Source organism: Trachypithecus francoisi, unplaced genomic scaffold (assembly GCF_009764315.1).
Source record: "Trachypithecus francoisi isolate TF-2019V2 unplaced genomic scaffold, Tfra_2.0 Lachesis_group5, whole genome shotgun sequence".
Lineage (NCBI taxonomy): Eukaryota > Metazoa > Chordata > Mammalia > Primates > Cercopithecidae > Trachypithecus > Trachypithecus francoisi.
In genome coordinates this window covers 145,420,497-145,482,695 of record NW_022681470.1, presented here as the reverse complement: position 1 = coordinate 145,482,695, position 62,199 = coordinate 145,420,497, and the positions used below count along the sequence as shown (strand labels likewise).

At 54.6% G+C, this 62,199-nt stretch overlaps 4 protein-coding genes across 11 annotated transcripts; 2 read left to right on the top strand and 2 right to left on the bottom strand.

The window, feature by feature from the left end:
- Positions 1-2,348: 2,348 nt before the first annotated feature.
- Positions 2,349-16,557, top strand: SHD (Src homology 2 domain containing transforming protein D). The gene is made up of 6 exons (XM_033195731.1): positions 2,349-4,586; positions 7,801-7,906; positions 7,985-8,173; positions 10,630-10,753; positions 14,701-14,820; positions 16,281-16,557. Exons 1-6 carry the CDS (start codon positions 4,290-4,292, stop codon positions 16,465-16,467), a joined length of 1,023 nt encoding a protein of 340 aa, XP_033051622.1. The 5' UTR covers positions 2,349-4,289; the 3' UTR covers positions 16,468-16,557.
- Positions 16,558-17,922: 1,365 nt separating this feature from the next.
- TMIGD2 (transmembrane and immunoglobulin domain containing 2) lies at positions 17,923-29,154 on the bottom strand. 2 transcript variants are annotated; one of them, XM_033197749.1, is made up of 5 exons: positions 28,881-29,154; positions 23,588-23,947; positions 20,116-20,157; positions 19,912-20,022; positions 17,923-18,566 (listed from the first exon to the last, which is right to left on the bottom strand). In XM_033197749.1, the coding sequence occupies exons 1-5, from the start codon at positions 28,924-28,926 to the stop codon at positions 18,298-18,300; spliced, it is 828 nt and encodes a 275-aa protein (XP_033053640.1). In that variant the 5' UTR covers positions 28,927-29,154; the 3' UTR covers positions 17,923-18,297. The 2 variants fall into 2 exon arrangements, with proteins under 2 accessions (XP_033053640.1, XP_033053641.1); XM_033197750.1 differs by having other exon boundaries at positions 19,924-20,022.
- A 2,172-nt stretch (positions 29,155-31,326) lies between these two features.
- On the top strand, positions 31,327-47,077 carry FSD1 (fibronectin type III and SPRY domain containing 1). Of its 2 annotated transcripts, none has more exons than XM_033195718.1 (13): positions 31,327-31,629; positions 32,797-32,892; positions 33,049-33,180; positions 34,778-34,879; positions 35,808-35,830; positions 36,010-36,131; positions 37,391-37,600; positions 40,694-40,792; positions 41,870-42,029; positions 42,404-42,483; positions 46,217-46,377; positions 46,579-46,667; positions 46,764-47,077. In XM_033195718.1, the coding sequence occupies exons 1-13, from the start codon at positions 31,615-31,617 to the stop codon at positions 46,786-46,788; spliced, it is 1,314 nt and encodes a 437-aa protein (XP_033051609.1). In that variant the 5' UTR covers positions 31,327-31,614; the 3' UTR covers positions 46,789-47,077. The 2 variants fall into 2 exon arrangements, with proteins under 2 accessions (XP_033051609.1, XP_033051608.1); XM_033195717.1 differs by having other exon boundaries at positions 31,337-31,629; positions 46,217-46,468; positions 46,764-47,074.
- Positions 47,078-47,289: 212 nt separating this feature from the next.
- Positions 47,290-61,909, bottom strand: STAP2 (signal transducing adaptor family member 2). 6 transcript variants are annotated; one of them, XM_033195719.1, is made up of 13 exons: positions 61,670-61,909; positions 56,695-56,766; positions 56,416-56,538; positions 54,772-54,828; positions 52,609-52,709; positions 51,390-51,524; positions 50,196-50,265; positions 50,004-50,106; positions 49,834-49,899; positions 48,303-48,473; positions 48,123-48,215; positions 47,677-47,889; positions 47,290-47,418 (listed from the first exon to the last, which is right to left on the bottom strand). In XM_033195719.1, the coding sequence occupies exons 1-13, from the start codon at positions 61,769-61,771 to the stop codon at positions 47,354-47,356; spliced, it is 1,371 nt and encodes a 456-aa protein (XP_033051610.1). In that variant the 5' UTR covers positions 61,772-61,909; the 3' UTR covers positions 47,290-47,353. The 6 variants fall into 6 exon arrangements, with proteins under 6 accessions (XP_033051610.1, XP_033051611.1, XP_033051613.1 ...); XM_033195720.1 differs by having other exon boundaries at positions 47,677-47,886; positions 61,670-61,869; XM_033195722.1 differs by having other exon boundaries at positions 47,677-47,751; positions 61,670-61,869.
- Between the last annotated feature and the right edge of the window lie 290 nt (positions 61,910-62,199).

Here is a 62,199-nt window from a genome sequence, read left to right as displayed (position 1 = left end):
GCTGTTATTCTCTCATTTACCAGGTGAGAAAACAGTCTCTGTCATGCACCAGTGTCTGACAGGCTGAGATTCCGGAACCTGGGAGAAACTCCGGAGCATAGTTCCTTGGGCCCCACCCACCCTGGAGGAGCCCGCCATCAGCTGCCTCTCAGACCCAGAATGCTAGGGAAGGAGGGTCCCTGCTGCCCCACCCACCTCCTTGTTATTACCCACTCAGCGCCCACCTCCTGGTAGCCCTCCCTGGTTCCCTCCTCTCCTGGTAGAAATCCAAAGCTGGTGCGGTGGCTCAGTCCTGTAATCCCAGCACTCTGGGAGGCCAAAGTGCTGGGATTACACTCCCAGCACTTTGGGAGCGGGGAGGATTGCTTGAAGACAGGAGTTCAAGTACAGCCTGGGCAACATAGCGAAACCCCATCTCTATTAAAAAAATTAGCCAGGTGTTGGCCAGGTGCGGTTGCTCATGCCTGTAATCCCAGTACTTCGGGAGGCTGAGGCAGTTGGATCACGAGGTCAGGAGTTCGAGACGAGCCTGACCAACATGGTGAAACCCCATCTCTACTAAAAATACAAAAATTAGCCAGGCATGGTGGTGCATGCCTACTATAATCCCAGCTACTCAGGAGGCTGAGGCAGGAGAATTGCTTGAACCCGGGAGGCAGAGGTTGCAGTGAGCCGAGATCATACCACTGCACTCCAGGCCTGGGCAACAAAGCAAGACTCTGCCCCCCAAAACAAACAAACAAAAAAATTAGCCAGGTGTGGTGGTGTGCACCTGTAATCTTAGCTACTGGGAGGCTGAGATGGGTGGATCGTTTGAGCCCAGGATGTTGAGGCTGCAGTGAGCTGTGACTGCAATGCTACACTCCAGCCTGGGCAACAGAGCGAGACCCCTGTCTCAAAAAAAAAAAAAGAAAGAAAAAGACATCCAAAGCTCACGAGGTTACATGGCTGATTCAAGGTCACAAGGCAAGGTGACTGGACCCCCAGCCTAGATCTCTGTCTCTTCTACCTCCTCCTCCTGCCTCTCCTGCCAGCCTCTCCCCTCTCCCCTCCTTGGGGTAGGGTGGGGGTGCAGCCCCAGGAGAAGCCAGCTCCAAAGCACAGGAAAGTCAAATGCCGTTTTATTCTGGCCCAGGGGCCTCTAATTGCTATTCCTGGCACAGACTGTAATTAGAAGGCCCCTTTCAAATATTTATACCTCAGACATCTAGTTTTATCCGGCAGGGAGACGACTCGGATTTGATGAGATCTGTCAACAGCTCATCCCCGCACCCTGGAATTGCCTTGCGGCTGACAGAAAGCAGGACAATTACCCGCTGTGCTCCCTGGCCGCCCCGTGGGACGCCGCCTTGTCGCTGATCTGAAAGGGTGGGGGGAAGCGGGGGTGACCATGCACTTCAGGAAGGAGGAAGGAGTTCAACAGGTGTGTGTTGGGGAACACAGCCAGTGCAGGGAAGGGGAGGAACAGAAGGGTCTAGACACCTGCATCCTTCAGGGGCTTTGCCTTGTTGGCTCCAGGCCTCAGTTTTCCCATCTGGATAATGGAGCTCATCATGGAGAGGAGTTGCAGAACGGATTCCATGAAGACCACTTTGGGAGGCCGAGGCCAGCGGATCACCTGAGGTCAGGAGTTCAAGACCAGCCTGGCCAACATGGTGAAACCCCATCTCCACTAAAAGTACAAAAATTAGCTGGGCGTGGTGGTAGAAGCCTGTAATCCCAGCTACTCGGGAGGCTGAGTCAGGAGAATCGGTTGAACCCGGGAGGCGGAGGTTGCAGTGAGCCAAGATCACAGCACTGCACTCCAGCCTGGGTGACAGGGCGAGACTCCGTCTCAAAAAAAAAAAAGAGAGAGACTCCAGTACCACCCTAGGCCAGGCCCCATGGCAATGTCTAGGCAGAATGAGCTGTGGAGTGGCTCTGAACAAGTACCTCCCATCTCTGTGCCTCAGTTTCCCCATCCATAAAACGAGGAATCCAGGTGATAACTCAGTCCCTCCTGGAATCCTTCCTAGAGCTGTCTGGGTTTTCCTGTTAGAAACCACATCTTTTTTTTTTTTTTTTTTTTTTTGAGACGGAGTCTCGCTCTGTCGCCCAGGCTGGAGTGCAGTGGCCAGATCTTGGCTCACTGCAAGCTCCGTCTCCCGGGTTCACGCCATTCTCCTGCCTCAGCCTCCCCAGTAGCTGGGACTACAGGCGCCCGCCACCTCGCCCGGCTAGTTTTTTTGTATTTTTTAGTAGAGACGGGGTTTCACCGTGTTAGCCAGGATGGTCTCGATCTCCTGACCTCGTGATCCGCCCATCTCGGCCTCCCAAAGTGTTGGGATTACAGGTTTGAGCCACCGCACCCGGCAGAAACCACATCTTTCAAATAAGGAAAACCAAGACTCCGAGTGACAGACCCTGCCCTCAGCCCTGCGGGGCTGCTAGGAGGGCCCAGTGATAGCAGTGTTCGTTCTGACTGCTGTCTCATCCTCCAACTGTCCCCTCCAAGTTATGACTTGTGCCCAACCGGGGGGCTGGCCACCAGTGGAGAGAATCTGGGGTCCCATCATTCCTGACCACCCCTCACTCCAGTCATTAGGGGCAGCTGGGCAAGCCCCCTTATGGGGAAAGAAAAAAAAAATGGTTCTGCACTGGAAAATTGGCCAGTGGCTTCCTTTTCCTCTCCCACCCCCCAAACTTCTCAGTGCCCTCACCCTCAGACAACGGCAGCGGCAGCTGACAACAGGCAGCCAGTTCAGGCCAGGCCCCTCTCACTTCTGCCCCTCTTCCCGCCACCCGCCCCCCAGAAGCCACAAAGGGACAGATGCAGAGGACAGGCGCCAGGCACAGATACCATCTCCCTTCCCCAGGCCAGCTGCCCCAAACCCTCCCCCTGCCCGCAATTAGTCCCCTGGGAAGGGAGCGGGGGAACAGAGCAGAGCCCTTTTGGGGGAGGGGAAGCCTGATCCCCACCCTCCCTTCCTTTGCCCCCCTCTTCCTTCTGCTGCGTCAATATCAATTTCAACCAGTGACCTCTCCACCAATTTCCACAACCCCATTCTGCCGGTCCGTTTCACTGCCAGACATCGGTTCCATTTCGACCCTCAGTGGCGGTCATTCCCACCCCCTCTGCTGGTCAATTTCACCCCTTCTGGCGGTCAAGTCCAGTCCCCCATTTCCCGGGCAATTTCCCCCTCCCCTCCTTCTCCCCCTCCCCTCCCCTCCCTCTCTCCCTCCCCAGCAGTGTCACTCCCAGCCGGTCCCCACCTCCCACGCTCCGCGCTCGCTGCGGCCAGTCTCGGGCGTCCGGGTCAGTGTCCAGCTGCCGCGGCCTCGGCCCCGGCGACTCCCGCCCCCAGCTCCCCCTTCCCTCCGCAGGCAGCGGCTCCCTCCCTCCCCAGAACAGCTGAAGGTCTCAGTCACCTCCGAGGGGAGCGCAGGGGGAGGGGAGGGGAGGGCGGGGGACGAGGCCGAGGGGAGGCGGGGGAGCCCTGACGCTGCTGCCCGGGACGCGGCCCCGGGCTGGTGGGAACCGGGGCGTCCTCCCGCGCTCCCCCCTCCCCAGCGTCCCACCTCCCGGCGGCGGCGGGGAAAGTGTCTCCGAAAGCGTGAAGGGGGATTGGAGGAGGTTTTTATTTCCCTTTGTGCGGGTGGCTGGGGCCGGATCGAGGCGGCCCGGCCGGGGACCGCGGGATTGGGGGCTCCCCGCTGAGCTGAGAGGAGCGCGACAAAGGATGCGTCCCGCCGGGGTCACCGTCTCCGCGGCCCAACTTTGCGCGCGGCGCCCGCGCCCCTGGGGAGCCCGCCCGCTGCGCTGAGAACCCAGGCGTCCGGACTGGGCGAGGGGCCGGGAGCGTCCGCAGGTGGCGCTGGCCCCGATCTCCCGACCCCAGGAAGGGATCCCGGGGCTTCCCGGAGGCGGCGGACGGCCGAGTTGCTCCAGGGAACCGCGCTGCCCGCGGAAACTCCGCGCGCCTCCGCGGATGCCCCTCGCCCTAGCCCCTAGCGCGCGGCATTCCGGGCCCTGCGGGACGCCCCCTTCCCCTGCGGTGCTTCCCAAACCGGGCTAAAGCGGGCTTGTCCTCCCTCCCTCCTCTGTCGCCTCCTTTTCCTCCCCCTCGTTCACCTTTTCCTTGCCTCTATCCATCCAGAACCCCGCCAAAGGGCGCGCCTGATCTTTCTCCTCCTTCCCTGCTCTTCCCTTCCTCTCCTCCTCCTCCTCCTCCTCCCTGAGGAAAGGGGCCTGGAGAAGGGCATGTGGGGGCCCCTCTGACAGTGGCCCGATTGGGGTGACAGGCGTCCAAATGGCCAAGTGGCTACGGGACTACCTGAGCTTTGGCGGTCGGAGGCCCCCTCCGCAGCCGCCCACCCCGGACTACACCGAGAGCGACATCCTGCGGGCCTACCGCGCGCAGAAGAACCTGGACTTCGAAGACCCCTATGAGGACGCGGAGAGCCGCTTGGAGCCGGACCCCGCGGGCCCTGGGGACTCCAAGAACCCCGGAGATGCCAAATACGGCTCTCCCAAGCACCGGCTTATCAAGGTGGAGGCTGCGGATATGGCCAGAGCCAAGGCCCTTCTGGGCGGCCCCGGGGAGGAGGTGCGTGGCTGGGTGGCCCCGGGGAGGAGGTGCGTGGCTGGGTGGCCCCGGGAGATTGGGTGGCCGGGAGGCTCAGGCTGGGCTCTCTGGATGGTGGAGAGCTTGTTTTATGTGTGATCACAGCGGGGAACCGGAACACCAGACAGACCCTTCCCAGTACCCCAGACCTCCACCTGCTTGGGGAGGTCTGTTATTTTATGTATTTATTTATTTATTTGAGACAGTGTCTCCCTCTGTCACCCAGGCTGGAGTGCAGTGGTGGGATTTCGGTTCATTGCAACCTCCACCTCCTGGGGTTCAAGCGATTCTCCTGCCTCAGCCTCTCCAGTAGCTGGGATTACAGGTGTACACCACCACACCCGGCTAATTTTTGTATTTTCAGTAGAGACGGGTTTCACTATGCTGGTCAGGCTGGACTCAAACTCCTGACCTCAGTTGATCCTCCCGGCTCTGCCTCCCAAAGTACTGAGATTACAGGTGTGAGTCACTGCGCCCCGGCCGATATCTGTCCCTTTTCAATGCATAATGCTGGTTATCCTCCTGCCTCTCTGACCACCCTGCTTGGTCTCTGGGTCCTCCTCCTCCATGGCCATCCCCCGCGCCCCCCCGCCAGCCCCCTCCACTCAGCACCCCTTCCTCTTGGAACCTGGTGGGATCTTCCTAAAATAGATCTGAGTGAGTTGCTCCCCTGCAGGGCACCTAAACACCCCACCCATGACGCTGCTCTTCCTACCACTATGTTCCCATTTTGTGTAAGTGAAACTGAGGCTCGCAGAATGGCAATGACTTGCCTAAGGTCTCATGGGGTTCTAGCTTACTAGGATTTGAACTCAGGCCACCAGGTGAAGTAGCTCATGCCTGTAATCCCAGCACTTTGGGAGGTTGAGGTGGGAGGATTGCTTGAGCCCAGGAGTTCGAGACCAGCCCGGGCTAACAGAGTGAGACCTTGTCTCTACAAAAAAAAAAAAAAAAAATCAAAACATTAGCCAGTTGTGGTGCACACCTGTAGTCCCAGCTACTCAGGAGCCTGAGGCAGGAGGATCGCTTGAGCCTTAGAAGATCAAGGCTGCAGTGAGTCATGATTGCGCCACTGCACTCCAGCCTGGGTGACAGAGCAACACCCTGTCTCAAAAAAACAAAAACAAGCAAACAAAAATAAGCCTGGGTGTGGTGGCTCACATCTGTAATGCCAGCACTTTGGGAGGTGGAGGCAGGTGGATCACCTGAGGTCAGGAGTTTGAGACCAGCATGGCCAACACAGTGAAACCCCGTCTCTACCAAAAATACAAAAATTAGCCGGGTCGCCTATAATCCCAGCTAATCCTGAGGCTGATGCAGGAGAATTACTTGAACCCAGGAGGCAGAAGTTGCAGTGAGCCGACATAGCGCCACTGCACTCCAGCCTGGGTGACAAGAGCAAGACTCCGTCTCAATAAACAAATAAACAAATAAATAAGAAGTAAGACGTTGGTGAGAAGAGCCAGGGACTCGAGGAAATCCGTCAGATGGGATCAAACTCTGCCTCTTTTTTTTTTTTTTTTTGAGACGGAGTCTCGCTCTGTCGCCCAGGCTGGAGTGCAGTGGCCAGATCTCAGCTCACTGCAAGCTCCGTCTCCTGGGTTTATGCCATTCTCCTGCCTCAGCCTCCAAGTAGCTGGGACTACGGGCGCCCACCACCTCGCCCGGCTAGTTTTTTGTATTTTTCAGTAGAGACGGGGGTTTCACCGTGTTAGCCAGGATGGTCTCGATCTCCTGACCTCGTGATCCACCCGTCTCGGCCTCCCAAAGTGCTGAGATTACAGGCTTGAGCCACCGCGCCCGGCCCAAACTCTGCCTCTTACTTACCAGCTGTGTGTCCTTGAGCAAAACACTCTTTCTGTGCCCTGGCTTCCTTGTCTGGAAAATGGGGACGGTGTGCTTACTACATGCTGGTATTACAAATCAGTGCAGGTAAAACCTTGGCAACAGTGCTGGCACCTGAGAAGCACTGAAGTGGGCGAAGGAGGGAGGCAGGTGTCTGTGCTGGGGAAATGGGATCAAAATAGAGGGAGACGTGGGAAGCTGTCATCTGTCTGCAAGCACTTTCAGGTAACAGACTCCCTCTCCAACCCCCAAAAAGAACTCTTGGAGAGTTCTTTTTGTGCGGTGGCTCTTGCCTGTAATCCCAGCATTTTGGGAGGCTGAAGCGGGTGGTTCATCTGAGGTTGGGAGTTCGAGACCAGCCTGGCCAACGTGGTGAAACCCCATCTCTACTAAAAATACAAAAATTAACCAGGTGAGGTGACAGGCGCCTGTAATCCCAGCTACTTGGGAGACTGAGGCAGGAGAATCGCTTGATCCCGGGGGTCAGAGGTTGTAGTGAGCTGAGATCACGCTACTGCACTCCAGCCTGGGCAAGGGAGCAAGACTCCATCTCTAAATTAATTAATTAATTAATTACGGCCAGGTGCAGTGGCTCACACCTGTAATCCCAGGACTTTGTGAGGCTGAGGCAGGCGGATCACGAGGTCAGGAGATGGAGACCATCCTGGCTAACACAGTGAAACTCCGTCTCTACTAAAAATACAAAAAATTAGCCAGGCGTGGTGGTGGGCGCCTGTAGTCCCAGCTACTCGGGAGGCTGAGGCAGGGGAATGGAGTGAACCCGGGAGGCGGAGCTTGCAGTGAGCTGTGGTCGCGCCACTGAACTCCAATCTGGGTGACAGAGCGAGACTCCGTCTCGAAAAATAAATAAATAAATAAAATTAAAATTAATTAATTAATTAAAAATAAAAACTCGGCGGGGCGCGGTGGCTCACGCCTGTAATCCCAACATTTTGGGAGGCCGAGGCAGGCAGATCATGAGGTCAGGAGATCGAGACCATCCTGGCTAATACGGTGAAACCCCATCTCTACTAAAAATACAAAAAGTTAGCCGGGCGTGGTGGGGGGCGCCTGTAGTCCCAGCTACTCAGGAGGCTGAGGCAGGAGAATGGCGTGAACCTGGGAGGCAGAGCTTGCAGTGAGCCGAGATCGCGCCACTGCACTCCAGCTTGGGTGACAGAGCGAGACTCCATCTCAAAAAATGAATAATAAATAAATTAATAAAAATAAAAAATAAATAAAAACTCTTGGAGAGGTGTCAGATGGCCCTGCAAGCAGGCAAAAGGTGTAGCATCACTTAGCAGGGATGCCCCTCTGAATCCTTGTCTTCTCACCTTCCTTCTCTCCACAGCTGGAAGCCGACACTGAGTATTCAGACCCCTTTGATGCTCAGCCTCATCCTGCATCCCTAGATGATGGGTACATGGAGCCCTACGACGCCCAACGGGTCATGAGTGGTGAGTGGGCAGGGCTTGGGAGAAGGTGACAGGGTCCCAGATGGGAGCAGGAGCTGAACAGTATGCCCGACCTCCTAGAACTGCCCGGCAGAGGGGTACAACTCTATGACACCCCTTATGAGGAACAGGACCCAGAGACAGCAGATGGACCCCCTTCTGGGCAGAAGCCTCGGCAGAGCCGGATGCCCCAGGAGGATGAACGGCCAGCAGATGAGTATGATCAGCCCTGGGAGTGGAAGAAGGACCACATCTCCAGGGCGTTTGCAGGTGCTTCTCAGACCCACACTCTGACACCTGAATGCCCCATCCCTGCATTTCCTCATCCCTCATGTCTCCTGTTTCAGTTTACAAAGTAGAGTCCAATCGGTCAGGCGTGGTGGCTCACACCTGTAATCCCAGCACTTTGGGAGGCCAAGGCAGGTGGATCACGAGGTCAGGAGATCGAGACCATCCTGGCTAATACGGTGAAACCCTGTCTCTACTAAAAAATACCAAAAAAGGCCGGGCGCGGTGGCTCAAGCCTGTAATCCCAGCACTTTGGGAGGCCGAGACGGGCGGATCACGAGGTCGGGAGATCGAGACCATCCTGGCTAACACGGTGAACCCCGTCTCTACTAAAAATACAAAAACTAGCGGGCGAGGTGGCGGGCGCCTGTAGTCCCAGCTACTCGGGAGGCTGAGCAGGAGAATGGCGTAAACCCGGGAGGCGGAGCTTGCAGTGAGCTGAGATCTGGCCACTGCACTCAGCCTGGGCGACAGAGCGAGACTCCACCTCAAAAAAAAAAAAAAAAAAAAAAAAAAAAAAATACCAAAAAAAAAAAAAAAAAAAAATTAGCCGGGCGTAGTGGTGGGTTCTTGTAGTCCCAGCTACTTGGGAGGCTGAGACACAAGAATGGCATGAATCCAGGAGGCAGAGCTTGCAGTGAGCCAAGATCGCGCCACTGCACTCCAGCCTGGGGGACAGGGCAAGACTCTGTCTCAGGGGGAAAAAAAAAAGTAGAGTCCAATCGCCACTTTGGTAGTTTATTAATTCTCACTAGAGTGTGAATGACTGATAGGCCTAAATTCTTTCTTCCAAGACAACCTGCATCTTCCTTGGAAACACAAACACTTTTTAGAGTGGAATGGAACCTACTTTTCCTGCTCAGTGTGGTGTGGGGAGGGGAATATGGCTTGCTTTTGGAATAGGATGTGGGGGTGGCAGGGGCAGCGTTTCTTACTAGCTGCTAGTAAACTACAGGTTAATTTCCAGCTGAATTGGATGAGCTTGAACAAGCCTCTGAACCTTAATTTTCTCTTCTGTAAAAGAGATAATGATAAAATCAGCTTTAAAAAATAAAATAGTTGCTGGGCACGGTGGCTCACGTCTGTAATCCCAGCACGTTGGGAGGCCGAGGCGGGTGGATCATTTGAGGTCAGGAGTTCGAGACCAGCCTGACCAACATGGAGAAACCCCCGTCTCTACTAAAAATACAAAATTACCCGGGCGTGGTGGCACATGCCTGTAATCCCAGCTACTCAGGAGGCTGAGGCAGGAGAATTGCTTGAACCCGGGAGGCAGAGTTTGCGGTGAGTCAAGATTGCGCCACTGCACTCCAGCCTGGGCAACAAGAGCGAAACTTCGTCATAGCATAGCATAGCATAGAATTTGGACCAGGGCCGGGTACGGTGGCTCAAGCCTGTAATCCCAGCACTTAGCGAGGCCGAGACGGGCGGATCACAAGGTCAGGAGATCGAGACCATCCTGGCTAACACGGTGAAACCCTGTCTCTACTAAAAAATACAAAAAAAAACTAGCCGGGCGAGGTGGCGGGCGCCTGTAGTCCCAGCTACTCGGGAGGCTGAGGCAGGAGAATGGCGGGAACCCGGGAGGCGGAGCTTGCAGTGAGCTGAAATCGGGCCACTGCACTCCAGCCTGGGCGACAGAGCGAGACTCCGTATCAAAAAAAAAAAAAAAAAAGAATTTGGACCAGATTCCAGTTGTGCAAACACGACTTTGCCCCCCATTTTTTTTTTTTTTTTTTTTTTTTTTGAGACGGAGTCTCGCTCTGTCGCCCGGGCTGGAGTGCAGTGGCCGGATCTCAGCTCACTGCAAGCTCCGCCTCCCGGGTTTAAGCCATTCTCCTACCTCAGCCTCCCGAGTAGCTGGGACTACAGGCGCCCGCCACCTCGCCCGGCTAGTTTTTTGTATTTTTTTAGTAGAGACGGGGTTTCACCATGTTAGCCAGGATAGTCTCGATCTCCTGACCTCATGATCCGCCCGTCTCGGCCTCCCAAAATGCTGGGATTACAGGCTTGAGCCACCGCGCCCGGCGACCGCAAAGTTTTAATACTGGGAGGGTATTTAGAGCTCAGTGCCTTGGTCCACCTGTCTGTAGATTGGGGGTGATTTTGCAGTTTTAGGACTTGGCTCCTGTCTGGGCTGAACCCAGAAGGAATTTAGGAAGCAAGGCTCCCCTTTGGAAATTTCTAACCCACCCCCTCTAGCCACGCCCCTTGTGCTCCTTGCCACCAGATTTGTAAATGACCACACCTGTTTCTTCTGAAGGCCAATAGGTTGCACCTGTGGGCAATCCAGCCCCTGCCTTAAGCCCAGCCCCTGGGCTCTGATAGGTTGTCCCAAGCTACCTCTGCCTTCCTACTGAGATTCCATTGGCTTGCCCCTGCCCCGCCCCCCAAGATAGGCTGGACTTAACCCTTTCCTCTCTAAATCTCCCTTCCAGTGCAGTTTGACAGTCCAGAGTGGGAGAGGACTCCAGCCTCAGCCAAGGAGCTCCGGAGACCCCCACCCAGAAGCCCCCAGCCTGCGGAGCGTGTGGACACAGCCCTGCCCCTGGAGAAACAGCCGTGAGTGGGGAATCTGAAGGTGGAGGAGCCCCGTTGAGCGTATCTGCAGACTCCAATGTATCAGGCAGAAGTTTTTTCGTTTTCCCAGATTAGAGGAACTGGGAGAACTTAGATTCATTCATCCACTTATTTCATTTCTTCAGCTAATCTTTGCTGGGCGCCAGAGCCTGCTGTGTGCCAGGCACCCAGGTAGACACAAAACAATCTGATGGGGTCCCTTTCCCTCTGGTATCAAGTTCTGGGTTCAAATCCCTTCTCTCCCCTCCTGGCTGTGTAGCCTGGGGCAAGTCACTTAACCTCTCTGAGCCTCAGGTTCCAACAGAAAAGGGAATTTCCTTCCTTAACCTGAGTGGGGTTTACAGCCTCAGAGCCAAGAGACAGAAATCATTCTCAGCCAGAAGTTCTTGGTTCCTGGGATGGAACCAGGAGGCGCAGCATTTTGGTGGGCTCGCAACTCCATGCTGGGGTCGCACATGAGCTGGGAGACGCTGACTGTGTGTCTTTCCAGCCTGGGAGGTCCTTGAGGGACTGCCCAAGTCCCCGGAATCCAGGCCATATTATCTTTTTTTTTTTTTTTTTTTTTTTTTTTTTTGAGACGGAGTCTCACTCTGCCGCCCAGGCTGGAGTACAGTGGCCGGATCTCAGCTCACTGCAAGCTCCGCCTCTCGGGTTTACGCCATTCTCCTGCCTCAGCCTCCCGAGTAGCTGGGACTACAGGCGCCCGCCACCTCGCCCGGCTAGTTTTTTTTTTTTGTATTTTTTAGTAGAGACGGGGTTTCACCGTGTTCGCCAGGATGGTCTCGATCTCCTGACCTCGTGATCCGCCCGTCTCAGCCTCCCAAAGTGCTGGGATTACAGGCTTGAGCCACCGCGCCCGGCCCAGGCCATATTATCACAGTCACGCCTAAATCTCTTCGGTGGGCCATACAGAACTGGCTATTTAACTCTGAGGCCTAGGGAGTGAAGACTGTTCTCTTTTTCTCTTTCTCTTCCTCCCTTGCTCCCTCCCTCCCTCCCCGAGTCTTGCTCCGTTGCCCAGGCTGGAGCACAGTGATGCCATCTCGGCTCACTGCAACCTCCGTCTCCCAGGTTCAAGTGATTCTCCTGCCTCAGCCTCCAGAGTAGCTGGGACTACAGGCCTGCACAACCACGCCTAGCTAATTTTTGTGTTTTCAGTAGAGACAGGGTTTCAGTATGTTGGCCAGGCTGGTCTAGAACTCCTGATCTCATGATCTGTCCACCTCAGCCTCCCAAAGTGCTGGGATTACAGGTGTGAGCTACTGCGCCCGGCCCTTCCCTCTTCCTTCTTTTCTCTTCTCTCCTTTCCTCTCCTCTTTTCTCTCTTCTCTTTTCTCTTCTCTTTTCCCTTTTTATTTTTGACAGAGTCTCGCTCTTGTCGCCCAGGCTGGAGTGCAATGGCACATTTCATCTGGCTGCAATCTCCGCCTCCCCGGTTCAAGCAATTCTCTTGCCTCAGCCTCCCAAATAGCTGGAAATACAGGCTCCTGACACCACACTCGGCTGATTTTTGTATTTTTAGTAGAGATGGAGTTTCACCATGTTAGCCAGGCTGGTCTCAAACTCCTGACGTCAGGTGATGTGCCTGCCTTGGTCTTCCAAAGTGTCGGGATGACATACGTGAGCCACTGCCCTTTCTTTCTTCTTTCCTCTCCCTCCCTTCCTTCCTTCCTCCCTCCCTCCCTCCCTCCCTCCATTCCTCCATTCTTCCTTCCTTTCCTTTCCTTTCCTTTCCTTTCCTTTCCTTTCCTTTCCTTTCCTTTCCTTTCTTTCCTTTCCTTCTCTTTCTTTCTCTTTCTCTCTCTTCTCTTTTCTCTTCTCTTTTCTCTTCTCTTTCTCTCTCTCTCTTTCTCTTTCTCTCTTTCTTTCAGACAGGGTCTCGCTCTGTTGCCCAGGCTGAAGTGTAGTGGCACAATCATAGCTCACTGTACCCCTGAACTCCTGGGATCAAGCCATCCTCCTGCCTTCGCCTCCTCCATGAGACCACAGGCACGCCATATGTGCTTATTCTCTTTTCAGATTTCTTTCATTATGAACAACAGCAAAGGCTCTGGTGCTTCTCTGTCTTTGATACCTTGCTTGCAACTGCAGACCCCTTTGTGAGCACATCGAAGCAAAACATTAGGCTGGGCGCGGGGGTTCAGCCTGTAGTCCCAGCGCTTTGGGAGGCCGAGGTGGGCAGATCATGAGGTCAAGAGATCGAGACCATCCTGGTCAACATGGTGAAACTCCAACTCTACTGAAAATACAAAAATTAGCTCTGCATGGTGGTGCATACCTGTAATCCCAGCTACTCAGGAGGCTGAGGCAGGAGAATCTCTTGAATCCAGGAGGTGGAGGTTGCAGTGAGCTGAGATCACGCCACTGTACTCCAGCCTGGTGACAGAGAGAGACTCCCTCTCAAAACAAAACAAAATAAAAAAACATTAAGAAAGGGGCTGGGCCGGGCGCGGTGGCTCAAGCCTGTAATCCCAGCACTTTGGAGGCCGAGACAGGCGGATCACAAGGTCAGGAGATCAAGACCCTCCTGGCGAACACGGTGAAACCTCGTCTCTACTAAAAAATACAAAAAACTAGCCGGGCGAGGTGGCGGGCGCCTGTAGTCCCAGCTACTCAGGAGGCTGAGGCAGGAGAATGGCTTAAACCCGGGAGGCGGAGCTTGCAGTGAGCTGAGATCCGGCCACTGCACTCCAGCCCGGGCGACAGAGCGAGACTCTGTCTCAAAAAAAAAAAAAAAAAGAAAGGGGCTGGGTGCGGTGGCTCATGCGTGTAATCCCAGCACTTTGGGAGGCCGAAGCAGGCAGATAATCTGGAGTCAAGAGTTCGAGACCAGTCTGGCCAATATGGTAAAACCCTGTCTCTACTAAAAATAGAAAAAAATTAGCCAGGTGTGGTGGCGGGCGCCTGTACTCCCCGCTACTCAGGAGGCTGAGGCATGAGAATAACTTCAATCTAGGTGGCGGAGGTTGCAGTGAACCAAGATCGTGCCACTGCACTCTAGCCTGAGAGACAGAGTGAGACTCCGTCTCAAAAGAAAAAAGAAAGGGACAGGCGGGTGAGGTACAAGATGAAGCACCGCTTTTGTGAAAGTGATTGAAGTTGACAAGGACATGAGGGAGGCTGTGAAGATCAATGTCAGGTATACTATAACCAGGGCTGCTCTGGAAAAATCCAAGGGGATGGGCCAGGCGCGGTGGCTCAAACCTGTCATCCCAGTACTTTGGGAGGCCGAGGAGGGCAGACAACCTGAGGTCAGGAGTTCCAGACCAGCCTGGCTGACATGGTGAAACCCCATCTCTACTAAAAATACAAAACTTAGCCGGGTGTGGTGCTGTGCACCTGTAGTTCCAGCTACTTGGGAGGCTGAGGCAGGAAAACTGCTTGAACCCGGGAGGTGGAGGTTGTAGTGAGCCAACATTGCACCACTGCACTCCAGCCTGGCAACAGAGCAAGACTCTGTCTCAAAATAAATAAATAAATAAAAAGAAAAATCCAAGGGAATTTTCCTTCTTCATTTGCCCGGAGGCCACAAGCCCACACACAAGCTGTGCATGGACCCAACTGATCTCAGAGTGTGTTTTGTTTGTTTGTTTGTTTGTTTGTTTTGAGACAGAGTCTCACTCTGTTGCCCAGATTGGAGTGCAGTGGCTGGATCTCAGCCCACTGCAACTTCCACCTCCCTGGTTCAAGCCGTTCCCCTAACTCAACCTCCCGAGTAGCTGGGATTACAGGTACCCACCACCACGCCCAGCTAATTTTTTTGTATTTTTAGTAGAGACGGGGTTTCACCATGTTGGCGAGACCGGTTTCCAACTCCTGACCTCAGGCAATCCGCCTGCCTCAGCCTCCCCAAGTGCTGGGATGACAGGGCCCCAGAGTGTGTTTGAAGGGGGACAGTCCTTGATGAGACATCTGTCTGCACTCCATAGGTGGTTTCATGGCCCCCTGAACAGGGCGGATGCAGAGAGCCTCCTGTCCCTCTGCAAGGAAGGCAGCTACCTAGTGCGGCTCAGCGAGACCAGCCCCCAGGACTGCTCCTTGTCTCTCAGGTGAGACCTCAGCCTCACAGGGATTGCGTGGGTCACAGGATTGTATGAGTCACCCTTTTGGGTTAATTCAGAGGGAACGGGAGGGTGTGGCTCCAGCAGCCATTGGGAAGGGCTTCCAGGCCAGTGGGTGGGACTTCTAGGAGAAGGGGTGGGACTTCCGGGGAGGCCATTACCTGGTTGCAAATTGAGGATGAGCTCCCCATCACTGGAGGTATACAAGAAGATGGAGTGGAAGGCACAGAGGAGGTCCAGGCCTCAGGTAAGACGAGGAACTAGGTGCACAAGATTCCTTTGGACTCCCCTTGTCCAAAAATGGAGGTATATCAATTTGTGTCTGTCTGAAGCCAAAATTTCAGGGTGTGCCTGTAAGTGTTTTAAGTTGAGACCCTGTTTGTATGCACTTCCGTCCCTAAAATTCTGTCTAATTATAAACCTAAGATTCTGCTAGGTGTCTGAGTGCAAGATCTAAAAGCACAAGATTGGAGCTGGGCACGGTAGTTCATGCCTGTAAACCTAGCACTTTGGAAGGCCGAGGAGGGCGGATCACTTGAGGTCAGGAGTTCGAGACCAGCCTGGCCAACATGGTGAAACCCCTTCTCTCCTAAAAATACAAAAATTAGTTGGGCATAGTGGTGCATACCTGTAATTCCAGCCACGTCGGAGGCTGAGGCAGGAGAATTGCTTGAACTCGGGAGATGGAAGACTACAGGCACACACCACCACGCTCGGCTAATTTTTGTATTCTTAGTACAGACAGGGTTTTGCCATGTTGGCCAGGCTGGTCTCAAACTCCCAGCCTCAAGCAATCTGCCTGACTCGGCCGCCCAAAGTGCTGGGATTACAGGTGTGGGTCACTGTACCTGGCCTCTTCCTATTATCATTTTTATTATTATTATTATTATTATTTGAGATGGAGTCTCACTCTGTCACCCAGGCTGGGGTGCAGTGGCACAATATCAGCTCACTGCAGTCTCTGCCTCCCAGGTTCAAGGGATTCTCATGCCTCAGCCTCCGGAGTAGCTTGGACTACAGGTTCCTGCCACCATGCCTGGCTAATTTTTGTATTTTTAGTGGAGACGGGGTTTCAGCATGTTGGCCAGGCTGGTCTTGAACTCCTGACCTCAAGTGATCCACCTGACTTGGCCTCCCAAAGTGCTGCGATTACAGGCATGAGCCACCGCGCCTGCCTAATTTTTTAATGTTTTTCTGTGGAGATGGGGTCTCACTCTGTTGCCCAGGCTGGTCTCTAACTCCTGGCCTGGAGCAATCCTACAGCCTCAGCCTCCCACATCACTGGGATTACAGGTGTGAGCAACTATTCCAGCCACCACACTGCTGTTTACCAGAGACTGGAGATGCACGAGCACCTGGCCCTTGGCACTGTGGGAGGTGGCTTTGGGGATGGTGGCTTTCTGGGTGGGCCCAGGGTACTAGGAGTCCCTTTCTCCCTCATCACCCAGGAGCAGCCAGGGCTTCCTGCATCTGAAGTTCGCGCGGACCCGAGAGAACCAGGTGGTGCTGGGCCAACACAGCGGGCCCTTCCCCAGTGTGCCCGAGCTCGTCCTCCACTACAGTTCACGCCCACTGCCGGTGCAGGGCGCCGAGCATCTGGCTCTGCTCTACCCCGTGGTCACGCAGACCCCCTGACAGCGACCCTCGACCCCCTTTTGAGTCCTCGGGCCCAGAATTGTATCCCAAAGCCCTCTCATGGCCTAGAAAATAAATAAGTTATTATTTGTGTTAGTTTCCTTTCTGGGCTGCAGAGGGAAGTGGGATTACTGACTCCCAGCGGGAAAGCCCTAAGCAGCCCTGGAGAGGGGACGATGGGGTAATTGAAACCCTGGATGAGGCCGGGCGCGGTGGCTCACACCTGTAATCCCAGCACTTTGGGAGGTTGAGGCAGGCAGATCACCTAAGGTTGGGAGTTCGAGACCACCCTGACCAACACGGAGAAACCCCGTCTCTACTAAAAATACAAGATTAACCGGGTGTGGTGGCGCGTGCCTCTAATCCCAGCTACTCGGGAGGCTGAGGCAGGAGAATCGTTTGAACCCAGGAGGCGCAGATTGCAGTGGGCTGAGATCGCACCATTGCACTCCGGCCTGGGGAACAAGAGCGAAACTCCATCTCAAAAAACAAAACAAACGAGAGAAAACCTCGAGGCCTCAAGGGCCACGCACATCCCCAGCTCTTTGTTTTGGGGGCAGAGTTGGGACTGGAACCTGAATCTCCCATAGGGAGAGACCAGAACTCAAAGAGCAAGAGACAGAGCAGTGTGGAGCAGATGAAAACCGCACTCCTTAGAAACCGACAGATACAAAGATGGAGAAACTGAGGGGGGCCAGGCTCTCGGGCCAGCCCCGCTCCCTCCTCCCGGCAGCAGTGGCCTGATCTGCAGAAAGGACATCTGTCCCCATGGAAACAGCAGAAGTAGGGGAGGGGAGCTGGGCCTAGCTGATGTCACTTCAAGGTGACAGGCAGAAGACCCGGGGGGCTCGTAAACACCACGAATCCCCTGACCTCCCCGCTCCTTCCCCCACCTCCAGGCCTGCCTGGGGGTGATGCCAGCTGCAGAGGGGGTCTTCCAGGGCAGTTTGGAAGCCAGAGCTCTACTTCCTGCTCCTTGGATTTGTCCCTACAAGTATAAGGTGGGAGGGGGGCTTTGAGTTGTCACCAAGTTCCTTGGCCACAGTGGGCCTCTCCAGCCACCCCTGGGAGCTCTGGGACCCCCACATGACCCCTTAAATCTTTTTGGTGCATGTATGTGACAGGGACTCTACCACCCAGGCTGGAGGGCAGTCACATAATTATAGCTCACTGCAACCTAAACCTCTTGAGGCTCAAGTGATCCTCCCCACTCAGCCTCCCAAATAGCTGAGACCACAGACATCAGCTGCACCACCACGCCTGGCTAACTTTTGTATTTTTAGTAGAGACGGGGCTTCACCATGTGGGCCAGGTTGGTCTCGAACTCCTGACCTCAGGTGATCCGCCCGCCTCGGTCCCCCAAAGCGTTGGGATTCCAGGCGTGAGCCGCCGCACCTGATTTCTTCAGATCTTTTTAGCAGTCCCAAATCGCCACACACACCAGCTTTGCTTTTCCTTCACAAGCCTTTATTAAGCGTTCTTGGGGGAAAAGTGGGAGCGAGATCCATCATCATAGAAATGAGGACGGGGTCTCAGGATGGGGCTGTTGGGCTCCCAATCCTCCTGCTTCTTTTTTTTTTTTTTTTTTTTTTGAGATGGAGTCTCACTCTGTGGCCCAAGCTGGAGTGCAGTGGCGCAATCTCGGCTCACTGCAACCTCCGCCTCCCAGGTTAAAGCCAGGCTGGTCTCAAACCCCTGACCTCAACTGTTCCACCCGCCTCAGCTTCCCAAACTGCTGGGATTACAGGCGTGAGCCACCGTGCCTGGCCTCGATCCCCCTTTTTTGTGTGTACCTATGGATGGGGTCCCGTCGAGGTCGCCTGGGATCTCTTACTCCTCTCCCACTTTGGGGAACCCTCTTGGCCTCGGCTGCTGGGTGGGGCCTGGGCTGGGAAAGACCCTGACCATAGAAATGGGGTGGCCGGGCCTGGGACTGGGGCAAGGTCTGGGAGCCAGGTGCGGCTGGCAGGTGGCCAGCTGCGGGAACGAGGTTGAATAAATGCTCTGGCCTCTCTGGTCCTTCCCCTCTCCAGAGCGGTCCTCAGTCTTCTTTGGAGGCCCCCGAGGCCGGTATAGGACATTGCTGTAGAATGCATTTCCTAGGATGGATAACACAGATCAAGAGGGAACAGTCAGTAAAGACAGCCCAGCCCTCTCCGGCTAACCTCTGGAGGATTTGTCTCTCTTTTCTTTGTGTGTGTGTGAGACGGAGTCTTGCTCTGTTGCCCAGGCTGGAGTGCAGTGGCGCCATCTCGGCTCACTGCAAGCTCCGCCTCCCGGGTTCACGTCATTCTCATGCTTCAGCCTCCTGAGTAGCTGGGACCGCAGGCGCCCGCCACCATGCCCGGCTAATTTTCTGTATTTTTAGTAGAGATGGGGTTTCACCGTGTTAGCCAGGATGGTCTTGATCTCCTGACTTCATGATCCGCCCACCTTGGCATCCCACTGCGTCCGGCCGTTTTTTTTTTTTTTTTTCTTCAAACTTTTGTTTGTTTGTTTTTTGAGACAGGATCTGTCTCTGTCACCCAGGCTGGAGTGCAGTGGGGAAACTATAGCTCACTGCAGCCTCTACCTCCCAGGTTCAAGCAATCCTCACACCTCAGCCTCCTGAGCAGCTAGGACCACAGGCGTGTGCCACCAAGCCTGGCTAATTTTTTTGTTGTTGTTGAGATGGAGCTTGCTGTGTCGCCTAGGCTGGAGTGCAATGAGGCAGTCTTGGCTCATGGCAATGTCCGCTTTCTGGGTTCCAGTGACTCTCCTGCCTCAACCTCCCGAGCAGCTGGGACTACAGGCACAGGCCACCACGCCTGGCTAATTTTTGTATTTTTAGTAGATACTGGGTTTTACCATGTTGCCCAGGCTGGTCTCAGACTCCCAACCTGCCTCGACCTTCCAAAGTGCTGGGATGACAGGCATGAGACACCATGCACAGCCTAATTTTTAATTTTTTTATCTTTTTTTTTTTTTGAGACCGAGTCTTGCTCTGTCACCCAGGCTAGAGTGCTGTGGCGCGATCTTGGCTCAATGCAACCTCTGCCTCCTGGGTTCAAGCGATTCCCCAGCCTCAGTCTCCCAAGTAGCTGGTATTACAGACGTCCGCCACCATGCCTGGCTAATTTTTTGTATTTTTAGTAGAGACAAGGTTTCACCATGTTGTCCAGGCTGACCTCAGGTGATCCACCCACCTCGGCGTCCCAAAGTGCTGGGATTACAGGCATGAGCCACCACGCCCAGCAATTTTTAATTTTTTTGTAGAGATGGGATCTTGCTAGGTTGCCCAGGCTAGGGGCTTTGTCTCTATTTCTGAAAAACGTGAGTATAAGATATAGGAGCCAGGCTTCTCCTCCATCCCTCCTCCCTCCTTCCCCTAGGTGTGAGCACAGATGCAATGGGTCTTTGTCAAGCAGCTGCAGTTCCCACCTCCTCCGCCCCACCCTCCCTTACCTGGGCTGTTACCTGAATCCCTTTGCTGGCAGCAGCGGCGGCCCCTGAACCAGGCGCCCAGCATGAGCGCCACACCCACACTTCCCGCCCCCAGCAGCACGAAGAGGAGTCCTGTGTCGGGGTGAAGAGATGGTCTAAGCAGGAGGGGAAGGGGTGGTGGTGGGGGAGGAAGATGCTGGGGGAGGAACACAGGGCAGGGCTCACCTGGGAAGCTTGGGGTCGGATTTCTGTTCTGTGTGGGGTCATCTGCAGAGAAGAAATCTATGTCATGGGGAGTACCAGGCTTCTCCACCCTCCAAGAACAGAGCTTATGTGGGGGGACCTAAGTGTTCCTCCTCCTGCCATGCTTTGTGGTTTTGGGCAGGTGTTCACTCTGAACCTCAGTTTCCTCTTCTGAAAAATGAGACTCACAGAATGCGGTGGCTCAGGGCTGTAATCCGAGCACTATGGGAGGCTGAGGCAGGAGGATCACCTGAGGTCAGGAGTTCGAGACCAGCCTGGCCAACATGAGGAAACCCCATCTCTACAAAAAATATAAAAATTAGCTGGACATGGTGGTGGACGTCTGTAATCCCAGCTACTCAGGAGGCCGAGACAGGAGAATCGCTTGAATCCAGGAGGGGGAGGCTGCAGTGAGCCGAGATCGTGCCACTGCACTCCAGCCTGGGCGACAGAGTGAGACTCCGTCTCAAAAAAGACAAAAAAAAAAAAAAAAAAAAGAAGGCCGGGTGTAGTGGCTCACATCTGTAATCCCAGCACTTTGAGAGGCAGAGGCGGGTGGATTATGAGGTCAGGAGATCAAGACCATCCTGGCTAACACGGTGAAACCCCATCTCTACTAAAAATACAAAAAAATTAGCCAGGCGTGGTGGCGGGTGCCTGTAGTCCCAGCTACTCGGGAGGTTGAGGCAGGAGAATGGTGTGAACTTGGGAGGCAGAGCTTGCAGTGAGATGGGATTGTGCCACTGCACTCCAGCCTGTACGACAGAGTGAGACTCCGTCTTCCGCCATCTTTATCCTGGGATTTATCACTCTCCGGATCCTGTTTGATTGTTTTTTTTTTTTTTTCTGAGGCGGAGTCTCGCTCTGTCGCCTGGACTGGAGTGCAGTGGCCAGATCTCAGCTCACTGCAAGCTCAAGCTCCGCCTCCCGGGTTTCTGCCATTCTCCTGCCTCAGCCTCCCGAGTAGCTGGGGACTACAGGCGCCCGCCACCTCGCCCGGCTAGTTTTTGTATTTTTAGTAGAGACGGGGTTTCACCGTATTAGCCAGGATGGTCTCGATCTCCTGACCTCGTGATCCACCCGTCTCCGCCTCCCAAAGTGCTGGGATTACAGGCTTGAGCCACCGCGCCCGGCTGATTGTTTTTGTTGTTTTTGTTTGAGCCTCTACTCCATGCCATGCCCATTTTATAGACTGGGAAACCGAGGCTCAGAGAGCCTAAGTCACTTGTCTAGGGTCCCCTACCCAGACGGCAGCGGGGACCAGCTTTGAACAAAGCCCTGCCTCACCTCAGCTCAGAGATCCTAACACTTAGTTTCCTTGAGCACTTACTATGTCTCAGGCCCTGTGCTAAGCATTGTTTTGTTGTTGTTGTTTGTCTTTCTGGAGACAGGGTCGCTGTGTGTCGCCCCGGTTGGAGGGCAGTGGCATGATCATAGCTTACTGCAGCCTCCAACTCCTGGGCTCAAGTGATCCTCCCACCTCAGCCTCTCACGTAGCTGGGACTATGGGTATGTGCCACCATGCTCGGCTAATTTTAGAATATTTTGTAGAGATGGGGTCTTGCCGTGTTGGCCAAGCTGGTCTCGAACTCCTGGCCTCAAGTAATCCTCCCGCCTCGGCCTCCCAAAGTGCTGAGATATCAGGCATGAGCCATTGCACTTGGATTATAGCAAGCACTTCAGCGATAACTGCTCTAAAGTCACCCGACCTGATGAGGAAACACTATTTACTGTATTTTGACAGCCGAGGGAACTGGCACAGAGAGGTCAAGTCACTTGCTGAAGGTCACACAGCAAGTAAATGAAACAGAGGCTTGAATCCAGGTTTGTATAATTTACAGGAATCCCAGCTAAAGGCTGTGAATGCCACAATTAAGATAAGGTCCAGCACCCCAACCCCCTCCTCTTGCAGCCTCTGAGGTTGGCAGGCGATCCCTGGAGGCTGCCAAGCTGCTGTTCAGGGTTGGTGGGGGGGGGAAGCCAGCTGTGTGGGGCTGGACCCGCGCCCATTCCCTGCTCTCTGGCAGCTGCCAACGCACAGCCTGGCGCCTCCACCACCCCGCCTTCTCTAATTGCTAATTGGCTCCTTTGACATTGGAGGGGTGGGGAGAGGTGGGTAACACACCATAACACGCCCCTCCCTTGAGGCAGGCACGTGTCCCTGCCAGCAGGCTGGTCCTACCAGCTGGAGAGGAACGGGCATCTCGAGGGGCTGAGAGCTGGGTGCTTCATTCTGCCAGAGAGGGCTGGTCAGAGGCCCAGGGCCCACAGGCACCTCTCACAGAGCAGGGGGCAAAGCCTGGATCACCTTGGGTTTCCCGATTCTGCCCAGGGTGGGTTCATAAGTGGGGGACATGGCAAAGGGGACAGTGCACACAGTGCACCCCTACCTAGTGCATAACGCTAGACATGTCTTGGCCCTCTCTGGCTTCACCTGTCTCCTCTGTAAAATGAGGTGGCTGGCGTTGCTGGTCTGGAGAGCTATCTGGAGGGTTTCTCCCAACTTTGAGAGTCTATGGCTTTTATAATTTATTTTTTTTATTTTGAGACGGAGTCTTGCTCTGTAGCCCAGGCTGGAGTGCAGTGGTGCGGGTGTGATCTGAGCTCACTGCAACCTCCCTCTCCTGGATTCTCCTGCCTCAGCCTCCTGAATAGCTGGAATTACAGGCTGACGCCAGCATGCCCAGCTAATTTTTGTATTTTTAGTAGACAGGGGGTTTTCATCACGTTGGCCAGGCTGGTCTCGAACCCCTGACCTCAGGTGATCCACCCACCTAGGCCTTCCACAGTGCTGGGATTACAGGGATGAGCTACCATGCCCAGCTGATGGCTTTATTTTATTCAGAGACAGGGTCTGGCTCTGTCGCCCAGGCTGGAGTGCAGTGGTGCACTCATAGCTCACTGCAGCCTCCAACTCCTGGGCTCAAGTGATCCTCTCACCTTAGCCTCCCAAAATGCTGGGATTAGACACATCAACCACTATGCCTGGCTGATGACTTTCAATTCTGTATTCTAGAATTCTTGGATTATGGGCTGGGCGTGGTGGCTCACGCCTGTAATCCCAGCACTTTGGGAGGCCGAGGCAGGTGGATCACAAGGTCAGGAGTTCGAGACCAGCCTGGCCAACATGGTGAAACCCCCGTCTCTACTAAAAATACAAAAATTAGCTGGGTGTGGTGGCACGCGCCTGTAATCCCAGCTAATCAGGAGGCTGAGGTAGGAGAACTGCTTGTCCCGGGACCCGGGAGGTGGAGGTTGCCATGAACCGAGATCACTGCCATTGCACTCCAGCCTGGGCAACAAGAGTGAAACTCTGCCTCAAAAAAAAAAAAAAAAAAAAAAAGTTTGATATGAAGAATGTAGAGCTTTTTATTTCTAGGAGTTTGAGACTCAAAAGTCTTAAGATTTTAGGATCCTCCCCACCGCCCCTCCCTCTCCCCGCTCGCTTCGGTACCTGGGTCCACTGAGAGCCTTGTTACGTTGCCCTCAGCCTCCTCCAACTCAGGAATCTCTGTGGCCGCCCAGCACACGTACGCCCCGCTGTGGTTGAGGCTCACAGGGTCCAGCTTCAGGATGAGATGGCTGGGTGCCTGCCAGGAGAGCTGTCCCTGGGGCCCGCAGACCCCCAGGCTGAGGCTGCCGTTGGTGATGTATGGTTGGCACAGGATGGCCCCATCCTTGGTCCACCTAACACGGAGCCGTTCCCAGGCCGGGGCCTGGTCCACCTGGCAGACCAGGGTGGCCTGACTGCCCTGCCTCACCTGCAGGAAGTTGGGCCCCTGCTGCACACTCAGGCTGGAGGCTCCCTGCAGGGCTGGAAGACAGAAGAGGTAGAGGCAACCTTTCTGACGGTGTGCATGTGAGGCTGTGTGACTCACTCCCCTAGTGAGCCGGCAGTCTGGGTTCCAAACCTCACTTGCCTAAGCCGGGTGCCATGGCTCACGCCTGTAGTCCCAGCACTTTGGAAGCCCGAGGTGGAAGGATTGCTTGAGCCCAGAAGTTCCAGACTAGCCTGAGGACATAGCAAGACCTCATCTCTACAATAAATATTTTAAAAGTAGCTGGGTTTGGTGGTGTGCACCTGTGCTCCCAGCTATTTAAGAGACTGAAGTGAGGGGATCGCTTGAGCCCAGGCATTCGAGGCTGCGGTGAGCGATGATCGCACCACTGCACTCCAGCCTGGGTGACAAAGCAATACCCTGTCTCTAAAAATTAAACATAAAGGCTGGATGCGGTGGCTCACGCCTGTAATCCCAGCACTTTGGGAGGCCGAGGCGGGCGGATTACAAGGTCAGGAGATCAAGACTATCCTGGCTAACAAGGTGAAACCCTATCTCTACTAAAAATACAAAACATTAGCCGGGCGTGGTGGCACACGCCTATAGTCCCAGCTACTCAGGAGGCTGAGGCAGGGGAATGGCGTGAACCCAGGAGGTGGAGGTTGCAGTGAGCTGAGATCAGGTGCCACTGCACTCCAGCCTGGGGGACAGAGTGTGAGACTCCATCTCAAAAAAAAAAAAATTAAACATAAAAAAAAAAAAACCCAAAGAACCTCACTGTCTGTATGACCTTTGGAAGGTCATGACTTGCTGAGGCTCAACAACCCCATCTGTAAAATGGGTATAAGTCGCTCAGAGCTTGTGGAATTCTGAGATAGTCTCCAGTACTCCACTACACAAATACCGCCTAGCATGTGCCAGGCCCTATGCTGGGTGTGGGGGACACAGACATAGGGGTGACCAAAACAGATGAAAATCCCTGACCTTCAGAAGCTGACAATCTAGGGTAAGAGAGACACAGGAAGTCATGAAATGAGAACTGCAATGGGGGAAAGGAATGACAGTGGCCACAGAAGACACCAGTGAGGTCAGAAAACATCTATTCATTGAGAGTAATCAAGGAAGGCCTCCTTGAGGTGGTGACTTTTTTATTTTTTTATTTTTTTAGAGTTGGGGTCTGGCTCTAAGGTCCAGGCTGGAGTGCAGTGGCACCATCACAGCTCACGGCATCCCTGAACTCCTGGGCTCAAGTGATCCTCCTACCTCAGCCTCCCAAGTAGCTGGGACTACAGGCATGTATCACTATGCCTGGCTAATTTTTTTGGTTTTGTAGAGGTTGGGGGGGTCTCACTATGTTGCCCAGGCTGGTCTTGAACTCCTGGACTCAAGTGATCCTCCCACCTACACCTCCCAAAGTGTTGGGATTGTAGATGTGAGTCACTGTGACCAACCTTTTTTTTTTTTTTTAAGACCACGCCACGGCACTCTAGCCTGGGCAACAGAGCGAGACTCCATATGTAAGAAAAAAACGACTCCATCTCACTCTGTTGCCCAGTCTGGAGTGCAATGGCACCATTAAAGCTCACTGCAGCCTCAACCTCCTGGGCTCATGGGCTGGGTGCTGTGACTCATGCCTGTAATCCCTGCACTTTGGGAAGTCGAGGCTGGTGGATCACCTGAGGTTAGGAGTTCGAGACCAGTCTGGCCAACATGGTGAAACCCCGTCTCTACTAAAAATACAAAAATTTGGCCAGGCGCGGTGGCTCAAGCCTGTAATCCCAGCACTTTGGGAGGCCGAGACGGGCAGATCACGAGGTCAGGAGATCGAGACCATCCCGGCTAACAGTGAAACCCCCGTCTCTACTAAAAAATACAAAAAAACGAGCCGGGCGAGGTGGCGGGCGCCTGTAGTCCCAGCTACTCGGGAGGCTGAGGCAGGAGAATGGCGTAAACCCGGGAGGCGGAGCTTGCAGTGAGCTGAGATCCGGCCACTGCACTCCAGCCCGGGCGACAGAGCGAGACTCTGTCTCAAAAAAAAAAAAAAAAGGCCAGGCGCGGTGGCTCAAGCCTGTAATCCCAGCACTTTGGGAGGCCGAGACGGGCGGATCACGAGGTCAGGAGATCGAGACCATCCTGGCTAACACTGTGAAACCCCGTCTCTACTAAAAATACAAAAAAAAAACTAGCCGGGCGAGGTGGCGGGCGCCTGTAGTCCCAGCTACTCGGGAGGCTGAGGCAGGAGAATGGCGTAAACCCGGGAGGCAGAGCTTGCAGTGAGCTGAGATCTGGCCAGTGCACTCCAGCTTGGGTGACAGAGCGAGACTCGCTCTCAAAAAAAAAAAAAAAATACAAAAATTAGCCGGTGTGGTGGCGGGCGCCTAGAATCCCAGCTACATGGGAGGCTGAGGCAGGAGAATTCCTTGAATCTGAGAGGCAGAAGTTGCAGTGAGCTGAGACCATGCCACTGCACTCTAGCCTGGGCAACAGAGCGAGACTCCATATCAAAGAGAAAAAGACTCCATCTCATTCTGTTGCCCAGTCTGGAGTGCAGTGGCACCATCATAGCTCACTGCAGGATCAACCTCCTGGGCTTATGGGCTGGGTGAGGTGGCTCATGCCTGTAATCCCAGCACTTTGGGAGGCTGAGGTGGGTGGATCACCTGGGGTCAGGAGTTCAAGACCAGCCTGGCCGACATGGTGAAACCCTGTCTCTACTTAAAATACAAAAATTAGCTGGGCATGGTGGCGGGCGCCTGTAATCCCAGCTACTTAGGAGGCTGAGGCAGGAGAATCGCTTGAACCCAGGAGGTGGAGGTTTCAGTAACCTGAGATCGTGCCAGTGCATTCCAGCCTGGGTGACAGAGTGAGACTCTGTCTCAAACAAAACAAGGCCGGGTGCGGTGGCTGATGTCTCCAATCCCAGCACTTTGAGAGGCCAAGGCGGGTGGATCCCAAGGTCAGTAGATCAAGATCATTTTTCTCAACATGGTGAAACCCTGTCTCTACTAAAAATACAAAAATTAGCCGGGTGTGGTGGCACACACCTGTAGTCCCAGCTACTTGGGAGGCTGAGGCAGGAGAATCGCTTGAACCCAGGAGGCGGAGGTTGCAGTGAGCTGAGGTCGTGCCACTGCATTCCAGCCTGGCAACAGAGCGAGACTCTGTCTCAAAACAAAAAAACAAAACAAACCACTCCTGGGTTCATGTGATCCTCCCACCTCAGCCTCCCAAATTGCTGGGATTACATGCACATGCCACTGTGTCCAGCCTGACCAGAGATCTTAATGGAAAGGGGTAACCAGTGTGAGAAGGAAGGTATTGGAGGGTAAGAGCATTCCAGACAGTGCACAGTCTGTGCAAAAGCCCTGGGGCAGGACTGTGCCTGGCGTGTTGGAGGAACAGCGAGGAGGTCCGTGTGGCTGGAGCAGAGTGAGGATGGGGAGAGAGGGAGGAGGGAAGGAGGAAGGGTTGAGCAGGGCCTGTGAGCCCTGGGGTGGTGTGGAGAGGTGAGGAAAATTAAGCAGTTTACGTTTTAATCTAAGTGTGATGGAAAATCAGAAAGCAGGGTAGAAATAGTCCAATTTAAGTTTTTGTTTGTTTGTTTGTTTTGTTTTTATTTTTTTGAGACGGGGTCTCACTGCTGCCCAGGTTGGAGTGCAGTGACATGATCTTGGTTCACTGCAACCTCCGCCTCCTGGGTTCAAGTGATTCTTGTGGCTCAGCCCTTTGAGTAGCTGGGACTACAGGCACTTGCTACCATGCTGGCTAATTTTTGTATTTTTAGTAGAGACGGGGTTTCACCAACATGGCCAGGCTGGTCTGGAACTCCTGAACTCAAGTGATCTGCCTGCCTCAGTCTCCAATTTAAGTTTTAATAAAAAGACCTTGGTTGGGCGTGGTGGCTCATGCCTGTTATCCCAGCACTTTGGGTGATCAAGACTGGATGATCGCTAGAGGCCAGGAGTTCAAGACCAGCCTGGGCAACATAGTGAAACCCATCTCTAAAAAACAAAAACGGCTGGGCGCGGTGGCTCACACCTGTAATCCCAGCACTTTGGGAGGCCGAGGCGGGTGGATTATGAGGTCAGGAGTTCTAGACGAGCCTGGCCAAGATGGCGAAACCCCGTCTCTACTAAAAATACAAAAAAAATTAGCCAGGCGCGGTGGCCTGTGCCTGTAATCCCAGCTACTCGGGAGGCTAAGGCCAGAGAATCGCTTGAACCTGGAGGGCGGAGGTTGCAGTGAACCGAGATCGCGTCACTGCACTCCAGCCTGGGTGACAGAGCAAGACTCCTCAAAAAACAAACAAACCAAAAAAATACGAAACAAACAAACAACAAAAAAAAGTGCAAGCGGCTGGAATTGGAAGAGAGGGAAAGAGGAATGGAGGTTTTCACCGGAGGAAATGTGTGAAGGGCAGTAGCCTTTGTCCTTAATGTGAGACACAGAGGGAGCTGCTGCTGGAGTACAAAGTTTGCTTTTAGCTGTGAGAAGTCTGACGTGTCTGTTAGACTCCCGGAGAAGGCGAGGTTATGTGAAGTTCCCAGCATTTGAGATGCAATTGCAGAGGAGGGTAGAGACATGAGATCTGGAGAAGGGTATTAGGCAGCTGGAACAGCAGGTGTAAAGCCTCAAGGGCTGGATCCAGCCTTCCCATTGGAGAAACAGAGAAAGAAAAGCTTCCAGGCTGGAGCAAGGGGGAGGGAGCAAAGGCATCGCGGAGGGTGGAGATGAGAGAGGTCAGGCCAGGCTGGTATGTAGGGCAAGGTTTAGATAGTATCCTAGCGGCCCTCAGACGATCCTTCCTTAACCCTCCAGCCCCCATCATGTTCTGAGTCTCGGAGGGAGATGAGCCTTATCTGACAGAGTAGAGAGACTTAAGTTTAGAGGGGTCCTGAGCTGGGGGGCAGGCAGCTGGGGATGACAGCAAGAGGTGGGTTTGGAGGGGAGGGAGACCCAGATACTCACCGCAGAACTGCACCAGGAGGCCCAGCACCATACCTGGGGACCCCATTCCTGGCCCATCAGACCCCTCTCCCCCTCCCAGTTGACAGACTTCCTGCCACAATCTCCGCCTCCCGCTGCAGAGACAGATGTGACACCCAGGGCCAGACAGCAGACGTCCGGTGTTCCAGGCTGCTGGGGGCTCCACTTCCTGCCACCTCGTGCCTCAGTTTCCCCAATGCATTTCCTATCTGAAAGGCAGTATACAGACCAGGTGACATGGCTCATGTCTGTAATCCCAGCATTTTGGGAGGCCAAGGCAGGTGGATCACCTGAGGTCAGGAGTTTGAGACCAGCTTGGCCAACATGATGAAACCCCGTCTCTACTAAAAATACAGAAATAGCTGGACATGGTGACGGATGCCTGTAATCCCAGCTACCTGAGAGGCTGAGGCAGGAGAATGGCTTAAACCCGGGAGGTGGAGGTTGCAGCGAGCTGAGATCACGCCATTGCACTCCAGCCTGGGTGACAGGAGCGAAACTCTGTCTCACAAAAAAAGAAAAGAAAGGCAGTGTACGTAAGTGAGTTGGGGGAATGCACCCCTGTGAACTTTCTGGAAGGCTCTACATAAACACATTTGGGTACAGGAAGACACAGTGTGAGAGCAGGTGGCTCCGTGGGGGAGGGGCAGGCGGCCTAAGCCTGAGCAGTGAGTTAAATGACAGGGTTCCCGCCTCAATTATTTTGCTCCCAAAATGTCTTTCTTTTGCTGGGTGCTGTGGCTCACACCTGTAATCCCAGTACTTTGTGAGGCTGAGGTGGGAGGATCACTTTAGCCGAGTCTGAGATCATCCTAGGTAACACAGTGAGATCCCATCTCTATTAAAAAAAAAAAAAAAAAGATACAGGCTGAGCATGCTGGCCCAGGCCTGTAATCCCAGCACTTTGGGAGGCCAAGGCAGGCGGATCACCTGAGGTCAGGAGTTCGAGACCAGCCTAGCCAACATAGCAAAACTCGGTCTCTACTAAAAATACAAAAATTAGCTAGGCCTAGTGGTGGGTGTCTGTAGTCCCAGCTACTCAGTGGGGTTGAGGCAGGAGAATTGCTTGAACTGGGGAGACGGAGATTACAGGGAGCCGAGATCCTGCCACTGCACTCCAGCCTGAACGACAGAGTGAGACCCTGTCTCAAAAAAAAAAAAAAAAAAAAAAACAAACCAGCCCAGGGTGGTGGTGTATGCCTATAGCCCCAGCTACTTGGGAGGCTGACGCAGGAGGCTTGCTTGAGCCCAGGAGTTGGAGGCTGCAGTAAGCCATGATTGTGCCACTGCACTCCAGCCTGTGCAACAGAGTGAGTCCCTGTCTCTAAAAAAAGAATAATAGGCTGGGTGCGGTGGCTCACGCCTGTAATTCCAGCACTTTGGAAGCCCGAGGCAGGTGGATCGCGAGGTCAGGAGATCGAGACCATCCTGGCTAACACGGTGAAACCCCATCTCTACTAAAAATACAAAAAAAAATTAGCCAGACGTGGTGGTGGGCACCTGTAGTCCCAGCTTCTCGGGAGGCTGAGGCAGGAGAATGGCGTGAACCTGGGAGGCAGAGCTTGCAGTGAGTCGAGATGGCGCCACTGCACTCTGGGCGACAGAGTGAGGCTCTGTCTCAAAAAAAAAAAAAAAAAAAGAATAATATTAATTTTAAAAAGTCTTCCTTTGAGGTTCAGAGAAATAGATTTCTGTTGATAACTTTGGGTCCTATTACATGGCCTGGAGAAGCCTGAGGGTCCTGTGGAGGAGGTTCATGGGCTCTGGAGTTCCTCCCAGCCCTGCACCCCTCACCCCTGATTCTGTAGTGCCTTCTGGGAGGAGGTGGCGAACCCACAGACCTCAATGTCTCAGACCCAACTGCAGAGTGACCTCCTTTCTCACTCGGACGGAGAAGGCCTGCATCATACTCAGCGTTCCCCTCCACCACAGTGAGGTTCTGCGGTGCCTGTGCCTGTACCTCCCCTGCAGACATACACACCCTCCCAGCCTCCCCTGCCCACTCCTTCCCGTAGTCAGAACGTTCTGAAGTTCCACCCTTCCCCCCGCCCTCTGCGGAGGGACCTTGGATAGATTAGGTCCCAGGTCCTTCCAAAGCGGGACACAGACATTCTTAGCTTCGCGCCTGGGCTGGCACGGAGACTTCTGGAGGAGCTGTTGGAACCTGGGGCTTTGTGGGGTGTATAGGAGTTCAGTTGTGACATAGGGAAATATGGAAACAAGGCATTGGAGGCTGAACACCTTCTTGGGCAAAAGCCTTAGATTTTCAGTAAATGCAAGACGTGAGAAGGCGGGCTAGACAATTTGAGTAGCAATGGATAACTCACACTCACACTCACTGTGTGAGTGAACAAGTGAGGAAACTGAGGCACGGGAGCACTAGAGATGATTCTGAGGTCCCACGGCAGGGCCGGGGGTCGAGCCCCCTGTCTTCTGATCCAAGGCTCTCTCCAGCTCACATATCACCACCGACACCGCCCGGTGAGCCCCAGGCGCTGGACGTGAGGGCTCTCGGCGACGCCGGCGCGGAACTACATTTCCCAGACGGCCGCGGCGGGCGCGCCTGCGCAGTGCGCGCGGTGATGGAGCGCTAACCGGGGGCGCGGCGGCGGCGAGGGCTCGGCGGGCCATTGGCTACCGGCCGCGGCACAGGCAGCTTAGGGACTCAGCGTGCGCGGGGCCCGCGGGCCGGGCCGGGGTGACCTGGGCTGCAGCCATGGAAGAACAGAGGGTAGGACGGGTGGGGCGGGGCGGGCCCTCTGGGGCGTCGGGGGCGGGGGAGGGGACCAGGTGTTGCCGCAGCGCCCCCACTCCCTCCCCGCCTCCGCCCCAGCTGCTCTGCGGCCGAGGCCCCACCCCGTCGCGACCCCGCCCGGATCTAGCCCCCCACCCCAGTTTGGGACGCAGCCCCACCCCCGACATCTTGGCTTGGGGCCAGGCACGTGCCTTCTAAGCCCCCCACCCTGCCCAGTATCCCAGTCCCATCCCTGACCCCCATCCCCCACGCCCTCCTTCCTGGCTGCGGACCAGGCGTCCCGGCCCCCGCCCCACCCTCGGAGGACGCCCCGCCAGCTCCGCAGTGCGGACCCCACCGACCCTCCCCCGGGGAAAAGGAGCCGGTCGGAAGCCTGGATCCTTCCGAGCAGGATCCTCCCTCCCAGAATAACCTGCCCTTTCCCAAGACCTCCCTGCCCCTCCCCACTTACCTGGCGCCTCCGCATCCCCCGCCCCCAGGTTCCACCTTTGCCCAGGTAATTTCTTTCTCCTTGCTTGTCCTTCTCCCCCAGGTGGGCCTCACCCCTGTTCTGAGGCTAGCCCCTATCCCAGGCTATCCCACCTCCCTGGGGTTTTTCCTTCCACCGAGAACCCTTTCCCCAGGTTAGCCCATTTTCTAGCAGGCATCCTTTTCCTCTGGGGTTTTCTGTCCCCAGGCTAGCCCCTCGCGCCCCACCTTCAGGATGTAGGTATGGAGTTGTGGCCTTTGTGCTCAAGCACACCTGCTTAGGGCCGGGGTCTGTCCCTTCCTGAGAGGTTCTCTGTGAGCCTCAGTTTCCTCTCCTGTAATATGGGGTAACTTAGGGCGCCCAGCTGCTATAGGTGAGTTGTATCAGTCCGGAGCTTCACCTCCTGGCTGGTGCCCAAGTTCGAGAGCATGGCGACCCCCACATCTCCTCTCTGGATCCCTGGAGGCGAGCGTGGGTCAGGGAGCCTGGCCAGGCTGAGGGACTCACCTGCCTGCCATGTGTATGTGCACGCGTGTGTGCATTTGTGTGTGTGTGCATATGTGTGCACGTGTACACGTGTGCGTATACGTGTGTGCACGTGTGTGTACCTGTTTGCGCACATGTGTGTGTACGTGTGTGTGCACCTGTGTCTGTCCACACTTCTGGTGGTGCAGGAGGCCCTGAGGAAGATCATCACAACCCTGGCTATGAAGAATGAAGAAATTCAGAGCTTTATCTATTCCCTGAAACAGATGCTGCTGAACGTGGAGGTGAAGGTGGTGGGGGAGGCCTGGGCAGGTGGGGGGAGGGGAGGAGGCTGGAGGGTGCAGCCCTAGGAACTGGCCTATTGCTGTGAATGCCTGTGGGAGGTCTCAGTTTCCCCGTCTGAACACGGGCTTTGGCTAATCCTGGCTGTTCCGACCCAGGCGAACTCGGCGAAGGTGCAGGAGGACCTCGAAGCAGAGTTCCAGTCCCTCTTCTCCGTCCTGGAGGAGCTGAAAGAAGGCATGCTTATGAAGATAAAACAGGACCGTGCCAGCCGCACCTACGAGCTGCAGGTGAGGGCTGGGGGCATCCTCCTCTCCCCATCCACCCCCCTACTCAACAGAACGTAGCTGGCCTCTCATCTTCTTCCCAAAACTGGGGGCTTCTTGAGTTTCTGATCTCTCCCCGACCCCTCCCTGTCCATGGCCCCATCAATCCTCCATCCACCTGTACTCTCTCTCTTTTTTTTTTTTGAGATGGGGCTCTCGCGCTGTCGCCCAGGCTGGAGTGCAGTGGCAAGATCTCGGCTCACTGCAACCTCCACCTCCTGGGTTCAAGTGATTCTCCTGCCTCACCCTCCCAAGTAGCTGGGATTACAGGCACCCACCACCACACTGGGATAATTTTCGTAATTTTAGTAGAGATGGGGTTTCACCGTGTTGGCCAAGCTGGTCTCGAACTCCTGACCTCAGGTGATCCTCCCGCCTCAGCCTCCCAAACTGCTGGGATGACAGGCGTGAGCCCCTATGCCCAGCCTGCCTGTGCTCTCTTTGAATCCCTTCTCCATCATGGTGTCCCCAGGTCTGGCTGAGATCTTCCCCTTCTGTCTTCACTCAGTGCCTCCGGTTTCTCAGCCCTTCCCACTGGCCCCCCAGATCTGAAGGTATCACTTCCACTCATACACCACCCATGGCTCCCATGGGCTCTCACTCAGACTCCAAGCTGGGGTCACACAGGCTGCATCCAGACCTCCTGGGCAACTTCCTGACATCCTAGATTCCTGTCCCCAGGCAATCTGGCGCCCTGGAGCCTGGGTGTGGCCTGGGCATGTGAGTTTTTGGTTTGTTTGTGTTTTGAGACAGAGTCTTGTCCTGTCACCCAGGCTGGAGTACAGTGGCGCAATCATGCCTCACTGCAGCCTCCGCCTCCCAGGCTCAAGCGATCCTCCCACCTCAGCCTCCCAAGTAGCTGGGGCCACAGGAAGGTGCCACCACTCCCAGCTCATTTTTGGTTTTTTTGGTGAAGACTGGTTTTCACCATGTTGCCTAGACTAGTCTTGAACTCCTGGGCTCAAGCGATCTTTCTTCTGCCTTGTCCTCCCAGATTGCTGGGATGACAGGCATGAGCCACTGCACCTGGCTCATGTGAGTTTTTTTGTTTCATTTTTTTTTTTTTGAGATGGAGGGTCGCTCTGTCACCCAGGCTGGATCAGTGATACAATCTTAGCTCACTGCAACCTCTGCCTCCCAGGTTCAAGTGATTCTTCTGCCTCAGCCTCCCGAGTAGCTGGGATTACAGGCGCCTACCACCATACCCAGCTTATTTTTTCTACGTTTAGTAGAGATGGGATTTCACCGTGTTGGCCAGGCTCGTCTTGAACTCCTGACCTCAGGTGATCCTCCCACCTCAGCCTCCCAGAGTGCTGAGATGACAGGCATGAGCCACCTCACCCGGCCTTATGTGAGTTTTTAAGGAAGAAATTCCCCATGGATTCTGTTCTGCTCCTGGAGCCCAGCCCCATTTGCTGGGGCGCTTGAGGCTGCAATCTCCGTCTCTCACCTGGAGTTCGAGAAGGCCATGGTACCCTGGATTCTGAATGGGGTGGGGAGCCCTCGGGGGCCTGAGGCAGTGGGGTGAGTTGTCCCCTCCTTTGGTGCCTGGTATCCACAGAACCAGCTGGCTGCCTGCACGCGGGCTCTGGAGAGCTCCGAGGAGCTTCTGGAGACGGCCAACCAGACCCTCCAGGCCATGGACAGCGAGGACTTTCCTCAGGTGGGTGCCTCTGATACTGCCAGGTAAAGAACAATGCGCCCAGTCACTTCACATTTCAGGTGAACAAGCACATTTTTAGTGTAAGTGTAGCCCACTCGTGCGATAGTTAGCAAAAGCACATACTGATACCAAGAAAGTGTCCAGGCCGGGCGCAGTGGATACGCCTGTAATCCCAGCACTTTGGGAGACCGAGGCGGGTGGATCAGCTGAGGTCACAAGTTAAAGACTAGCCTGGTCAACACGGCGAAGCCCCGTCTCTACTAAAAATACAAAAATTAGCTGGATGCGGTGGTGAGCGCCTGTAATCCCAGCTACTTGGGAGGCTGAGGTGGAAGAATTGCTCGAACCTGGGAGGCAGAGGTTGCCGTGAGCTGAGACTATGCCACTGTACTCCAGATTGGGCAACAGAGCGAGACTTCATCTCAAAAAAAAAAAAAAAGAAAAGAAAAGAAAGAAAGCGTTCAGGCTGGGTACAATGGCTCATGCCTGTAATACCCGCAGTTTGGGAGGCCAAGGCAGGAGGATTGCTTGAGGCCAGAAGTTTCAGACCAACATGGGCAACATAGTGAAACCCCATCTCTACAAAAAATAAAGTTATTGGCTGGGTGCAGTGGCTCACGCCTGTAATCCCAGCACTTTGGGAGGCCGAGGCAGGCGGATCACGAGGTCAAGAGATCGAGACCATCTTGGCTAACACGGTGAAACCCCGTCTCTACTAAATATACAAAAAGTTAGCCGAGCATGGTGGCGGGCACCTGAGGTCCCAGCTACTCGGGAGGCTGCGGCAGGAGGATGGTGTGAACCCAGGAGGTGGAAGTTGCAGTGAGCTGAGATCACCCCATTGCACTCCAGCCTGGGCGACAGAGCAAGACTCCGTCTCAAAAAAAAAAAAAGAAATATTTGAATGTTCTTCTGTTCCTCTCTCTAGGCTGCCAAGCAAATCAAAGATGGGTAAGACGCTGGGGTCTGGCCCCCACCCCACTTCCCTACCCCTGGTGTGAAGACAGGGGCCGCCTGGTGAGGGTGTCTCAGCCCAGAGCCCCGGACGAGAGCCCTGGGGAGGGGCCCGCTTGCACCACAGATGACCAGGCCTGGGCCCCCGGACAACGTCTGCCACCTCCTTCCCGCAGAGTGACCATGGCCCCTGCCTTCCGGCTATCATTGAAAGCGAAGGTCAGTGACAACATGAGTCACCTCATGGTGGACTTCGCACAAGAGCGGCAGATGCTACAGGCACTCAAGTTCCTGCCTGGTGAGAGGGGCACGCACTGGAGGGCCAGGACTTCCGGGGAATGACCTGGGAGGCTGTGAGGCCCTGAAACAGGACCTGGAGTAAGGTGGACAGCCAGGTGTCTGAATTCCACCTGGGGGAGGTGGAGCCCTGCTAATTCCACGCCCTGTGGGGGTGGAGTCCTCATGAAGCCACACCCCTGGGTGGAGTCATGGGAAGACCCCACCCACTGGGTAGTGGCATCCTGGGAAAACTCTGTCCTTAGGAGTGGAGCCCTGGGAATACCATGTCCTGTGGCGGGTGGGTATTCATCAAGCCCCGCCCATGGGTGGGGCTATCAGAAAGCCCCACCCACCAGAGGGTGAGGTCCTGGGAAATCTCTGTCCCCAGGGAAGGAGCCATAAGAACACCACACCCTGTTGGCGGAGGGTTCTCATGAAGCCCTGCCCATGGGTGGAGCCATCAGGAAGCCACACCCACCAAGGGGTGAGGTCCTGGGAAAACTTTGTCCCCGAAGGTGGAGCCCTGAGAATACCATGTCCTTGGGGGAGTGGAGTCCTCACGAGACCTCCTCCCTGGATACAGCCATGAGAAGGGCACACCCACCACATGGTAGCTCCTGAGAAAACACTGTCCACAGGAGTGGAGCCCTGAGAAGCCATGCGCCCGAGGAGAAATGGGCTGAGAACCCAACCTGTCTATGATGCAGCCTCAAAGAAAGCCACATCCCTCATTGGCAGAGAATTTGGAATAATTTTGCCCCTAAATGATGGAATCCCGAGAAAGCTCAGCCCTCCCCCCACCCGCTGATGGAACCTTAGAGTCTCCATGGCTGGGCGCGGTGGCTCACGCCTGTAATCCCAGCAGTTTGGGAGGTCGAGGCAGGTAGATCACCTGAAGTCAGGAGTTCAAGACCAGCCTGGCCAACATGGTGAAACCCCGTCTCTACTAAAAATACAAAAAATTAGCCGGGTGTGGTGGCGCATGCCTGTAATCCCAGCTACTCGGGAGGCTGAGGCAGGAAAATCGCTTGAACCAGGGAGTCGAAGGTTGCAGTGAGCCAAGATCGTGCCAGTGGACTGCAGCTTGGGTGACAAGAGAAAGACTCTGTCTTTAAAAAATAAAAACTCTCCACCCCCCCGCAAGCGTGGAACCCCCCCAAAATTGGGGGCCATGCCCCCAAAATTGTCCATCATGTAGTTGGGCGGCCCTGCAGCAAGCCCCCTGCCCCCTGCACCAGGCACAGAACCCTGACCCCCTCTCCCTTCCGTCCTGGGCAGTGCCCGGTGCGCCGGTGATCGACCTGGCTGAGTCCCTGGTGGCAGATAACTGTGTGACCCTGGTGTGGCGCATGCCTGATGAGGACAGCAAGATTGACCACTACGTGCTGGAGTACCGGCGGACCAACTTCGAGGGCCCGCCCCGTCTCAAGGAGGACCAGCCCTGGATGGTCATCGAGGGTATCCGGCAGACAGAGTACACTCTGACAGGTAAGGGCAGCGTGCGCCAGCTCCGCCCAGCTGTGAACAGCAACTCCTTCCAGGCTGCCGTCTCGCCATCAGTCATTGAGGGCCTTGGGCACGATCCCCAAAACTCACGGAGTCTGGAAGCAGCCTGAGGAGGCAGATCAGAAGTATGAGACAGTGCTGGGCGCGGTGGCTCATGCCTGTAGTCCCAGCACTTTGGGAGGCTGAAGCGGGCGGATCGCCTGAGGTCAGGAGTTCAAGACCAGCCTGGCCAACATGGTGAAACCCCGTCTCTACTAAAAATACAAAAAAAAGTAACTGGGTATGGTATCAGGCACCTGGAATCCCAGCTGCTCGGGAGGCTGAGACGGGAGAATCACTTGAACCAGGAAGGCGGAGGTAGCACTGAGCTGAGATCACGCTATGCCCTCGCATGAGATGCCCTCCAGCCTAGGCAACAAGAGCGAAACTCATCTCAAAAAAAAAATAATAATAATAATATATTTTTCTAGACATGGGATCTTGCCATTTCCCTAGGCTGGTCTCCAACCCCTGGCCTCAAGCAATCCTGCCTCAGCCTCCCAAATAGCTGGGTACTGTCCTCGGAGCAGGGAACAAAGCAGACAGTAATCTTTTCCCTCCCGGAGCTAGCGTTCTGGATTCACCCTCCAAGTATTTGGGGTCCTCCTTGGCAGTTACAAGAAACTGAAAGCTGGCCAGGCATGGTGGCTCAATCCTGTAATACAGCACTTTGGGAGGCTGAGGCAAGAGGATTGCTTGAGACCAGGAGCTGGAGACTAGCTTGGGTAACAAAGCAAGAGCCCATCTATAAAAAAAATTTTTTTTAAAGTTACCAGAGCATAGTGGTCCCAGCTACCAAGGGAAGCTAAGGTGGGAGGATTGTTTGAGCCCAAGAGTTGGAGACTACAGTGAGCCATGACTGCACCACTGCACTCCAGCCTGAGCAACAGGGCGAGAGACCCTGTCTCTACAAAACAGAGAGAGAGAGAGAGAAAGAAAAGGAAGGAACGGAGGGAGGGAGGGAGGGAGGGAAACCCAAGGAATCCACTCAGCTGTTGGAGGTAGGGTCTGAAGGGGGAAAGTCTCATGAGATTAAAAAGCCATCCTGGCCGGGCGCGGTGGCTCACGCTGTCATCCCAGCACTTTGGGAGGCTGAGGTGGGTGGATCACTTGAAGTCAGGAGTTCAAGACCAGCCTGGCCAGTGTGGTAAAACCCCGTCTCTACTAAAAATGCAAAAACATCAGCCAGGCGTGGTGGCGGATGCCTGTAATCCCAGCGACTCAGGAGGTGAGGAGTGAGAATCACTTGAACCTGGGAGGTAGAGGCTGCAGTGAGCAGAGATCGAGCCACTACGCTCCAGCTTGAGCAACAGAGGGAGACTCCGTTTCAAAAAAAAAAAGCCATCCTGATCGGGGAAACCCTCAGGGGCGGGGAGAAGCTGGCTGACGGGTTAACTGTTGACATTCTCTAGCTGCTTTTGGGCTGTAATCAGCCGGTGGTTATCTGTAATTAGCATACGAGGTTAATCATGAGCTGGCTAATTGCAGGGGAAAAAGTCACCAGCCCCAGGAGAGCTTACGAACAGCTATTGGCTTATCCTTCGCTTGGGAATCAAAATAAACACACCCCTTTTATTTGTTGTAAATAGGATTCCTCAAATCCCTCCTCCAAGCGCCTCCGCCTTTTGGTTTTGTTTTCTTGTAACTTTGTATTTTGAAATAATTATAGATTCACAGGAAGTTGCCAAAACAACTAAAACAAAAAGTACAGTGAGGACCCACGTAGTTAGCATAAAACTCGGGAAATGTGGACTCACATCTTACCGGTTTTTTTTTTTTTTGAGACGGAGTCTCGCTCTGTTGCTCAGGCTGGAGTGCAGTGGCGCGATCTCAGCTCACTGCAACCGCTGCTTGAACCGCTGGGTTCAAGCAATCCTCCTGTCTCAGCTTCCCTAGTAGGTGGGATTACAGGCGTGAGCCACTGCGCTTGGCCTTTTTTTTTTTAAAGACAGGTTCTTGCTAGGTAGCACAGGCTGGACTGCAGTGATGCAATCATAGCTCACTGCAGCTTCAACTTCTTGGGCTCACATGCTCCTCCTCCCTCAGCCTTCTGATTAACTGGGACTACAGGTGTGCACCCACCACACCCGGCTAATTTTTTTTGTGGGGGGACGGAGTTTTACTCTGTCACCCAGGATAGAGTGCAGTGGCACGATATTGGCTCACTGCAACCTCCGCCTCCTGGGTTCAAGCGATTCTCCTGCTGCAGCCTCCTGAGTAGCTGTGATTACAGGCACCACCCACCCCCCCGCCGCCCATTTTTATATTTTTAGTAGAGATAGGGTTTCATCATATTGGCCAGGCTGGTCTTGAACTCCTGACCTCAAGTGATCTGCCCACCTCGGCCTTCCAAAGTGCTGACATTACAGGCGTGAGCCACCGCACCCAGACTAATTTTTTATGTTTTATTATTTATTTATTTGAGACAGAATCTCAAATAAATGTGTCGCCCGGGCTGGAGTGCAATCGTGCAGTACAAATCTCTGTATTTTGTGACAGGATCTTAAAGTATCCTGATTGGTGTATGTGGGTTGGAGGTAGAGGCAAGTAATTCATAGCCCCTCAGGGAGAGGAGGGCAAGGATGGTTTCTCAGGGATAGGATGTTTGTTTATTTTTTATTTTTTCTTGAGATGGAGTTTCGCTCTTGTTGTCCAGGCTGGAGTTCAATGGCATGATCGTGGCTTACCGCAACCTCCATCTCCCGGGTTCAAGCAGTTCTCCTGTCTCAGTCTCCTGAGTAGCTGGGACTACAGGCATGTGCCACCATGCCCAGCTAATTTTGTATTTTTAGTAGCGTTGGGGTTTCACTGTGTTGGTCAGGCTGGTCTCGAACTCCCAATCTTAGGTGATCCGCCTGCCTCGGCCTCCCAGAGTGCTGGTATTACAGGCATGAGCCACTGCGTGTGGCCAGGTAAGATGTTTATAAGGTGGTTCTTTGAATGGCGTTGGGAATGACAGTGGGACATGACATCTTTAACCCATGACTCAGAGTCTCAGGGAATACACGGTGTTGAAATGCCTTTCTTGCCTCCCAGGTCTCAAGTTTGACATGAAATACATGAATTTCCGCGTGAAGGCCTGTAACAAGGCAGTTGCAGGAGAGTTCTCTGAGCCGGTGACTCTGGAGACACCAGGTGACTGGCTTCTACCCTTGCCCTACCCCTGACTCCCTGGCCCCTTCCTCCCACGGCCCCCAGAGACCATGAGAATCCCCAAAGCAGGGCGACTTTATTGCCCTGGCTGCCAGGAAGCTCAAAGCTCCATCCACAGTGGCTTCCTTAGCCTGAGTGTCTGCTATAACCCTGTTTTTGTCCTTTGCTTCTGAGGTTTACCCCAGTATGTCTCGATGGTTTTTATATACAGCCACACACACCCTCTCTTTGCCCAAAAATAGATAAGTCTTCTGTAGAGCTGGGGATGAGATTTGAGTAGTGAAGACCGATTTCAGAGCCTTTCACAGTAACACCTTCGCATGCCCTGCTAGGAAGTCCCTCTGAAATCTAGCCTAACTCCCTCGTGCTGTAGCCCAGCCCCTTTCTTGGGATTAGTCCTCCGTGGAAGCACAGGGTAGTGCAATTGGCTTGAAAATGCCACTAGAGGTCGGGCGCAGTGGCTCACGCCTGTGATCCCAGCACTTTGGGAGGCTGAGGTGAGTGGATCACAAGGTCAGGAGTTCGGAACCAGCCTGGCCAATATGGTGAAACCCTGTTTCTACTGAAAATACAAACATTAACTGGGTGTGGTGGCGGGCACCTGTAGTCCCAGCTACTTGGGAGGCTGAGGCAGGAGAACTGCTTGAACCCAGGAGGCGGGGGTTGCAGTGAGCCGAGATTGTGCCACTGCACTCCAGCCTGGGCGACAGAGTGAGACTCTGTCTCCAAAAAAAAAAAAAAAAACAAAATGCTTCCAGACCTGGGAGGGAGGCCTTTAGGCCACAATCCTCGGCCTTCGCGCCTCTGGCTCCATGTTCTGTCCCCTCTGCCCTTTGCCATATCGTCTCTCCTGTTGTCTTTCTGCTGGTCTGTCTCTATATCTGTCTCTCTCTGAGCCTTTGTTGGTCTCTCTGTCTCCGTCTTGGACCCTTGTCTCCTCGGCTCTCTGATTTTCTGTCCCTGTCTTGGTCTGTCTTGGTCACTGTCTGTCTCTCTGTCTCTCTCTGTGTCTCTCCGGGTTTCCCCATCTCTGTGACTCCCACGTCTGCCCGGCCCCAGCGTTCATGTTCCACCTGGATGCGTCCACATCCCACCAGAACCTGCGGGTGGATGATCTCTCCGTGGAGTGGGACGCTATGGGCGGGAAGGTGCAGGATATCAAGGCTCGCGAGAAAGATGGCAAGGGGCGGACAGCATCGCCCATCAATTCCCCGGCCAGGTAGCCTGCCCCCTCCCCTCCCTAAGTCTCTGGTGGAGAAGATCAATCTGGACATGGACACAGAGCCCAGTGTGGCCACAGCTGGGGTGGAGAGGGGATCCGGGGCTGGGGGAACCCAGAGAGGGAATGAGGGGAGAGGAGATTTTGAGTGGGGTTTTGATGGGTAAATAGGAGTTTCCCAGATGACAGAGGGCACAGGCATCTTCTGACATAAACATGAGATGCTCGATGTATGGAAAGAGCCAAATACTGCCAGAGATTGACCCAACATCCACAGTGGCTGGGGTGGACTAGGGGAGCCAGCCAGTGACACCCTGGGAGAGATGAGTGTTGAACTGAGTCTCCTGAGCCTGCCCACTCCCTGCCCACCACAGAGGTACTCCATCTCCCAAGAGGATGCCGTCAGGTCGTGGGGGACGGGACCGCTTCACTGCTGAGTCCTACACAGTGCTGGGTAAGGAAGGGGAGAAGAAAGGGGAGAGGGGAGTTTTGGGCAGGGGCCTAATGGTGGGGGCTGAGGGAGAAGCTTTGCCTTTGGCTGCGGAAACAGGCAGCCATCAGCAAAGCTGCTCCCGGAATAACAGGTTGTTCTGTCACTGCCGAAAAGGAAATATTTGGGGATAAGGGATTGCTGGGGAAAGCCAGAATTTATGGAGTGAAGGGAAGAGACTGTGGACCAGATGGTGCCTGGGCAGGAGCTTTGAGGCAATTGTCTGGACTCCATGGAGTATCTGGGACTTGGGGAGTAGCTGGGACTTGAGGAGTAGCTGGGATTTGAGGAGTGGCTGGAAAGAATGGTTGCCTATAGAGCAGCTGGGTTTGTGGGGAAGCTGAAGCCAGGCAAGAGTTTTGGGGGATTGTCTGAGGGTATGTGAAGGAGCCAGAGAGAGCAGCCTGAAGAGAAGTCAATAGCAGCATAAGAGTGATTGGATCCTGTGAAGAAGAAGCTGGAGTTAGTGGAGGAACTAGAGTTTAGGGGAATTGCTACTGTTCAGAATAGGGCTGGAGAAAGAGGCTAAAGTATGAGGAAGTCAGTGTGGTCAGGAATATCTAGGGAGAAGGAAGTTAGGGGGTAGCTGGGGTCATGAGGATAAGCTAGGGCCTGAGGGGAAGTTATGGTTCTGTGGGGATCTAGATTTTCTTGGGAGCACCAGGGATTGGTGAGAGTTTGGTTTAGGGAGAAGCAGAAGATATAGGGAGTTGTCATTGGGGTTGCTGAGATTTGTGAGAGAGAAACAGAAAAAGAGAGACATAACCCTTGGGAAAGGGCCTGGATAATTTGTGATTTGGGGAGTAGCTGAGATCAGAGAGGAGCAGACCTGGAGAAGACATGTATATAGAGGTTCATTTTGTATCTGGAGAGGAGCTGAGATATGATACAAAGATCAACTGTGATCTGGGAAGGGCAAGAGTATGAGGAGAAGCTGAAGCTCGTGGAATACCTGCATTGGCTGAAGGAGTAGCTGAGATGGCAAGAACCTGGATATGGGGCCTGGGGAGGATCTCAGCTCTGGAAAGAATCTGGACTGTGTACAGAGCTGAAGCCAAGGGGTGTCCCAATTCAGAGGGTTCCTGGAGAGTGTAATGGAGGTTTGAGGAACACCTGGATTCCAGGAGGAGCTGAGGCCTGGAGAGTATCTGGCTTGAGGAATGCCTTGGGGGAACTTCTGGGCTCGGCAGTAGCTGAGACCTGGGAGAACCTGCCTTCCACGCAGAGTTGGGGTCTGGATAGAATCTGGATTCAGAGAGCAGGAGGAGGGAGTCTTGAGTCCTGAGGAGTATCTGAACTCTGTCACAGCCAGGAGCTAGAGGGAGCTTCTAGACTCTGCCAGAACCAAGAAGTAAGGGGAGCATCTGGACCCTGCCAGAGCTGGGAACTGGGGGGAGCATCTGGACTCGAGGAGGACTTGAGGGCTGTGTGAACACTATGAGTCTTCCAGGAACAAGGGTTTGAGGTTGATCTAGTTTCTGGGAAGAACTGAGGGGCATTTGGACATGGGGAGGAACTGAAGGAAGTTTCTATGGCCTGGAGGAGTCTGGAAGGAGTAGCTTGGGCTTGTAGAGAATCTGAAAGGAGTAACTGAAGCTTAGGGAGTGTCTGGGCCTATTAAATTTCTGGAGGAAGTTGATAAAGCTTAGGAGTATCTGGGGGGAATAACCAGGAATCAATGAATATCTGGAGGGAATAGATGGGACTTGAGGAGCATCTGGAGGGGAATCGCTGGGACCGAGGAGTATCTGGAGGGGAATCGCTGGGACTGAGGAGTATCTGGGGGGAATAGCTGGGACTGAGGAGTATCTGGGGGGAATAGCTGGGACTGAGGAGTACCTGGGGGAAATAGCTGGGACTGAGGAGTATCTGGAAGGGAATCACTGGGACCGAGGAGTATCTGGAGGGGAATCGCTGGGACTGAGGAGTATCTGGGGGGAATAGCTGGGACTGAGGAGTTTCTGGGGAAATAGCTGGGACTGAGGAGTATCTGGGGAAATAGCTGGGACTGAGGAGTATCTGGGGGAAATAGCTGGGATTGAAGAGTATCTGGGGGAAATAGCTGGGCCTGAGGAGTATCTGGGGGAAATAGCTGGGACTGAAGAGATCTGAGGGAAATAGCTGGGACTGAGGAGTATCTGGGGGAAATAGCCGGGACCCTGAAGAGTATCTGGGGGAAATAGCTGGGCCTGAGGAGTATCTGGGGGGAATAGCTGGGCTGAGGAGTATCTGGGGGAAATAGCTGGGACTGAAGAGTATCTGGGGGAAATAGCTGGGACTGAGGAGTATCTGGGGGGAATAGCTTGGACTGAGGAGTATCTGGGGGAAATAGCTGGGACCCTGAAGAGTATCTGGGGGAAATAGCTGGGACCCTGAAGAGTATCTGGGGGAAATAGCTGTGACCCTGAAGAGTATCTGGGGGAAATAGCCGGGACCCTGAAGAGTATCTGGGGGAAATAGCTGGGCCTGAGGAATATCTGGGGGAAATAGCTGGGCCTGAGGAGTATCTGGGGGAAATAGCTGGGACTGAAGAGTATCTGGGGGGAATAGCTTGGACTGAGGAGTATCTGGGGGAAATAGCTGGGACCCGGAAGAGTATCTGGGGGGAATAGCTTGGACTGTGGAGTATCTGGGGGAAATAGCTGGGACTGAGGAGTATCTGGGGGGAATAGCTGGGACCCTGAAGAGTATCTGGGAGGAATAGCTGGGACTGAGGAGTACCTGGGGGAAATAGCTGGGACTGAGGAGTATCTGGAAGGGAATCACTGGGACCGAGGATTATCTGGAGGGGAATCGCTGGGACCCAGGAGTATCTGGGGGGAATAGCTGGGACTGAGGAGTATCTGGGGGAAATAGCTGGGACTGAGGAGTATCTGGGGAAATAGCTGGGACTGAGGAGTATCTGGAGGGGAATAGCTGGGACTGAGGAGTATCTGGGGGAAATAGCTGGGACTGAGGCGTATCTGGAGGGGAATCGCTGGGACTTGAGGAGCATCTGGAGGGGAATCACTGGGACGGAGGAGTATCTGGAGGGGAATCGCTGGGACTGAAGAGTAGCTGGGGGAAATAGCTGGGACCCTGAAGAGTATCTGGGGGAAATAGCTGGGACCGAGGAGTATCTGGGGGGAATAGCTGGGACTGAGGAGTATCTGGGGGAAAGAGCTGGGACTGAGGAGTATCTGGAGGGGAATAGCTGGGACTGAGGAGTATCTGGGAGGAATAGCTGGAGCCCAAGGAGCATCTGGAGGGAATAGCAGGAACTGGGGAGTAGCTGGAGGGAATAGCTGGACTTAAGGAGTATTTGGGGGAAATAGCTCAGACTCCCAGGAATATCTGGGGGTAATACCTGAGATCCCAAGGAGTATCTGGGGGGAATAACTGGGGTCTGAGGATATCTGGAGGGAATAGCAGGGACAGTGGAGTATCTGAAGGGAATAGCTGGAGCCCAAGGAGTATCTTGAGGGAATACCTGGAGCCCAAGGAGTATCTGGAGGGAATAGCTGGGGCCCAAGGAGTGTCTGGGGGGAATAGATGGGAACTTGAGGAGTATCTGGGGGGTACAGCTAGGAACCTGAGGGGTATCTGAAGGGAGCAGCTGTGGTGTAGGGAGCACCTTGAGGGGGGCCCTCTGTGGAAGGGCATCTGTGGCCTGGTTCTATCCAGTTCCCCTGCCCACCCCTCCTGCCCTGCGCCACAGGGGACACGCTGATCGACGGCGGGGAGCATTACTGGGAGGTGCGCTACGAGCCGGACAGCAAGGCGTTCGGTGTGGGCGTGGCCTACCGCAGCCTGGGCCGCTTCGAACAACTGGGCAAGACGGCCGCCTCCTGGTGCCTGCACGTCAACAATTGGCTGCAGGTCAGCTTCATGGCCAAGCACGCCAACAAGGTCAAGGTGCTGGACGCCCCCGTGCCCGACTGCCTGGGTGTGCACTGTGACTTCCACCAAGGTGACCCCAAGCCCCAGCTGCCATCTCTGGCTGCCCCTGCCTGAGTCCCCTCCCTCTTCCCCCATCCCACTTCTGACCGTTCCCACTGTCACTCTGCCCCCCCACCCCAGGCCTCCTGTCCTTTTACAACGCCCGCACCAAACAAGTGTTGCACACTTTCAAGACCAGGTTCACACAGCCGCTGCTGCCTGCTTTCACGGTGAGCTGCCCTCCGCGGCCCAGGGGGAGGAGAGGGTGGTACTGGGCACTGGGGTTCGAAGCTGAGCCCCTCCCACCTCCCCCTGCTCTCCCTCAGGTATGGTGTGGCAGCTTCCAGGTAACGACAGGCCTGCAGGTCCCCAGTTCTGTGCGCTGCCTGCAAAAGCGAGGCAGTGCTACCAGCAGCTCCAACACCAGCCTCACCTAGGCCCCCAGGCACCCACCCAGCTGGGGTGTTTTTGGGGGAGCCGCTGCCAGGCCCAGGCTGCTGGAGCCAGGCACCCTCCTCTGTCATTTGCTGCTTGGAGCCTTAACTCCGGATGAGGGGTCACCAAGAGGGAGTGGGCACCCTGGCGGGCCCTCCGCCCCACCTCACCTCTTAATAAAGGTCAAACACTGGCCAGGCCAGGCCACGGTGCTGGTTCTTTGGGCCTGGGCGGTCCTCTCTGCTGTGTGGCACTGGGACCTCAGCCTTCCTGGCTGTAAAATGGGCTTTTCTCTCAGGATACGGTGGTAGATTTCACTGAGCTGAGGGTCACTGGGAGTAAATGGGGCCATCCGTAGGCAGACATCTGACGGAGCCCTCGTCCCCTACTCCCCCCAAGCCAAACCAGACACATGGGTCCTGGGGTCAGAGTTTTAATCCTGGGAGAAAGAATCTGGCCACTGGGCCCCGGCGTGTCCGAATCAGTGCTCCAGTGCCCGCCTCTTCTCCAGCTTCTTCTGTAGCTCTGCCGTCATGTCCGCCAGCCCTGGGGGTTCAGGACCGGGAGCTGCAGCTGGCCCAGGGATCCCCAGTCCATGCCCTGCCCACTGACAGCCACCCAGGACCAGCTACAGATTTGCAGGGCCGCATGCAACATGACAGTGTGCTCGAAGGCATTAGGAATTTCAAGACAGAGACAGCAGAGCCTTAAAAGACAGGGGTGCTTCAGAGTGTGAGGCCCTGTGTGGCTGCATGGTCACACGCCTGGGAAACCTGCCCCACGTTGACCCCACAGACCCCTTACCAGCTGTGGGGAAGAGAGGCTGGGCTGAGCTGGCTGGCAGCTTCCTGGCCAAGCCACCACTAAAGACTCTGGGCTCTGGAAGAGAAGACAGATGAGGCCAGGTGCGGTGGCTTACGCTGGTAATCCCAGCACTTTGGGAGGCTGAGGTGGGTGGATCCCTTGAGGTCAGGAGTTCGATACCAGCCTGGGCCACATGGTGAAACCCCTTCCCTACTAAAAATACAAAAATTAGATGGATGTGGTGGCAGGTGCCTGTAATCCCAGCTACTTGAGAGGCTGAGGCAGGAGAATCGCTTGAACCCAGGAGACAGAGGTTGCAGTGAGCTGAGATCGCACCACTGCCTGGGGCGACAGAGTGAGGTTCCATCTCAAAAACAACAAAGACAGATGCGGGCTAAGGCTGGCCTGCCATCAGGTGAGGGCGGGATTTGTGGGGGGACCCCTACCTGGCTTGGGTCCAACGAGTGGCTTTGGAAGCTTTGCAGGAGCCTTTGGCAACTTCTTCGGCTTCACGATGACCGGCCGACTAGAGGAAGCCACTGCGTGGACAAAAGTGTAATGTGTCACATCAGCTGTTCACCTGCTTCCCCAGCCCCCAGCTCTCAGCAGCTCTGTTCCCCACCCACCGTCTTGGTTCTCATAGTCAACAACTGGGGCATCTCCAATGGGGGTCACGTAGTTCTCTTCCTGGTTCGGTAGTGGGGGCAGTGGGGGTAACAGGGGCAGCTTGTCCTGGCTGGACACAGGCACAGATGTAGGTGGCAGCGGCTTGGGGCCACCTGTGCAGGGTGCAGGACCTGATGGGGAAAGGTGGTCACTGTCAAGACCCACGTCATACAGGGACACCTTGGTGGGGTGTCTGTGTGCATGCCTGGAGACATGCATATGTCCCTGTGTGTCTGTGTGCCCCCATGTATAAGTCTGTCTGTCTGGGCTGGGCGCAGTGGCTCACACCTGTGATCCCAGCACTTTGGGAGGCCGGGGTGGGCGGATCACCTGAAGTCAGGGGTTCAAGACCAGTCTAGCCAATATGGTGAAACCCCATCTCTACTAAAAATATAAAAATTAGCCTGGCATGGCGGCAGGCTCCTGTAATCCCAGGCAGGAGAATCGCTTGAACCCAGGAGGGACAGGTTGCAGTGAGCTGAGATCGCGCCACTGCACTCCAGCCTGGGTGATACAGCGAGATTCCTTCTCAAAAAAAAAAAAAGGTCTATATGTCTTTGTATGGCATATGCATGTACACTAATTGAATCTGGATACCAGGTTTGTACAAACATGCCTGTTGTGTGTATACATGTGTGACTCTGCACGCCTGCTAAGGTAGCTGCTTTAGTCCTTGTCTAGATGAGTGTGTTATGCCCATGTATCTACACATGTCCGATTTTGTGCCTGTGCATGGATGTGTCTGCATTTATGTGTACACACGTGATTGTGGCATGAGACAGGTGTATCTGTGCGACATAGCGTGTGTATGTGACTGGAATCGGGGGACATGTGTATTCATGCATGTGTGGATCTGTTGTACCCACACAAGTGTATGTCACCTTCTGGCTAGGCAGGTGGCCATAGTTCATGAATCATGCATGTGTGTGTGGATATGGCACTTGGGGGTCCTTGCATACGCCCAGCCCAGGGAAGACCAGAGTACCCACGCTACGTTCCTTTCTAGTGTGTTCTCTGCCTCCTCCTCTCCATAAACAGGACCGATTCCCACCTCTTTCCCAACACCCACCCTGATTCCCGGTCTCTGGGGGACTACTGCTTCTCCGGATGCACCTTCTGACCCCCTCAATGCCCATTTCTACCTAAGAAGATCCTTTGGGACCATCTACAAAGACCCACTCTTCTAGGAAGCTCTCCCTGCTCTGCCCCCATCTTCTCCCGAACTCTAGGCGCCTCCCCTGAGCCCAGGTTTTTCCTCCAAATTCGACCCTACAGGGTGAGAGTGTCTGTGGGTAGCTCTGTCCCAAGCTGGGACTCCCGCCCTCTCCCCCAACACACACCCTGATGGCAGGGTCTGAGTCATTTCTGTCCTTGCAACTTTGGGAACAACATCAGACACAGGCGGTGCAGCCACCAAGCTGAGTGAAGGGGCGTGGCTGAATGCGGGGTCCTTGATCCCTCCCACCTCGGCCCGCGGGGAGGGGGCGTCACCTGGGCCCAGGGCGGAGGGCGCCACCCACACACTCTCGCCATTCTCCTTATCGGCTTCCACGTAACCTGGAACAGAGAAGGCGTCCTGGAGGAAGGGGCGGCCCCGTCCGTCCAAGCGGGGGCGGGAGAGGTGAGGACTGGGCCCCCGAACTCCCCGAAGGCGCACCCACCTAGCACCTTCTCGTAGTCCTCGTCCAACAGGAATGGCACCAGCGCCTTTTTGGTGTGCGACACGAAATAGTTGACTACGGAGTCCAGGGAGGTGCAAGAGAACTGGGGGCAGATGGGGGAGGGGTCAGGCTGCTGGGGAAGGGACGGCGACCCCACAAAGGCACTTCTAGGGACCCCGGCCCAACGCTCACCGGCTCTTCCACGTCGATCACGTACTTGGGGCCCTCCCGCTTCACCTTGTAATGCCGGACCACGTGCGTCCTGCACCAGCAGAAAGCGAGTGAGTGGCTCAGCCCAGGCTCCCACACCGCCCCCCAGGGAAGGCCCCGCTCCGAATCCAGGCTCCGCCCCCAATAGAAACAGGTCCATACTAGCTTTGCCCCCAGAGAACACCCAGCCACTGACTGGCTCCACCCTGTGAAGGACCTAAGCCCGTCTATCCTCCCGGAGCATTGACTGAACCGACCCCCCCCACAGAAGACCCCACCCCTAGTTTTGGCACCACCTCCAGGGAGGGACCAGGCCAGACTAACAGCCTAGGAAAGGTCAGCCCCTAATTCTGGCACCGCGCCTAGGGCGAACCAGGCCCTAAAGACTCCGCCCCAGGTAGGCCCCTCCCCCTGTAGTGGCTCTACCCCCCCGGCCCCGACTCCACCTTCTACATCGCCTTGCCCAACCCTGGACTGAGCTTGAGGATTTGGCGAAAGGCTCTAACTCCGCCCCCGGGGTGGCCCCGCCTCCATAGCCCTATTCAACTTCCAAAGGGTCATGGCCGTGACTCCACCCATAGATCCTGACTCTGCCCAAAAAGCCCATTCCCACCGTTGGATTTGACTTCATCCCCTCCAGTGGCCCAGACCTGGCCCCCGCGTTCCGGAGGAGCCGACCCTAACCGAGGGGTCTGACTCCACCTGCAGGGAATCCCAGCTCCTAACCCAAGACCTGACTCCTCCTGCAAAGGGATCTGCCTGGGCTCTACCTTCTTCCCCAGGCATTGACCCCGTACCTGGGGCAAGGCCAGCCTCGGGATCCCACGATCCCGGAGCGCTGACCCCGCCCCCCAGCCCGGCCACCCCAGCTCTGACTCCGCCCGCAGTGTGCTCTGCTCAGCTTTAGCTCGGTCCCCAGTCTCCCCTGCTGAGGTCGACTCCGCCCCGGGTCTCCCCTGCTCAGCTCTGACTCCACCCCCAGCCCGCCCAGCCCAGCTCTGACTCCTCCCCCAATCCGCCCAGCTCAGCTCTGACTCCGCCCCCAGTTCGCGCTTCTCAGCTCTGGCTCCGTTCCAGGACCTACCCACTAGCCGGTAGGGCTCCGCCCCTGCTTCTGACCACGCCCCCGCGCCCACCCTCCTCCCCACCCAGGGCTCCCGAGACGCGCATGCGCACCCATTGTGCATCTGCCGCGTGGTGACCGACACGCCGTCAGCACCGTCCCCGCTGGGCCGCAGCAGCAGGTTCCCGCACTCGGGATAGCGCTCCAGGAGCAGTTGTGCCTCCAGCCGGCTCACCTTCAGGAAGCACCTGTGGAGGGCCGCGTCACCCACTTGGGACCCCGGAGACCAAGTCCGCTCTTCCGCACGTAAACCCCGCCTCCTCTGAGACCCAGCCCCGTCCCCATCCCCTAGGCCCAGGAGACCCTGCCCTGCTCTCCAGACCCAGGCCCCTTCCACGGAGGCACAGTCTGGCCTTCCAGGCTCCTAGTTCTTGTGGCTTTTTTTTTTTTTTTTTTTGAGACGGAGTTTCGCTCTTGTTACCCAGGCTGGAGTGCAATGGAGCGATCTCGGCTCACCGCAACCTCCGCCTCCCGGGTTCAAGCGATTCTCCTGCCTCCGTCTCCCGAGTAGCTGGGATTATAAGCATGCGCCACTAGACCCGCCTAATTTTTGTATTTTTAGTAGAGACGGGATTTCTGCATGTTGTTCAAGCTGGTCTCGAACTCCCGACCTCAGATGATCTGCCCGCTTAGGCCTCCCAAGGTGCTGGGATTACACGCGTGAGCCACTGCACCCGACCGGGTTTTTTTTTGTTCTTTTTTTCTTTAGAGACGGAGTATCGCGATGTTGCCCAGGCTGGTCTCGAACTGGGGTCAAGCAATCCTCCCGCCTCGACCTCCCAAAACGCTGAGATGACTGGCACGAGCCACCGCGTCCAGCCAGGCTCCTAATTCTGGCCCCGGGAGGCCCTGCCCGCCTCCCTAATCACCAAGAACCGCCCACAAAGACAATGCTCCGCCCCCAATCCAGGCCCCGCCTCTGGGGTCCTGGATACCCTCTCCGACAAATAACCCCTCCCCGGAGACGAAGCCCCACCTTCTAGACACCCAAACTGACCACCCCCAGACCCTGTCCCACTCCTCAGGCCTAGGCCCAGCCTCTGAAGACCCTTCCAGTCCTCTAGGCCCCTAGACCCGCTCCTGGAGATCCTGCCCCGCCTCCCAGAATGTGCCTTAACGCCCCCTCCCCCTTCCCCACTCCCCATCCCCAATGCCATCGTCTTGCAAAATCCAAGACCCAACTCCAGGGGACTCAGCTCACGGCCCACCCTCAACCACACACCCACCTCCCGTCCCCATTCTGCAGCCCCTCGGGGCAGGCGGGGCACTCACGAGGGTATCTCCAGTGCACGGCGCGCCTCCTCTTTGGCCAAGACTTCAGCCATCATGTATAGGTGCCCAGGAAGCAGGGTCAGGTTGGACGGGACACGGAGCTGAGGGGCGATCGAGGGACAGTGACTGCACCCAGCCGGCCGGGAATAGATGGCTGTGCCCAAGTCACAGAGTGGCAAACTGAGGCCAGAGCTCAGAGCCAGGAACTCTGACACCTTAGGGGGCAAAGAGGGCTTCGGGAGGGTGCAGAGGAGTTGAACGAGAGTAGATGCTGGGGCTAGGTGCAGTGGCTCAGGCCTGTAATTCCAGCACTTTGGGAGGCCGAGGCGGGCAGATCACCTGAGGTCAGGAGTTTGAGACCACCCTGGGCAACATGGTGAAACCCCGTTTGTACTAAAAACACAAAAAATTTGCCGGGCGTGGTGGCAGACACCTGTAATCCCAGCTACTCGGGAGGCTGGGGCAGGAGAATCACTTGAACCCGGGAAGGCGGAGGCTGCAGTGAGCCGAGATCACACCATTGCACTCCAGCCTGGGTGACAGAGTGAGACTCCGTTCCCCGCTCACCTCACCCACCAAAAAAAAAAAAAAAAAAAAAAAGTAGATGCTGGAATCTCAATCTAAAGTCTTCAGGGGCCAGTCTGGTCTCAAACTCAATGGCCTGCCAGGGCGAGGAAGGAAACGGGCAAATCAGGGAAAACGGGAAGGTAGACTAAAATTCCCGGTTGATAAATGATGTCAGCTAATTTTTAAAAATTTAGCACTCTGTGGCCGGGCATGGTGGCTCACGTCTATAATCCCATCACTTCGGGAGGCCAAGGAGGGTGGATCACTTGAGCACAGAAGTTGGAGACCAGCCTGGGCAACATAGTGAGACCCTTCTCTACAAAAAATTTAAAAAATTAATGAGATGTGGTAGTGTGTGCCTGTAGTCCCAGCTACTTGGGAGGCTGAGGCAGGAGGACTGCTTGAGCCTGGGAGTTGGAGGCTGCAGTGAGCTATGATCACACCACTGCACTCTAGCCTCGGCAATAGAGAGAGACCCTGTCTCAAAAAAATAAAATAAGAGGCCGAGCATGGTGGCTCGCACCTGTAATCCCAGCACTTTGGGAGGCTAAGGTGGGTGGATCACAAGGTCAGGAGATCGAGACCATCCTGGCTGACACAGTGAAACCCTGTCTCTACTAAAATACAAAAAAAATTAGCCTGGCGTGGTGGCAGGCGCCTGTAGTCCCAGTTGCTGGGGAGGCTGAGGCAGGAGAATGGCATGAACCCGGGAGGTGGAGCTTGCAGTGAGCCGAGACTGCGCCAGACTCCATCTCAAAAAAAAAAATAATAATAATAATTAAATTAAATTAAATAAGAAATACAACTGGTCGCTGTGGCTCATGCCTGTAATCCCAGCACTTTTGAGTGGCCGAGGTGGGCCAATCACTTGGGGTTAGGAGTTTGAGACCAGCTTGGCCAACAGGTTGAAACCCCATGTATGCTAAAAAAACAAAAATTAGTCAGGCATGGTGGCGGACGTCTGTAATCCCAGCTACTCGAAGGCTGAGGCACGAGAATTGCTTGAACTGGGGAGGCAGATGTTGTGGTGAACTGAGATCGTACCACTGCACTCCAGCCTGGGCAACAGAGCGAGACTTAGTCTCAAAAAAATAAAATAAAATTTAGCACTCAGTTGATAAAACAAAGGATGTTTATGGGGTATATTTGGTCCAAGGTTTGAGGCCAGTGTACTATACTCTGGAGGCTTGTTTGGAGAACGAAAGATGGAAAGAAAAAGGAGGCTTTTTTTTTTTTTTTTTTTTTTTTTGAGGCGGAGTCTCGCTCTGCCGCCCAGGCTGGAGTGCAGTGGCCGGATCTCAGCTCACTGCAAGCTCCGCCTCCCGGGTTTACGCCATTCTCCTGCCTCAGCCTCCCGAGTAGCTGGGACTACAGGCACCCGCCACCTCGCTCGGCTAGTTTTTTGTGTTTTTTAGTAGAGACGAGGTTTCACCGTGTTAGCCAGGATGGTCTCGATCTCCTGACCTTGTGATCCGCCCGTCTCGGCCTCCCAAAGTGCTGGGATTACAGGCTTGAGCCACTGCGCCCGGCCAAAAGGAGGCTTTTTGAGGAGATCTGGAGAATGGGAGAGAGGGCGCAGAGAGCCACTGCTCTTACCTCCACCACCGTTAAGATGAAGCCTTTCCACATTTCCCGACACTCCAAGGTCTCTACCTAGGGAACAAAAGAAAAAAGAGAATCCATGTCAGTGAACCTCAGTCTACTCATCAATGAAATGGGACTAGGGAAGAGTTCCTGCTTCAAAGGGCTGTTTTCTTTTTTCTTTTTCTTCTTTTTTTTTGAGATGGAGTCTCGCTCTGTCGCCCAGGCTGGGTGCAGTGGCATGATCTCAGTTAAGTGCAACCTCCACCTCCCAGGTTCAAGCGATTCTCCTGCCTCAGCCTCCTGAGTAGCTGGGACTATAGGCATGCACCATCTCGCCCAGCCTTTTTTTTTTTTTTCTTAGACATGAGAGTCTCGCTTTGTTGCCAGGCTGGTCTTGAACTCCTGGGCTCAAGCTATCTTTCTGCCTTGGCCTCCCAAAGTGCTCAGATTACAGGTGTGAGCCACCATGCCTGGCTGATATTATGATTTTTGATGTTATTATATCTACATTTGAAAAACATAGGTCAGGCTGGATGCAGTGGCTCACCCCTATAATCCCAGCATTTTGGGAGGTCGAGGCGGGAGGATCACTTGAGCCTAGGAGTTGAAGACCAGACTGGGTAACATAGCGCGCCCCCTGTCTCTATAAAAAATAAAGTCTTAGCCAGGCATAGTGGAGTGTGCTTAGCTGAGGTGGGAGGATTGCTTGAGCCTGGGAGGTCGAGGCTGCAGTGAGCTATGATCTCATTACTGCACTCCAGCCTGGGCGACGAGCAAGACCCTGTCTCAAAATAAAATCATAAATAAAATAATAGAAAAACATAGATCAGTTCCCGGACCTCTCATTCTCTAAACCCTTCCGTAGGCCAGGCACAGTGACTCTCGCTTGTAATCCCAGCACTTTGAGAGGCCGAGGTGGGTGGATCACTTGAGGTCAGGAGTTCGAGACCAGCTTGGCCGACATGGTGAAACCCCGTCTCTACCAAAAATACAAAAATTAGCCGCACATGGTGGCACACGCCTGTAATCCCAGCTACTAGGGAGGCTGAGGCAGGAGAATCACTTATACGTGGGAGGCAGAGGTTGTAGTGAGCCAAGATTGCGCCACTGCACTCCAGCCTGGGCGATAAGAGTGAGACTGCCTCAAAATAAAAAAAAAAAAATAAACCCTCGGCCGGGCGCAGTGGCTCACGCCTGCAATCCCAGCAGTTTGGGAGGCCGAGGTGGGTGGATCACCTGAGGTCAGGAGTTCGAGACCAGTATGGCCAACATGGTGAAACCCCGTCTCTACTCAAGATTCAAAAAATTAGCCAGGAGTGGTGGCACACACCTGTAATCCCAACTACTCGGGAGGCAGAGGCAAGAGAATCGCTTGAACCCGGGAGGCGGAGGTTGCAGTGAGCCAAGATCGTGCCATTGCACTCCAGCCTGGGTGACGGGATGAGACTTGGTCCCAAAAAAAAAAAATGAAATGAAATAAAATAAAAGAAACCCTCCCATAGCACCAGCTCCTTTGGGGTCAAGACCCAAGTCTTACCCAGGGCCCACAGGGCCCTGTACTACCTGCCCCTTTGTGGTTGGCACAATGGAGGGGAGGAACATTTGAGCATCTTCTGCCAGCACCTCCCCTCAGCACCCCTCCACCGAGGGACCTACCTTGAACTTGATCTCCTGATTCCGGAGAATCAGGTTGAAGTGGGTGCCTGGGTCACGTGAGCTTCCCCAGGGAATCTCATCAGTGAGTTTCTCAAATGCTCCCAGGTTGAGCTTCTCCACGTGCTGGGGGCACAGAAGCAGGGAGTCTGGGCACCAGTTCCTTGGCCTCCAGGCCCCCTGGATGATGTATCAGCCATTATGGCCACACCATCCTCATTGTCTGCTTGGTCTCTGGGGTCAAGGGAAGGCCAGCTCTGGAGCCTCCATTCACATCCTTACCTGGAAGTCCCGATTGCTATTGTAGAAATAAATGGTGAGACCCTGGAGGCCTGCCCAGAACTTCTTGTAATCCTGGGGACCAGAGGTGCAGAAAGAAGAGGTGAGGTGGCCAGGCTGAGTACCTCTCATGTGCTCAGTCTTGCCTCAGGGCCTTTGCACTGATTGTGCTCTCCCACGCTGCCCCCAGATCTTGATCACCTCCTGCCTTGAGTTTCTGATCAAATGTTGCCTTCTCGGGGAGACCCTCCCCACCCACAGCCCAGCTTCTGGGTATCTGTTTTCCTCTGGGAAAGGACCAGACGGAACCTTGACGTGATGAAGGACCCAGAGTAACCCCCGCCAATCTATAGAGGTGGGGGCTCTAGGGGTGAGTTGAACTAACTGGTTTAATGGTGTCCCATCCATCTTCCGTCATCCAGCTACCCACTAGCCATATATCTATCATCCATCTATCCATCCACCCACCCACCCATTTGTCCATCCACCTACCATTCACCCATTCATCTATCCATCCATCCACCCACCATCCATCCACCAATCCGTCCACCCACCCACCCATCCACACATCTATCCATCCAGTTATTCATCCACCCACCCGCCTACCCATTCATCCATCCACCTACCATTCACCCATCCATTCATCTGTTCATCCACTCATCATCCACCCACTCATCCATCCATCACCCCCATCCATCTATCCATCATCCAGCCATTCATGATCCATCTATCCACTCATTCATCCATACATACATCACCCACCATCCATCCAGTCATCCATCTACCCACTCATCCATCTGTCCACCCATCCGTCCACCCATCCATCCATCCCTACGTCATCTATCCATCCATCAATCCACCCACCGTCCATCATCCATCCACCCACTCATCCATGCATCCATACATGCATCTACTCATCTATCCATGCATCCCTCCATCATCCATCCATTCACTCATCCATCCATCTACTCATCCCTCCATCATCCATCCACCTACTCATCCATCCATCCACTCATCCCTCCATCATCCATCCATGCACTCGTCCATCTATCCATCCATCCACCCACCCATCTGCCCATTCATCCATCTATCCCCCAACTCATCCATCCAGCCAGCCAGCCAGCCAGCCATCCACTCATCTGTCTATACATCCCTCCATCATGCATCCACCTACTCATCCATCCATCCACTCATCCCTCCATCATCCATCCATGCACTCGTCTATCTATCCATCATCCATCCACCCACCCATCTGCCCGTTCATCCATCCATCCCCCAACTCATCTATCCATCCAGCCAGCCAGCCAACCATCCACTCATCGTCCATACATCCCTCCATCATGCATCCACCTACTCACCCATCTATCATCCATCCATGCACTTGTCCATCCAACCATCATTCACCCACTTGTATATGCACTCATCCATCCATCCACACATCCTCTCAGCCACCATCCAGCCCGCATCTATCCATTACCAAGTCTCCACTCATCCCCCCATCTACTCATCCACTTGTCCATCCGTAGACACACGCACAGGTACATACAGGCATTTACCTAACATTTACTGAAGGCTTTTTATGTGCTAGCCCTCCTCCAGGCACTGGGACTAGAGCAATATGGGATTAAACACCATATTACCAGTTACCATATTGCTTTACTATGTACCCACAATGTGCTGTTGGGCAAGTTATTTGAGCCATCTTTTTCTGTTTCCCCAGCTGTAAAATGGTGATAACAATGGTGCCAAGTCTGGAGGATCTCATGAGAATTAGGTGACTTTCCATATGGGAAGCACCAGGGCCTGCACTGAGTCAAGTCCTCAACATGTGACCTGTGACTGCAGCCTTAACTCCCCTATTTCCGAAGACAGAAAACTGAGACTCAAAGATTAAGTCACTTGCAAAAGGCCTGGGAGTAAGGAAAGTGTGGAACTGGGATTAGAACCTGGGTCTTCTGAATTTGGGTCCATGATCTTTTTTGTTTTGGTTTGGTTTTTGTTGTTGTTTTGGGTTTTTTGTTTTATTTTGTTTTGCTTTTGAAGCAGTCTCACTCTATCACCCAGGCTGGAGTGCAGTGGCATGATCACGGCTCACTGCAAGCTCTGTTTCCTAGGTTCACGCCATTCTCCTGCCTCAACCACCTGAGTAGCTGGGACTACAGGTGCCTGCCACCACACCCAGTTAATTTTTTGTATTTTTTAGCAGAGATGGGGTTTCACCGTGTTAGCCAGGATGGTCTCAATCTCCTGACCTGGTGATCCGCCTGCCTCGGCCTCCCAAAGTGCTGTGATTACAGGCGTGAGCTGTTTTGTTTTGTTTTGTTTTGTTTTGTTTGAGACGGAGTCTCGCTCTGTCGCCCAGGCTGGAGTGCAGTGGCGCGATCTCGGCTCACTGCAAGCTCCGCCTCCCGGGTTCCCGCCATTCTCCTGCCTCAGCCTCCGGAGTAGCTGGGACTACAGGCGCCCGCCATGTCGCCCGGCTAGTTTTTTGTATTTTTTAGTAGAGACGGGGTTTCACCGTGTTGACCAGGATGGTCTTGATCTCCTGACCTCGTGATCCACCCGTCTCCGCCTCCCAAAGTGCTGGGATTACAGGCTTGAGCCACCGCGCCCAGCCTGTTTTGTTTTTAAGAGACGAGTTTCACTCTGTCGCCCAGGCTGGAGTGCAGTGGTGCGATCTCGGCTCACTGCAACCTCTGCCTCCCGGGTTCAAGCGATTCTCCTGCCTCAGCTTCTCAAGTAGCTGCGACTACAAGTACACACCACCACATCCGGCTAATTTTTGTATTTTTTAGTAGAGATGGGGTTTCATGATATGTTGGCCAGGCTGGTCTCGAATTCCTGACCTCAAGTGATCTGCTAGCCTCGGCCTCCCAAAGTGTTGGGATTATAGGTGTGAGCCACCGTGTCCAGCCTTCTTTGTTTTTTGAGACAGAGTCTCACTCTGTTACCCAGGCTGAAGTGCAGTGGCACCATCTCAGCTCACTGCAACCTCCGCCTCTTGGGTTCAAACGATTCTCCTGCCTCTGCTTCCTAAGTAGCTGGGATTAAGGCGCCTGCCACCATGCCTGGCTAATTATTGTATTTTTTAGTAGAGACGAGGTTTCACCATGTTGGCCACGTTGGTCTCGAACTCCTGACCTTGGGTGATCTGCCCACCTCAGCCTTCCAAAGTGCTGGGATTACAGGCATAGCCACTGTGCCTGGCCTTCCCCATTACCTTTCTTAACTGCAGTGATCCACTGCCTCCAAAGTGTTTGTTGGTTGGGGAGGATTTGGATGCATGGAGGTAGAAGGAAAGTCCACTCCCCTATAGGTAAGGAAACCTCAGGGGCAGAGGCGGGGACATGGGCAGGGCAGGGAGGAGCTGGGGTGTTTGTTTTGATCTGTATCAGAAAATGAGGCAGGCACGGTGGCTCACACCTCTAATCCCAGCACTTTGGGAGGCTGAGGCAGGAGGGTCGCTTAAGGCCAGAAATTTGAGACCAGCCTGGGCAACATAGCAAGACCCCACTTTTTTTTTTTTTTTTTTTTTTTTTTTAGACGTAGTCTCACTCTGTTGCCAGCCTGGAGTGCAGTGGCACAGTCTCGGCTCACTGCAACCTCTGCCTCCTGGATTCAAGCAATTCTCCTGCCTCAGCCTCCTGAGTAACTGGGATCACAGGCGCGCACCACCACACATAGCTAATTTTTGTATTTTAAGTAGAGACGGGGTTTCACCATGGTGGCCAGGCGAGTCTCGAACTCCTCACTTCAGGTGATCCACCTGCCTCGGCCTCCCTAAATGCTGGGATTACCGGCGTGAGCCACTGCACCCGGCCAGCAAGACCCCATCTTTAAAAAAAAAAAAAAAATTACGCCAGAAAAATTAGGCCAAAAACTTAGCCAGAAGTGGCGGTGCATGCCTGTAGTCCCAGCTCCTCAGGAGGCTGGGGCAGGAGGTTCACTTGAGCCCAGGAGTTTGAGGCTACAGTGAGCCATGATCATGCCCTTGCACTCCAGCCTGGGTGACAGAGTAACTCTGTCTTTAAAAAAAAGAAAGAAAGAAAGAAAGAAAAAATGAGCCGGGCGCGGTGGCTCAAGCCTGTAATCCCAGCACTTTGGGAGGCCGAGACGGGCGGATCACGAGGTCAGGAGATCGAGACCATCCTGGCTAACATGGTGAAACCCCATCTCTACTAAAAAATACAAAAAAAAACTAGCCGGGCGAGGTGGCGGGCGCCTGTAGTCCCAGCTACTCGGGAGGCTGAGGCAGGAGAATGGCATAAACCTGGGAGGCGGAGCTTGCAGTGAGCTGAGATCCGGCCACTGCACTCCAGCCTGGGCGACAGAGCGAGACTCCGTCTCAAAAAAAATAAAAATAAAAAATAAAGAAAATGAATATGGGGCATGGGGAAGGAGAGATGGGGCCTCAGGGAGAACGGAGGGCTGGGGGAGACATAAGCGCACACACACACACACACACACACACGCACGCACTGTCCATGGCCACTATCTGTCCTGTGGAATGTGGCCCCCACCAGCTCTTACTGTCCTCACATGTCACCTGTCCTGGCCTTCACCCCAGCAGCTGAGGTTCCCGGAGTTTGCCCTGGGCTGGGAGGGGGAGGAAGCCCGGGAGTCAGAGGGCTCCCCGTTTCCTGGAGACAGTGCCTGATCTTGTTTGTATTCAAGAGAGTGAAGGAGAGACAAAAGCAAAGATTGAGACAGAGAGAGAGAGACTGAGACAGACATTGGGAGAGACAGAAGGGCCAGGGAGAGAGAAAGAGAAAAAGAAACCAAATTCAAAGACACATGGAGACAGAGATAGACGCACAGAGAGGCAAATGGCCAGAACCCACCCCAGCCCCCAGCACGTGCCCTGCCCCATCCAGCACCCACTTCATCCCTCTTGGCGAGTGAGGAGACTGGGGCTCCAAGAGGTGCTGCAGCTCCCCGCAGTGACCCAACAGGGCCAGCCCCCGCCTCCCTACCTTACCCGGTCACAGGACCCCTTCTTCTCTAGAAAGCTCTCATAGTAGTGTGAAGGCAGGACACCCTTAGGCTTTGGGACCCGGGGTGGCCTCACAGCAGAGGCCATGGCAGGGCCAGGGTCTTCCGCCTGGCCTCTCCTTCCAGTGGGTGCCCCAGCTGGGCCAGAAAGCTGAGAAACAGGTTCCAGGGGAGTTTCCTCTGTCAGCCCGTCAACTCCCTCCCCTGCCAGGGCTGGGCAGAGGCTGAGCCGGGCAGGTCCATGATCCTAGGGAAATCCCCACCTCTCTGGCATGGAACCAAGAAGAAAGAGAATGTGTACGTTTACTTTTTTTTTTTTTTTGAGACAGAGTCTCGCTCTGTTGCCCAGAGTGAAGTGCAGTGGCACAATCTTGGCTCACTGCAAGCTCCGCCTCCCGGGTTCACGCCATTCTCCTGCCTCAGCCTCCCAAGTAGCTGGGACTACAGGCGCCCACCACCATGCCTGGATACTTTTTTGTATTTTCAGTAGAGGTGGGGTTTCACTGTGTTAGCCAG

Excerpts from the sequence above, each read along its gene's own strand:
- TMIGD2 (XM_033197749.1), bottom strand. The coding sequence starts at position 28,926 with ATGGGGTCCCCAGGTATGGTGCTGGGCCTCCTGGTGCAGTTCTGCG. Across the intron at positions 20,158-23,587 it reads AAGGCTCTCAGTGGACCCAG|ATGACCCCACACAGAACAGA; the intron begins GTACCGAAGCGA and ends TCTTCTCTGCAG. Across the intron at positions 18,567-19,911 it reads GGATTCAGGTAACAGCCCAG|GAAATGCATTCTACAGCAAT; the intron begins GTAAGGGAGGGT and ends TATCCATCCTAG.
- STAP2 (XM_033195719.1), bottom strand. The coding sequence starts at position 61,771 with ATGGCCTCTGCTGTGAGGCCACCCCGGGTCCCAAAGCCTAAGGGTGTC. Across the intron at positions 52,710-54,771 it reads TCATCTTAACGGTGGTGGAG|CTCCGTGTCCCGTCCAACCT; the intron begins GTAAGAGCAGTG and ends ATCGCCCCTCAG. Across the intron at positions 48,474-49,833 it reads GCCCTCCGCCCTGGGCCCAG|GTCCTGCACCCTGCACAGGT; the intron begins GTGACGCCCCCT and ends TTTCCCCATCAG.
- SHD (XM_033195731.1), top strand. The coding sequence starts at position 4,290 with ATGGCCAAGTGGCTACGGGACTACCTGAGCTTTGGCGGTCGGAGGCCC. Across the intron at positions 10,754-14,700 it reads CTGCCCCTGGAGAAACAGCC|GTGGTTTCATGGCCCCCTGA; the intron begins GTGAGTGGGGAA and ends TGCACTCCATAG. Across the intron at positions 14,821-16,280 it reads GACTGCTCCTTGTCTCTCAG|GAGCAGCCAGGGCTTCCTGC; the intron begins GTGAGACCTCAG and ends CTCATCACCCAG.
- FSD1 (XM_033195717.1), top strand. Across the intron at positions 37,601-40,693 it reads GACAGAGTACACTCTGACAG|GTCTCAAGTTTGACATGAAA; the intron begins GTAAGGGCAGCG and ends CTTGCCTCCCAG. Across the intron at positions 42,484-46,216 it reads TGAGTCCTACACAGTGCTGG|GGGACACGCTGATCGACGGC; the intron begins GTAAGGAAGGGG and ends CCTGCGCCACAG.